Source organism: Equus przewalskii, chromosome 7, assembly GCF_037783145.1.
Source record: "Equus przewalskii isolate Varuska chromosome 7, EquPr2, whole genome shotgun sequence".
Classification (NCBI taxonomy): domain Eukaryota; kingdom Metazoa; phylum Chordata; class Mammalia; order Perissodactyla; family Equidae; genus Equus; species Equus przewalskii.
Window position 1 is genome coordinate 14,501,542 of NC_091837.1, and position 52,055 is coordinate 14,553,596.

At 45.3% G+C, this 52,055-nt stretch overlaps 1 protein-coding gene and 1 long non-coding RNA gene across 4 annotated transcripts; one reads left to right on the forward strand and one right to left on the reverse strand.

The window, feature by feature from the left end:
• Positions 1-27,572: 27,572 nt before the first annotated feature.
• On the reverse strand, positions 27,573-29,503 carry LOC139084446 (uncharacterized). Of its 2 annotated transcripts, none has more exons than XR_011541822.1 (2): positions 29,388-29,503; positions 27,573-28,471 (listed from the first exon to the last, which is right to left on the reverse strand). It is a non-coding gene; the product is annotated as an uncharacterized lncRNA (long non-coding RNA). The 2 variants fall into 2 exon arrangements; XR_011541821.1 differs by lacking the exon at positions 29,388-29,503 and adding an exon at positions 28,932-29,227.
• A 36-nt stretch (positions 29,504-29,539) lies between these two features.
• On the forward strand, positions 29,540-42,236 carry LOC103566071 (2'-5'-oligoadenylate synthase-like protein 2). 2 transcript variants are annotated; one of them, XM_008542313.2, is made up of 6 exons: positions 29,540-29,985; positions 34,277-34,565; positions 35,380-35,555; positions 37,861-38,102; positions 38,585-38,726; positions 40,468-42,236. In XM_008542313.2, exons 1-6 carry the CDS (start codon positions 29,788-29,790, stop codon positions 40,981-40,983), a joined length of 1,563 nt encoding a protein of 520 aa, XP_008540535.2. In that variant the 5' UTR covers positions 29,540-29,787; the 3' UTR covers positions 40,984-42,236. The 2 variants fall into 2 exon arrangements, with proteins under 2 accessions (XP_008540535.2, XP_008540536.2); XM_008542314.2 differs by having other exon boundaries at positions 29,555-29,985; positions 34,115-34,565.
• Positions 42,237-52,055: the final 9,819 nt, after the last annotated feature.

Here is a 52,055-nt window from a genome sequence, read left to right on the forward strand (position 1 = left end):
TTCCTGGGGATTTGCGTTCAGTTGTCAAAATGGCTCTGGTTTGAAACTTTGCGTATAAAATCCAAGACCTGAAGCCGGTGATGCTGAAGGTGTGTCTCCGGGTTCCTCCTGTTCGTGGAACTTCCCCTCTCCATCTTTTTATACAGATTTCAAAAGGCCCCGTGGCTCAGAATCAGACAGACATGGATTCAACTCTGGCTCTCCACATACTGTCTGGGTGACCTCTGACAAGCCAGTGCCTCTCTCTGAGCCTCAGGTGCCCCATCTGAGAAGCAGAGTTATAGTAACTCTGTGGCCGAGACCACAAGTGCCCCCCCTCCACCAGTAGCCATCCTCCCGTTTCCTTCCCTGATTTGCAGTTGGACTCACGGTCACCTGGAGTAAACACTTCATTTCCCACCAGTCCCTGCTGCCGGGGGTGGTCATGTGACTAATTCTGGCTGAGAAGATGTGAGCATAAACGTCACCTACAACTGCCTAGAAGGACCCTACACGAGAGAGGTGAGCCTTTCTTTGTCCCTTCCTCCTACTTGCTAGCTGGAATGTGGTTGTGATGCAGAAGCTCAAGCAGCTATGTTGGCCCATGAGAAGAAAGCCACATGCTGAGGATGACAGGGCCTCAAGAAAGAAGGAGCTCTAGTCACTGACATGTGTCCTGGACCAACAGTTTTTGAACTCGTTTAACACAAGAGAGAAATGAACTTCTTTCTTCCTTAAGCCACTGTTGTTTTGTTTCTCGTCCTTGCAATCCATCTGAATCCTAATTGATACCAGCTGTTGGGAGGATTAAATGAGCTAATTCCAGGAAAGATGCTAGCATAGGGCCTGGCTCATAGGAATCACTCAGTATGTCATAGATATTTGTACGATTTTAAAGGCAAGAACAAAAGAGATGTTAAATTGTATTTGGGCAATCTGGTGTGTCATTTCTAATTTGATTTAGGTGAAGGAGAGAAATTCTAAATAGAGCTCCCTGAAGTGGTATGTGTATGTGTGTTTGTGCATGTGAGAGTGTGCGCGCGTGTGTGTGTGCATGGGGGGGTGTGTGTGTAAGGAGAGGGAGAGAGAACGGGGGATGGAGAATCACTCAGCCAGATCACCTCCATCTCAGCCCTTCCAGCAGCCTCACGTGTCACCGCGGGACCCAACTCTCCTCCTTGGCAGAGACACGGGGAGACGTGAGGATCACCGGCTCCTGGCAGCTCCTTAGATGAGCACACGATTTGGGGGAAGTTTCCTGGCTGCTCCATGAGACCATTCAGAGAGGAGCCTGGAGAGGGACAGACCTTGTGCAGAAAAGGAGCTGGAGGGGCAGCTGGACAGGGGCTCCTGGCATCCTCGTCCCCAGCTCTGAGGATGCGAGGGGGATCCCTCACTCCAGGCCCCTGGAAGTTCTGCTGAGCCCAGCACACAGCTCATGGGTTTGGCCAGATTATTTTTCCTCCAAATGAGCAGCAGCCTCCAAAGAAGCCATCTGGTCTCGGAGGATCATTCTGGGGTCACCCGTGTGGTCACAGTCCCTAGATGGCACCATGCTTCCTCGCTGGGTTCCAGCCTGGGGCTGGGTCATCTCCCTGAACTGGATGCTTAGTGAGGCAGGTGTGGTGGGGCTTCTGGCATAACCCAAAGGTGGGACATAGTCCCCTGGCTCTGTGACACCTGCTTGGGCCAGGTGTCCCTCTGGGGACAGCGTTGCTGTGGCTCTTGGACAGCACTTGGAGCATGAGGGGAGAGTCTGAGGACCCCCTGCCCTTGCTCGAGATTCTGACCTGGGCCCAGGAGGGGAGTTGCTTCCCTCTGCTGCCGAGACCTGGGGATTCCTCCAGAGTTTCAGAGGCCGGGGCTTGGGGTCCTGGGGAAACCCCGTCTCTGGGGCAGGAGGGTGCACCTTCAAGTCTGCCCTCAATTTGCTGTGAGATGAGACTTTCAGTAAATTACGACCCGACAATTGAACATCCTTATGTCCTCAGCCTGGCCCCACAGCCACGTGCACACCAGGCCCCACCCCAGCACACCCCTCCCCGGCCCTGGCCTTGCCCCTCACCACTCCCCTGTGGTTCCTGCGGACCCTAATGCAGCAATATCTGGAGACCCAGAGCTGAGGTGCCAGGTGAGTCGCAGTGGGTAGTGGGGCTCAGGTGAGGGTTGCCAGGGGGCGGCTGACACAAGGGGTGGCATAGGTTCCAAAGGTGTGGACGCCTCCACTGGGGACCCCAGCTCCCCGCTCAGGTCCCCACCACTCTCAGCTTGGCTGGGGCCAGTGCACCATAGACCGTCATCTTGCATGGGGTCCTCACATTTAGACCCCAGATTTCTAGGCAAGTGGCTTTAGGGACAGGGGCTGGATTCTGCCTAGAGCAGTTCTCGGGGCCTGGGATGGGGAATGATCTGGGGCTGGCTCTGTGCACATGGGGTGCTAGGGTCCTAGAGGATCCTGCACACCCTGCATTAATCCACAAGCCTCTGGAGTTCTCCAGAACTAACTAGAACCCCCGGGGCCTCTCTAGGGATGCAAATGCCACAGGCAGGGGCTGGGTAAGGTGAGGCCTCAGGATGGGAGACAGCCCCCTCCAGTGCTGCAGGCCCCCTTAGTGAGTGGAGCACCCTATCATGTGCACTTGGAAAGCCTCTGGCCTTCTGGGCCTCCAGTCACCCCACCCACACCCTGCCAACCAGACAGGGTGACCCCTGGACCCTGCTTCTCTCTGCACTGCTCCCATTAAATTCCCTGGAGAGGAAAAAAAAAAGCAAACAAATTCTCCGGGGAGGAAAAACCTGGAGTCTAATTAGCGTTTAGGCTTCTCATTGAGAAATCATTTATCCTATTCTTCCGGGCCAGCGTGGATGGAGGGAGAGAAGGCACCGAGGGTTTGGGCAGGTGGGATTCAGGGAGAGCACTGAGCAGTGGGGAGGACATCCACCTTTGGTTGAGGCCCCCCCTGCACAGGTTGTTGGCTTCCCCTCTCAGACCAGCAAGGTGGGGGGGGGGGCGGATTTAACCATCTGACTCAGACGCCCTGGAGGGGAGACAGGCTGTGCCTCTCCTGATGCCCCTGGGCCCCCGCACTGTTACTGGGTCCTTTGAAGCTGGGACCCTGACTGTTGGTCTGTGTTTCCCCCAGGCCCACCCGGGCCCCGCAAGCCCACTGCTGCCCCCCACCATGACTGTGCGGAGGAGGCTGCCCATTTGGGCCTGGCTGGCTGACTGCCCTGTGCAGTGGTGAAGATGGACTTCATTGTCTGGCTCTCAGTAGGGTATTCCCCAGGTGCCGTTCTATGCTGACATGGCTGACTCATCATTAGCCACCAGGGAAATACCAATCAAAACCATGGTGAAATCTCATTGCACACCCACAGCATGGCTAGAATCAAAAAGACAGGTAAGTGTTGGTGAGGATGTGGAGAAACTGGAACCCTCACATACTGCTGGCGGGAATGTAAAATCATGCAGTCACTTTGGAAAAAGTCTTGCAGGTATTCAAATAGTGAAACACAGAGCTAGCAAATGACCCAGCAATTCCGCTCGTAGGTATACACCAAAAGAAATGAAAGCAGATGCCCACACAAAATCCTGCACAGGAATATTCACAGCAGCCATACTAATGATAGCCAAAAAGTGGAAACCACCCAAACGTCCGTCAACTGAGGAATGGAGAAATACACTGTGCTACAGCCACACAATGGGATATTACTCAGCAATCAAAGCCATAAGGGCTGACACATGCCACAACATGGATGGACCTTGAAATCATCATGCTGAGTGAAAGAAGCCAGACACAAAAGGTCACACACTCTATGATTCCATTTATATGGAATGTTCAAAATGGGCCAATCCATAGAAATAGAAAGTGAATTTGTGTTTGTCTAGGCCTTAAGCATTTGGGGAAATGGGACTGTCTCCTAATGAGGAAGCTGTTTCTTTTGGTGGGATAGTGGGAAGCTCTAAAATCGGTTGTGGTTGATGCTACACAATTCTGTGAGTATATTGAAAAACACAGAATTGCACACCTTCAAGTGTGATTTGTATTGTGTGTGAACTATACCTCACTAAAGCTTAAAGATTAAAAGACTGAATTGTGCATCATCATCATAGAAAGTAACCCCCAGAAGGGAGAATAGAATCTTGTTCGCACAATTTAAAGAACCTGAACTAGGGCAACGAAACCCAGAGGCATTCCATTAGTTAACGTTCCAGATACCAGGACATCCTGAAATATTCATGAGGATTTCCATGTTTTAATTAAAAAAAAAAGAACAAGCCACCTAAAGTTTAAAAAACATATTCACAAGAGTCAGAAGAGGATTCTCATCACTCAGCGGGAGGGGAACACAGAGAAGTCATCAAATGGAAAGAAGTGTGAGAGTTTGGGTCACACGGATCTGCACCCTGAGTATGAAAGAGACCCACACTTATTATTGCTCCACCCTCAAAGACAACCTCAAAAGTCAGACAGCCCAATAACAATATCTCCTTCAAGTCACCAGTTTGTGAAAAGCCAAAATGTTAAGAAATAAATATTTTGCAATCACGAAGAATTGAATCTCCCAGACTCCCAGTTTTAACTCTAAACTGGGAGTTCTAAACTCCCAGCTTTAATCTTATAAAGATTCCATTTCATAGGCATTAGAGTGACTCTCCTCCTCGTAGTTGGAGTAGACTCCAGAAGTGACGGGGCTGACGTCAGCACCATGGAGGAGTAGGTTATTCCCTTTGTGTCTCCCCTCTGAGTCACAACCAATCGGACATCCATTGACCAATAGAGGATTTCCTACAGAGCACGAAAGGACACCTAAGAGATCCGTGCATCTATAGATCTGAAGGTGGCAGGACTGGACCCCCAGGAGGCAGTGCAACTACAGGAGCAGCTCCCTCCTCCTCCCCCGGCAGCAGCTATCCAGGGAGCTGATCCTCACACGGGTGCACACCTGCGAGCGACCACTGTGGGAGCAGAAAGAGCAGATGCCAGGCTCAGGCGCCTGTGAGTGGATGCTGCACGGGCAGAGAAGGTGGGTGCAGATCACTCCCTGCCCGTCTTCCAGTGAGTCCAGTGTGTGTGCTCCCTCCCCCTCTCCCGGCAGTGGCCAGGCCCGTCCAAAAGTGGGCACAGTATACGAAACTCAGATTGTCCTGGCTAGGATGGGGCATCCTCACCTGAGTTTTCAAAACACACCAGCTGGCGCCAGAGACCTGAGGCTGCACAAGCAAGCAACAATAACCTCTCCTGGCTTAGCCCCTGGTATCTCACAGCAGTGGCAGGTGGAACCTGCAACCAGAGGCTTCAAGAACCACAGCAGAACTGGTGACCCAGCCCAAAGTGGTGGCACTCCCGACACAGGTTCCAGCAGCCCCAGGGGCTGCATACAAGTCCACAGGTCCCTAGGATGCTGGCAGTGACAGTGACACCTGTGAACCCAGCACCCCTGGTAGCAATGCAGTCAGCACCCCCAGACAACCCAGGAGCAGGAGCACAGGTGGGGCACAGGGCAGCTGCATTCAAGCCCATGGAGAGCCAGGGGACGAACACGAGACCCAGGTAACCCCAGAAGCAGCAGAAGTGCTCACAGCCTGGTGACCCTGGTGGCACCAATGAGACTGTAGTGACATCATAAGCAGCAAGACACCTGCAACCTCAGAGGCACAAGTGGCACAAAGAGGGCGCTGATGACACCTCTGGCAGAGACAGTGGAGGGCAAAAAGTGCAGGCTCTCAAATACAACCAGAAGCAACTCAGAACCAAAGTAACCAAAGCTGTACTCAAATAAGAGAAGATGGTTACTATCACAAATGTGCCGTGTGTGAAAGATCAGTTCATGAGACAGCATGAAGAAGTACAGTAACAGGGCAGAATAGAAAGAGACTGACAGGGGCCAGCCTGGTGGCACAGCAGTTAAGTGCACACGTTCTTCTTCGGTGGCCCAGGGTTCGCTGGTTCAGATCCCGGGTGTGGACATGTTACTGCTTGGCAAGCCATGGTGTGGTAGGCGTCCCACAAAGAAAGTAGAGGAAGATGGGCACAGATGTTAGCTCAGGGCCAGTCTGCCTCAGCAAGAAGAGGAGGATTGGCAGCAATTAGCTCAAGGCTAATCTTCCCCCAACTCCCAAAAAAAAGAAAGAGACTGACAACTCTCCAGAAACCAAACTTGAAGTCACAGAAGATTACAATCTAACTGACAGAGAATTAAAAATAGCAATCATGAAGAAACTCAATGAGTTACACGAAAACTCAGTAAGTCAGTTCAATGAGCTCAGGAATAAAATTAATGAACAGAAAGAGTGTTTCACTAAAGAGATTGAAACTCAAAAAAAAAAAAAAAACAGAAATTCTGAAGATGAAGAATACAATAAATGAGATGAAAAATAAAGTAGAAAGCATCAAAAATAGAGCAGACCATATGTAGGAGAGAATTAGTGAGCTCAAAGATAGAAATCTAGAAATGATTCTGGTGGAGGAGGAGAGAGAACTAAGATTTTTTAAAAATTAACAAATTCTTCAAGAAATATCCAACTCAATTAGGCAAAGTAACATAAGGACAATAGGTATCCCAGAGGGAGAAAGGAACAGAGTTTATTCAAAGAAATAATGGTGGAGAACTTCCCAAACCTGGGGAAAGAACTGGGTATAAAAGTATATGAAGCTAATAGAACTACTAATTACTACAATGCAAAAAGACCTTCTCCAAGGCACATAATAATAAAACTGTCAAAAGTCAATGTAAAAGAAAAAAACATTAAGGGCAGCAAGAGAAAAGAAAATAACCTACAAAGGAACCTCCATCAGGCTTTCAGTGGATTTCTCAGCAGAAACCCTACAGGCTAGGAGAGAGTGGAATGATATATTCAAAATACTGAAAGACAAATACTATCAGCCAAGAATACTCTATCCAGTGAAATTACTCTTCAGATACAATGGAGAAATAAAGGCTTTCCCAAACAAACCAAAGCTGAGGGAGTTCATAGCCACTAGATCTGCCTTACAAGAAATGCTGGAAGAGGCACTCCTACCTGAAACAAAATGGCAAAGCTTTACAAAGCTTTGAGTAAGGAGATAAACAGACAGAATGGGAAAATTGTAGCTTTATATAAGAATAGGTTAGTAAACACTTAAAACATAAAGGATAAAGTGAAGGAAAGCATCAAAAATAACTATATCCACTTCAACTTGGGCACAAACTCACAACCCAAGAAAGAATAATTTGTGACAACAAAAGCATAAGGGGAAGAGGAAAAGCCTGGAACCCGCATAGGCCAATGGGGATAAGAGGCTGTCAGAAAAGGGACCATCTCATCTATGCGATCTGTTATAAAAACCTCATGGTAACAACTAGACAAAAAATCAAAGAAGAGTTGCAAATCATAAATAAAGAGAAAACTGAGAAAAACATCACAGAAAACCACCAAACTGAAATGGCAGCCAGAAACACAAAGGAAAAGAAACAACAGAAATATAGAACAACCAGAAAACAAAAGAAAAAATGCAGTTCATATATCAATAATAAGCCTTCATATATCAATAATCACTGTAAATGTGAATGGATTGAATTCTCCAATCAAAAGACACAGAGTGGCAGGATGGATTAAAAATCAGGACCCAACAATATGCTGCCTCAAGGAAATACATCTCAGCTCTCAAGACAAACATAAGTCTGGAATGAAGGGACTGAAGATTATACTTCAAGCAAATGGCAAGCAGAAGAAAGTGGGTGTAGTAATATTTATATCAGACAAAACAGACTTCAAGACAAAAAAGATAACAAGAGACAAAGATGAGCATTATATAATGATAAAAGGGACAATCCACCAATAAGACATAACACTTATTAGTATATACGCACCTAACACAGAAACCCCAAATTGTATAAAGTGACTATTAACAGACTTAAAGGGAGAGATTAACAGCAACACAATAATAGGGGACCTCAACACCCTACTTACATCAATGGATAGATCATCCAGACAGAAAGTCAATCAGGAAACAGTGGGCTTAAATGAAACACAACCAGATGGACTTAATAGATATATATATAGAGAAGATTCCATTCAAAAACAGCAGAATACACATTATTCTCAAGTGAACATGGAACATGCTCAAAGACAGACCATATGCTGGGGAACAAAGCAAGCCTCAACAAATTTAAGAAGATTGAAGTCATATCAAGCATCTTTTCTGACCACGATAGTATGAAACAAGAAATCAACTACAAGAAAAAAGCTGGAAAAGTCACAAATATGTGAAGACTAAACAACATTCTACTGAACAACTATTGGATCAATGAAGAAATCAAAGAAGAAACCAAAAAATACCTGGAGACAAATGCAAATGAAAACACAACATACCAAAACTTATGAGATGCAGCAAAAACAGTCCTAAGAGGGAAGTTTACAGCAATACAGCCCTGCCTCAAGAAACAAGAAAAACTCAAGCAATCTTATGCTATACCTAAAAGGACTAGAAAAAGAAAAACCAAAAAAGCCCAAAGTCAGTAGGAGGAAGAAAATAAAAATCAGAGCAGAAACAAATGAAATAGAGACCAAAAAAAAAAAAAAAAAAGAGAGAGAGAGAGAGAAGATCAATGAAGCTAAGAGCTGGTTTTTTGAGAATATAGATAAAATTGACAAACTCTTAGCCAGACTCACTAAGAAAAAAAGGAGTGAAGACTCAAATACATAAAATCAGAAATTAAAGAGGACAAATTACAACGGACAACACAGAAATACAAAGGCTTATAAGAGAATATTATGACAAGCTATATGCCAACAAATTGGATAACCTAGAAGAAATGAACAAATTCTTAGAATCGTACAACCCCCAAAAACAGAATCAAGAAGAAATGGAGAATCTGAATATACCGATGGCAAGTAAAGAAATTGAAACAAGTCAAAAAGTTCCCAAAAAACAAAAGCCATGGACCAGACAGCTTCTCTGGTGAATTCTACCAAACATTCGAAAAGATTTAATACCTATCCTTCTCAAACTCTTTCAAAAAATTGAAGAGGATGGGACACTTCTTAACTCATTTTATGAGACTAACATTACCCTAATACCAAAACCAGACAATTACAACACAAAAATGGAAAATTATAGGCCAACATCACCTATGAACATAAATGCAAAAATCCTGAACAAAATATTAGCAAATCAAACACAGCAATACATTAAAAGGATCATACACCATGATCAAGTGGGATTTATTCCAGGTATGCAGCGATGGTTCAACATCTACAAATCAATCAATGTGATACACCACCTCGGCAAAATGAAGAATAAAAAGCACATGATGATCTCAATAGATTCAGAGAAAGCATTTGACAAGATCCAACATCCATTTATGGTAAAAACTCTCAATAAAAGGGGTATAGAAGGAAAGTACCTCAACATAATAAAGGCTATATATGACAAACCCACTGCCAACACCAACTCAATGGGGAAAAACTGAAAGCCATCCCTCTGAGAACAGGAACAAGACAAGGGTGCTCACTCTCCCCACTCTTATTCAACACAGTACTGGAAATTTTAGCCAGAGTAATTAGGCAAGAAAAAGAAATAAAAGGGATCCAAATTGGAAAGGAAGAAGTAAAACTCTATTTTCAGATGACATGATTCTATATATAGAAAACCCTAAAGAATCCACCAAAACAATTATTAGAAATAATCAACAAATACAGTAAAGTTGCAGGGTACAAAATCAACATATGAAAATCAGTTGCCTGTCTATTCACTAACAGAATACAATCCCATTTACAGTTGCAACAAAAAGAATAAAATACCTAGGAATAAATTTAACCAAGGAAGTAAAAGACCTATACACTGAAAACTATAAGACATTGTTGAAAGAAATCGAAGATGACGTGAAGAAATGGAAAGATATTCCATGCTCATGGATTGGAAGAATAAACATAGGTAAAGTGTCCATATTACCTAAAGCAATCTACAGATTCAATGCAATCCCAGGCAGAATCCCAATGACATTCTTCACAGAAATAGAACAAAGAATCTTAAAGTTTATATGGAGCAACAAAAGACCCTGAATAGCCAAAGCAATCCTGAGAAAACAGAACAAAGGTGGAGGCATCACAATCCCTGACTTCAAAATATACACAAAGCTACAGTAATCAAAACAGCATGCATGGTACTGGCACAAAAACAGACACACAGATCATGGAAAAGAACTGAGAGCCCAGAACTAAAACCACACATCCACGGACAGTTAATCTTCAACAAAGGAGCCAAGAACATACAACGGAGAAAGGAAAGTCTCTTCAATAAAGGGTGTTGGGAAAAATGGACAGCCACATGCAAAAGAATGAAAGTAGACCATTATCTTACACCATCACAAAAATTAACTCAAAATGGATTAAAGACATGAATGTAAGACCTGAAGCCATAAAACTTCTAGAAGAAAATATAGAGCAGTACACTCTTTGACATCGGTCTTAGCATCATCTTTTCAAATACCATGTCTACTTAGGCAGGGGAAACAAAAGAAAAAATAAACAAACGGGACTGCATCAGACTAAAAAGCTTCTGCCAGGCAAGGGAAACCATCAGCAAAATGAAAAGGCAACTCACCAAATGGGAGAAATATTTGCAAATTATATATCCGACAAGGGGTTAATTTCCAAAATATATAAAAAACTCATACAACTCAACAACGAAAAAACAAACAACCTGATCAAAAAATGGATAGAAGATATGAACAGACATTTTTCCAAAGAAGGTATATAGATGGCCAACAGGTACATGAAAAGATGCTCAACATCACTAATCATTAAGGAAATGGAAATCAAAACTACAATGAGGTATCACCTTATACCTGTCAGATGGCTATAATTAACAAGACAAAAAATAACAAATGTTGGAGAGGATGCGGAGAAAGGGGAACCTTTATACACTTCGATGGTGGGAATGAAAATTGGTGCAGCTACTATGGAAAACAGTATGGAGATTTCTCAAAAAATTAAAAATGGAAACACCATACGATCCAGCTATCCCACTAATGGATATTTATCCAAAGATCATGAAATCAAAAACACAAAGAGATTTATGCACCCCTATGTTCACTGCAGCATTATTTTCAATACACACACACACAGACACACACACACACACAATGGAATACTACTCAGCCATAAAAAAGACAAAATCATCCCATTTGCAACAACGTGGATGGACCTTGAGGGTATTATGCTAAGCGAAATAAGCCAGACAGAGAAAGACAAACACCGTATGACTTCACTCATATGTGGAAGATAAAGAAACATATGGATAAAGAGAACTGATTAGGTGGTTACCAGAGGGGAAGGGAGTTGGGGGGCAGGAGAAAGGGGTAAAGGGGCACATATGTATGGTGACAGACAAAAACTAGACTATTGGTGGTGAGCACAATGCAGTCCAGACAGAAAATGATATGTAATAACGGACACCTGAAATTACATAACGTTATCGACCAATATGACCCAATAAACAAAAACACTAGACTATCGGTGGTGCATCTGATGCAGTCTACACAGAAAGTGAAATATAATAATGTACACCTGAAATTTATACAATGTTATAAGGCAATATGACCTCACTAAAATAATTTTTTTAAAAAGAAGTGACATATACCTTAAGGATAAAACTAAAAGAATCCAGCGGTGCTTTTAAAGGGCTCTTTGTTGACCCTGAATCGAATCCTAAACTCTACATAAGATACCAGCCAACCGCAGGTGATCTTTGGGGTCTGATTCCGTGACTCTGCTTGTGAGGCTCGTCCACACCGCTGCGCGCAGCTGTAGCGGCTCATTCTCGATGCTGTCAGTGTCCCACTGTGTGAATACACCGCACCCCATCCATCCGGACTTTAATGGGGATTTGGATAGTCTCACATCTGGGGCTCTTAGGAATCGTGATGCTAAGAACATTCCAGTTTGTGTGTATTTTGTGTGCATGTAAGTACACATCTGCGTTGAGTCTATACAGAAGGGCGACTGCAGGGGCCAAGGGTATGACTGTGTTAAGTCTTAGGAGATAGTAACACAGTTTTCCCCAGTGTTTTATCAATTTATCTGACCATCAGCACTACAGAGAGTTCTGGTTCCTCCACATCCTCACAACATTCAATGGGGACAATTCCCACTGTAGACGTTCTTCTGACTGTGTTCCAGGAGCACGCACGGTTCTCAAGTTGCGTTTCACTGAAGACTAATGAGGCTAAGCACATTTCCGTCTGAGTCTTAGCAATGGATCTCCTCTTCTGGGGAGTGTCCATTCATGTCTTTCGCCCATTTTCTCTTGTTTTCTTTGTGGATATGAGTCCTCCATTGGACATGTGGGTTGCAGATCCTTCTCCACTTTGTGGCTTATCTCCCATGCTCTTTCTGGTGTCTATGATGAACAGACGTTCTTCATTTCAAAGGCGTCAATTTTTCCTCCACGGTCGCCTCCCTTGTACCCTAGTCACGTCATCTCTGCCCACCCCAAAGTCGGGAAACCCTCTCCTTTGTTTTCTTCTCAATGTTTATTGTTCTACCTCATACAATTAGATCCACAATAAATCTGGAATTGATATTTGGATACGAGTTTGAGGTCGGGTCAAAGATTTCCATATACAAAACTGACCCAGCATACTTTCTTGAAAAGGGTGGTCAAACTGTCACCAGACATGGACCCTGACCCGCTTTACTTGTCCTGCCTAAGCTCTAACCTTTGTTTGACCTAATTCTCCTGTCTCCTTGCAAGGTGCAGGCGTTCTTTCATCTACCACGTTGGGGCCTTGAGCTTACGAGGTTTTCAGCTCTGTTCCAGGAAGAAGCTCTAAGTGACAAGCGCCCTGGACCCAGCTGCTCTGAACTGGCCCAGACTGGCCCAGACCGCAACCACAAGACTGACACTGGCACAGATAGGCAGAGAGTTGTACCAAAGTAACCTGCCCTCACCAGCATCGTAAATCCCCCTCCTCTGGGACAGGTGAAGCAGCCGTTTTTAGATCATGCAATGTATGTAGAAACATGATTTCAAACCATGCACACAAGCTTATGCCCGCCTCTACAGGCGATGATGACACTTCCCCTTTGAATATTTAGTCCCTACCTCAAATAAAGACCCCCATCTCCCTGTGCTCAGGGGACCACAGCTTTGTGAAATGATTCCCTCTGCTCCCCACCTTTTTCTTTGCTGCATGCCGCAAATAAAAACTGGACTTCGTGAAACGACTACTTCTGGTTCGACTCCCGAGAAGGGACCATGTTTGGTCTGGTAACAAAACCTGTTTTGGTTTCAATTTCCCAGAGACAGGAGTTTTAACTGCAATCACCATAAATGCTTGTTGTACAACCTGCAGTAGCTCATTCATTTCTTCAGCATTAACTGGGGCCCTACTGTGTGCCATGCTCTGTGCAAGCTGCTGGGACCTGTGGGTGCTGCTCTCAAGGTTCCCAGGGGAGAGGACAGATGAGAAACCACCCACAGAATGGGTTTGTCTTATCATCTCTGCATCTCCCAGCCTCGCCCAGAGCCCAGCACACAGTAGGAGCATAATAAACAGCAACTGCCATGGGCAGCAGGACAACACGATGTCTCTGGCATCTGGACTTCGACAAAAATGTGGTCAAATAACAGCCTGTCCACTTCTGTGCTGTGTGACTCTGGGCAGGTCACATCACCTCTCTGAGACTCGATTTCCTCATGTGGAGGATGGGAACTGACATCACAGGGGCCTGTAGGGTTTCAGGAGCTAATAGGTGTAACGAGCTTGGCACACGCTGAATGCTGGACAAGTTACAGGTGTTGGAGTTAATATCGTCACCATGACATCAACGAGCCTGGCAAACACTCCGGTCTCCACTCGCCTTCTGGGAAGTGAGAAGGGCTGACCGGGTGGCCTCCCTGTCTCATCCACACCAGGACTCTCAGAATCAGACTTGGGGGCTGTGTTGGTGGTTGCAGAGCAGCCCCCAGCAGAGGAGAAGGAAACTGACAAAGTGTCACAACGACATTTGGAAGAGAGAGTTTTAAAGGTGGGACAAAGGTTGACGGAGAAGCCAGGAAGGTGAGCTGCATGTGTGGTGTTGCCAGCAGGGGAGGTCAGTGAGGTCGCCTCACCAGCACCCAGGATCCCCGAGTGCCCGAGCCGCGGGTGCTCATGGAGGAGGAGGTCCCTCCATCCCCCCAGGTCTCCCTGGGTGCCGAGTCTCCGGGTCCTGTGGGCTCAGAGGCACATCTCCCATGTTCTGCTCCATCTCCTCTGTGTGAGCTAAGAGCCTTCACTGTCCCCAAGTCCCCAGTGCTCAGGACGCCAGGGCAAGAGAGGGCTCTGTGCCAGGGTACAGCCAAGGCTCCTCCACAGCTCTGGGCCACACGTCAGGTCAGCAGTGGGGCCCACGTCCCTCTGACACCAGGTCCTTGGGTTTCTGGCTCCGCTGGATTACTAGTCTCATGTACCCACACAGAGGTTCAGAGAGGTGCAGTGACTGTCCAGGGTCACACAGCCAGTAACAGTCTTCTGGAGCCAGCAGTAACTGTGGCAAGGACATCTCCTGCTGTCCGTAATCACTGCCACCATCTGACGCTCACACTCTTTCTTTATCTACTATTCTGTTTCCTTGAGTTAAAGAATCCAATTCCTAAGGCTAAGGAGGAATTGGTGGCTGATCAAAAGCTAAAATTGCTTCATGACTTTTTAAATTACCTAAGACATGCCTTTACTCAGAAAAACATAGAAAAATGTAGAAAATTACAAAGCAAGCAACCTTAGTATTCACAGACAAGCACTAACACATTGTAATACACTATGACCATATAAAATAGAAACGACTATAAAACATTTTCTCATATGCCTTTATCAGTACTGTACATCTTTTTCAGAGCACAAATTTAGTGAGATATCAATTCTTTCATTGTCAAATAATTCTAGTTCTTATTTCTTGGAAATTACCTATTACTAGAGTTTGATATTTGCTGTACGACTCCTTCAGTTATATATGCTAAGCATTTTGTGATCACCAGAAATTGTGTCATTTTTTTACTGTGGTGAGAGCACTTAAAACGTGGTCGCCCCTCTCAGCAAACATTTGAGTGTGTGGCGCAGTCGTGTGAACTACAGGCACAGTGCCGTGGGCAGCTCTCTGGAACTATCCATCACACACAACTGCCACCTTGGCCTGTGGAACAGCAACTCGCATCCCCTCCCCCAGCCCCCGGCAACCTCCATTCTACTCTCTGCTTCTATGAGTTTGACATTTTTTCTTCTTCTTCCTTTTTTGGGGGAGTCCTTTTTTTCCGCTTTCTTGGAGTATAATTGACAATAAAATTGTTAGCAATTTACAACCTGATGATCTGATACATCGTGTGAGGATTCCCTCATCAAGTATTAACACATCCATCACCTCACATTATTATTTTTTTGGTGAGAACACTGAAGTTCTACTCTTTTAGCAAACTCCAATTACACAATGCAGTGTCATCAACCACAGAGAGTTTAACTGTTTTAGAGCCCTCATCTGAGTGGAATCCTGCAATATTTGTCCCTCGGTGACTGGCCTGTTTCACTCAGCACGCTCCAGCAATCCCGCCTGTGGATACACATCCAAGAGAATCGAAGGAGAATCTCAGAGATCTCCGCACCCCGTGTGACCGCAGCATCACTCACGACAGCCGAGACATGGGCATCCATCCACAGGTGAATGGATAAAGAGAATGCGGGATATACATGCCATGGAATATTATTCTGCCTGAAAAGAGAAGGATATCTTGACATGTGCAACACATGAGTACATTTATTTTAAAGTGACTGCAGACTTCTGGTTGGGCCAAGATGGAGTAAGTCCCACACAACCTCTCTCTCTCAGATGACAAATGACACTCTTCACAGAGGACAGAAAGCACGTCCTTGAGAACTCTAAGACGCGAACACCACTAGGCAGAGGGGACTGGAATCCCCTGTGATGGGGGATGATGGGAGCTGTTCCCTCCTCTGCCTCCCGCTCACCAGCAGCCCAGTGAACACCCTGGGACCAACTCCTTGTTTCTAACCCGACTAGTGGGAAAGGGGCCTTGTGTGTCAGGAGGGAGGGGTCTCCCTCATTTGTTCTGTTTTTCTCTCCTCCATTACAGAGTCTCCCCATTACAGAGTCTCGGTGACGGCAGAGGCACCAAAAGCCCTGAGAACGTCCCTGAGTCCCTGGACAAGGGAGCAGGCACAGAGACTCCCGGGGCCTGAAGAGTGTGGGGGCATCCCTGTCCTGTTCTCTCTCTTCTCTGCCTGTTTCACCCGGAAGGCAGACCGAGTCACGTGGATCTGCATGACATCAGGGAGCGAAAACACTCTGAGGCACGTGTCAGCGCGGCTGTGAAGCCTGAGAACATGGGAGAGGCCTGAGGAGGAGGGAGCTGGAGGAGGGACTATTTACTTCTGTGGATGAGGCAACAGGAGTCCTGGGCTCACCCGAGCCACATGCACAGAACAGACCGAAGAGGCAGAGCGAAGGCCTGGAAAACAGAGCCACCACATGCACCCCACTCACCACCCAGATCCACCCCTGAGTGGGACACCGTGTGGACACAAACGGCACAGCCATGCCATGACAACTGCCCTGAGACGCGAACAGCTGCCGACAGAAGGCAAGAGCCACGTGCAGCTCGGCCTTCCCTGCATGGATGCTCATCAACCCACAGAAAAAGAACAATGAGCCATCTCCAGAGGATGTTAATAGGAGCCGAGTCTCACAACCTAAGACGCAAACCGTGCAGGATACCATCCCAAACCACATCACAAAACAGAGAAAGAGCTAGGAAAATCCGACCACTTCTCAAGGGAGAAGACAGTCCACAGATCCCGCCCTGAAATAACCCGCATGCGGGAACCATCAGACAGAGCTGCCACTGTACCCACACTCAGAGAAGGAAAGGGAAGATGCCGGAAACCAATGGAAAGAAACGCTTTCTCAGCAGAGAGATAAAAGCTATGAAAAAGAAGCAAATGGAAATTTTATAACTTAACATACAATAACCAAAATCAAAAATCTATGGGATGGGCTCAATAACAAAATGCAGAAAACACAGGAAAGAGTCAGAAAACTTACAGAGCAATAGAAATGGCAAATCTGAAGAACAAAGGGAAAAAAAGATTGAACAAAAACAACCAAGGCCCTCAGAGATGTGTAGAACTGTATCAAAAGTTCTAACTTGTGAGCCATGTGAGCGTCTGAAGGAAAAGAGGTCGGTGTGGAAGAGAATATATGAGGGAAAGAATGGTTGAAAACTTCACAAATTTATGACACACAGATCTAAGCTCAGAAAGCCTCACCCTGACACAGAATCAATCTCATAAAAAGCCGAGACGAAGGAAAATCTTGAAAGCAGGCAGGGAAATGACACGTCATCTATAAGAGGACATCAGTTTGAAGGGCTGTGATATCTCCTCAGAAAGCACAGAGGAGGTGGAATCACCTCTTTAAAGAGCTGAAAGGAAACATCGACCCAGGACGTGACAGAGAGCGAAGAGGCCTTCAGGATTGAAAGCCAAACAAACCAAAACCAAACCAAAGGCTGACGGAGCTGAGAGAAAACCGGGAGAATTCCTCACCGGGCAACCGGCCATAAAAGACTCTGAGAGGAATTCCTTCAGGCTGAGGTGAAACGACCCAAGAGAGGAGCTGGGAACTTCAGGAACAAAGGAGGGGCAACAGAAATGGTCGTCTCTGGATAAATGTGGTGGCCTGTTTTTCTTCTCTTAAATTTTTTAATATATATATGACTTGAAAGAAAAGGACACCACAGTCTCAGAGGGTGGCACTCAAGTCATATAAAGGTGACCCATGTGACAACTGCGACAGAGTGAAAGGTGAAGAATACACAGGACTGAAGGCTTCTACATTTTATTTCACTGGTAAAATGTTATGTCCAATTAGACTGTGAAACAATTCGTACACATAGTGTTATTCCCAGGACAACTAAAAATCGTTACAAACTCACTCAAGAAAAATTGGAAAGACCTCAAGAGTCCTCTGAGGAAATCTGAATAAGGCAGCGAAAACCTTCACCACACAGGTTTCTGTGAGACGTAAGTTGTGATTTCTCTTGGTTAGCTGCCCAGGAGGGGGTTCGTTGGGTCACATGTTAAGTACGTCCTGCCCCAGGTCCTCGCGGATCCTCTGTGCATGCACCCTTCCCTCCAGAACCTTTGTGCACGTCCATTCTTCCCTCAAACGTTCCAAAGCTGCATGCTAGCAACAGGCCAAACAGGGCCCACTCGCCCCTGGTTTGGTGGCACCTGAAGGAGAAACCTCAGAGACCGGCTCTCTATCGAGGGACAGACCTCACTCACAGGTGCTATGGGCGGTTCCCTGGGGAGGCTGTGCCCCTCACACCCGCCCTGGGCACTGTGGGCCCCGCACCTGTCAAGAGGGCTCGGCCACCTCCAGCCCCCTCACCACGCCCACCGACCTCCCTTGGCCGGCTGGGGTCACCCAGCTGTCCAAGCCCCGCCACCTGCTCACAGGCCATCCTACAGGAATCCAATGACTTTACACCCACGATTCCTCACTCCCAGGTGATGTGCCTTGATCCAGAAGACCCTGCACTCCTTTCTCGGGGTCCACACCTCCATCTGCATGCCTGGCCATCAGAGGAAGGTGGTGTTGTCCACTCTCACCTCCGAGAAGTCCTGCGGCTCACCATCTGCTGAGGGCAAGTTCACTCCCTGTGTGGTCCGGGAGCAGAGAGTGACCCTGATGCCAACCACAACACCCAGGTGTGCCCAAGACTCCTTCCCAGAGAAGATGGTGTCAAGGATCCCGGGAGAGAGCAGGAAAGAGATGGCCAAGCAGGAGGAAGACCACCCAGTCATAGAGAGGCAGAACTAGCAGGAAAGGGGCCCTGACAACCCTTGGAGGGTATCGTCTCCATTTAGGCCCCTGGGGATGCAGGGAGGCCTCTGTTCCGTCAGGGCCAGGCCTGGGTCTCTGCAGAGAAACCTCCACACTATGAGGTCAGAGAACAGATCCATCCAGAAATCCCAGACCTCGTGTATTAGCTCCTGCCCCAGACGCAACGCCATCACAAGCTCGTATAGCTCCACCCGAGGGTTCCCATCAGTGCAGAGGAGGAGGGGTCCGGCCACATCTCACACCCGGCTGCCCCGGATGTTCTCCAAGAAGGTGAGCGAGGAGGGCCCTGGGTCTCCCTCTGCAGCCTCGGGGCTTTCCCTGAGGAAGACCCAGCGTGGGAAGGACGCAGAGGCAACAACAGGGCAGACACAAACCCAGAGGAATGGCTGGACACTTCCAGGCCCTGAAAACGCAAGACTCCTCTGCTGCCACATAGGCGAGGGGTCCCTCGAAGGCTGCCGCCACCCCCTGAGCTGGGATTTCGAGTCACTGTGGAAGACCTGGGCTCGGAGAAGTAAGCAGCACTGTGGGCCATCGACAGTGCCCTGCAGGGTGACACTCAGGCCATCAGGGCCTGTGGCCCCACACGGCCTTCCTGTTCTGTCCCCGCGCCTGCTGCAGGGACTGCTCCTCCACCAGCTGGCCCTCCCATCACTGATCCTAGTGCCCCTCCCTCCACCGGCCTGCCAGTCACTTCTGCTGGCAGTTCCAGCCCCTCAACCAGCACATCTGCAGGCCTGGCTCCCCAGCCAGCTTCTGACACTGTCACCTCCATGGACACCGCTCCAGCTCCCCAGCCTCTCCTCTTGGGGTCTGCCTCTGGCTCCAGTGGGAGCATCTTCCCATCTGCCCAGCCCCTCCAGATGTCCCCCAGTGACAGTGTGGACTCAGTCACCGCCAGCCTGTCTGCACTGAGGTTCTGCAGCCTGAGCCCAACTCCCAAACTTCCTGTGAACTCTGGAGCCACTGCCCAGCCCAGCTCTGGGGCCCCTGATGCGCAGCAGCACAGAGCCACCACCGTACACAGCCCTCTCCAGGATGGATCACTGGCAGTTCCAGCCCCAGGCTGGGCCCCAACCTCTGCTCCAGGCCAGCCAGCCTCGGGCAGCACCACACGGGCAGCTTTTGGGGATGTATTAGCCTAGCCTTCTGTCTTGGGCACCCATACCAGCACCTCAGCAGCCTTCACTGCCACCCCAGCTGTACTGCCCTCTGACACAGTCCACGCCTCTGGCTTCGCAGCTGCCACCTACACATAAGGCACTGTGACCAAATGTTGGGCCCAGCACCAGGCAGCAACAATCACCATGTGGCAGCACAAGCCGAGCGTCCTTCAGGCTGCGGATCTCAGCAGCACTAAGGGCTTTGGGAGCAGCAAGGCTGTCAGACCTGACCCGATCCTTTGGAGCACGCGGCATTACAGCACAGACGAGTGGGGCTCCAAGCACCACATACTGTTATGGGGGCATCTTGGGCCTGAACACCTGGGGCCACGCTCCTCAGAGCGCCCCTACAGTGACCAGAAGACCCAGCAACAGGAAGAACCCTGGGTTTGGAGGCACTACTGCCCCTTCCTCAAGTCACATCCCCAGGGACCCGCCCAGGAAGAGACACCTTACTTCCAGCTGAGGGCCGAGCAGTGCTGCCAGCAAGGTGCCTTTAGGAGTGCGTCCATCCCCACCTCCACTACAGGCAGCCCGGCCTCTGCGGGGAGCACAATGAGAAGCAGCCTTGCCGTTTGGGTCCCTTCATCCCCTGTGCCCGTGGTCAGAGACCTCAGGACAGTAGACGGGGGCGCTTGGTCACTTTCCTTCCATTCCTGGAGCGGGCAGGACACCCCCTGCCACCTACAATTGAAAATTCCCCTCTCTCGTCTTCCTCCCAGAACCCTCATGTCTTCCCCATAACTTATAACAAAGCCTTGTTCCTGTTCATTTGCATCAGTCTCCTGCATCTGTCTCTGGAGACGAAGTGTGCAAAAGCACTGACTGTGTGTGTGGTGACACAGGAGGCCACACCTAACTGTGTACAGGTTCCTCTGACCCAGCTAACGGGGTATGGAGAGGACACGACTTGATGGCTACAAGGACTGACACCCAAATATTAAAGGGGTATATTGAGTTGAAACGATGCAGCCTGGGATAACAGGGGCCCAGGGGAGGCACAGACAGGGAGGCTCATCCTTGCTGGTGGAATTGCCGCTTGCCCCCTTCTCTGACCTGAAGTTGGCTGGTCACTCCTAGTGGACACCAGGAGTCCACACCGACATGTTTAGCCTTTTCCAATGGAGCAATTTCTTTTGGACCATTTGCTTTTCAAGTCCCAGGCTAATCACCCACCACATGTCTCCGCTGGAGGGCATGGGCCTGGCGTCCATGCTTCTGGGCCTGAACACACAGGGAGGCTGAATTCTAGGATGCGACACAACCCTGAGCAATTTGTGACATCTTCTTTCTAAAAGCAGAAGGACTCCCTGAAGCCACCTCTTCCCTTTTCCAAAAACAGAGATGAAAGGGAACTATCTGCAGAGGAAACAACTAAAATTAGTCACTTTAATTACAAAAGAGTAAAAGGCTTCCAGGTTGTGGTCTGATACGCACGCAGCTTAGAGACCATCATTCCTGCGGTCACGACGAGAAAAGCTGAACAAGCTGAAACGCAGCAATTCTTCTTAAAACTGTCGGATAACTGAGGCCACAGGGCAGACATCACCACAGAAACTGAAGAGACAGGTGAACCCAGAGGATCACAGCGGGACGGAGCAGAGGCCTCTGCTGGAGGCAGGATCTGGGCAGCAAAACTGTGACTGTAGCTGATGGGTTTCTCGAGGCTCCGTGTGGACCAGCCTGAGAGTTAAACACCTCAGGGGGCCGTGTTTTGGGGCCTCCACACTTTCCTGAGTTTTCCCTCCAGTAGCCCCACCACATTCTCAGGGTGAAGAACTAAGAAAAGCCTCTCATGCTTCCTGCAGAGACAAAGAAAAGAACCATTTTGGGACACACCCAGCACGGCCTGTTGTCCTCAAGAACGCCTTCCCTCGAGGGAACTGTGTCACCAGAGCCACCACCTCGGCTTCCACCAGAGCATCGCTGGCCTGGGGGAAAGGAAATACGTAGTCTAGGCCCTCGAGCTTTCCATGAGGATGAGGGGAAATACCCAACTCCAGCTCCCTCCAGCATTCTCTCACCTGACGGGGAAAAACCTGAGAAGCACTTGAAAAGGCCAAATCCAGGGACACAGGCTCACGAAAAGACTGAGATCTAATCATAGACCTTTAGAACACTTCTCTTTCCTCTATACCTTCCCACGGCATTAACAGGGCTCCTGCATCAAAATGAGATTTCAACAGAAAGAACGTCATCTCAGATCTGACTGAAGAAAAAGTCTCAAGGGAAACCCAAAGAGAACAGGGCAGACAAAATACACAACAAAACTCAACAAAAAACAAAGGACCCCAGAGGAAATCAGAGCTTCTGACACCTGTGGTAGCAGCAAACAGTCAACATCTTAACTCCTAGAACATCAAAAAACTCACATTACAGGCCTATTCACCTCAGTTGTTCTTACCCAATACATCATGTCCAGCTTTCAACCAAAAACTACGCAGGGGCCGGCCCCGTGGCTGAGTGGTTAAGTTTGCAGGCTCCGCTTCAGTGGCCCAGGGTTTCGCCGGTTCGGATCCTGGGCGCGGACCTAGCACAGCTCATCAGGCCACACTGAGGTGGTGTCCCATGTAGCACAATCAGAGGCACTCACAACTAGAATATACGATTATGTACTGGGGGGCTTTTGGGAGAATAAGAAGGAAAAAACAAAAAAGAAGACTGGCAACAGATGGTAGCTCAGGCGCCAATCTTAAAAAAACCCACAAAACTACCGAGCGTACTAACAGGCAAAAAACCACAGTTTCAAGAGACAAGGAAAGCATCAGAACCAGACTAGGATATGACAGAGATTTTGGAATTATTAGACTGGGAATCTAAAATAGGTATAGTGAATATGCTAACGGCTCCAATGGAAAAAGTGGACAACACAGTTATTTAACCATTCGCCCACTGAAGGCCATCTCAGTTGTTTCCAGGTTTTAGCTGTTATAAATAAAGCTGCTGTAAATACTCATGTACAAGGTTTCTGTGGGAACATAAGTCTTCATGTCTCTGGGAAAAATGAGCAGCTGTGCAATTGCTGGCACATAGTGTAGTGGCACGTTTAGTTTACCAGTAAGAAACTGCCAAAACGTTTTCCAGAATGGCTGTACCGTTTTACACTCTCCCAGCAATCTGTGAATGATCCAGATCCTCCCAACCTCACCAAAGTTTGGTGTTGTCACTGTTTTTTATTTTAGCCATTATGATAGACGTATAGTAGTATCTCATTGTGGTTTTAATGTGCATTTCCCTGATGGTTAATGGTGTTGAACATTGTTACATGTGCTTATTTTCCCTCTGTATATTCTCTTTGGTGAAATGAGTCTTCACGTCTTTCGCCAATTTTCTAATTGGGTTTTTATTTTTTATGGTTGATTTTTAAGAGTTCTTTTTTTTATGATCAGATAATGTGTTTGTATGCTATTGAGTCTTTGAAATCTGATGAGGCTTTCTTTATGGCCTAAAATATTGTCAAATTTTTTAATTATAAACATATATGCTTGAAAAGAATCTGTGTTCTTCAATTCTTTGATGCAATGTTTGTGTCTAGAAAGTTCTTTATATATTCTAGATAGTACTACTTTGTTGGGTGTGTGGTCTGCAAATATTTTCTCCCAATCTGCAATTCGTCTTTTCCTTCTCTTCGCAAGGTCATTCACAGAGCAAAAAATTTTAATTTTGATGAAATCCAATTTATCAATTTTTCCTTGTAAGAATCACGCTTTCAGTGTATCAGTTGTAAGCCTCGGCCTAGCCTTAGGTCCTGAAGATTTCCTTCTATGAATTTTTCCCAAAAGTTCTATAGTTTGATATTTGAGTCTGTGATCCATTTTTGGTTACTATTTGCATAAGATGTGACGTTCCTTTTTTTGTCTATGAGTGTCCAATAGCTCAGGCATCAGGATGAAAGGCTATTTTTCATCCATTAATTGCTTTTGCCCCTTTGTCAAAAATCAGTTGGGAATATTTGTATGGGTCTATTTCCAGTTCTCTATTATTTTCTCTTAACCTATGCATCTATCTTTCTGTCAATACCACACAGTCTTGGTTACCATACCTTTAAAATAGCTTGTGAAAACAGGTGACTGATTCCTTCCATTTTCTTCTTTTTAAAAAAATTGTTTTAGCTATTCCAGTTTGCTTTTCCATATAAATTTTAGAATAATCCTGTCTATAACTATAAAAAATTTTGCTGGGATTTTGATAGGAATTACATTAAACCTGTATACCAAGCTAGGACAATTGATATCTTTACTAGGTTGACTGCTCTAACTCAGGAACACAATACGTCTCTTCATTTATTTACATCTTCTTTGATTTCTTTCATAGTATTTTGTAGTTTTTAATTCACAAGTCCTGTAGATGTTTTATTAGATTTACACCTAAGAATTCCTCTCTTTTGCAGCTATTGTAAACGTTATAGTATTTTTAATTTTGATGTCCATGTGTTCATTGCTAGTGTTAACATTAAATGCAAAATAGAGAGCAGACTTGACAATTCTCTGAGCAGACAGAACTAATGAAGCCCTGTAAGTAAAATCTAATTTAGCTTATCCTGCAATGCAAGCAGAACTTAACTTGGGCTGCTTCTTGTAAATGCCTTTGAAAATTATAAATGAAATTTAAACTGTCTTCCAAAATTGGAGGAAGATAACTGCTTTTAACCATGTCATTAACACCAGTGCTATAGCCAATCGTTGTAAAGAATGAACAGCTTCTGCATTTTGACTATATAAGCAGTCCTATAACAATATGCCTCTGAGCTTCATTCCACCGTTGGTCTGAATGCTTCCAGTTCACAGACCGTTCTTGTATGTGTGCAATAAACTCACTAATCACTATTTTATTGATCCAGTGGTTCCACTTTTGGTATTTCTGGATTTTTGACAGTAGTATATTGAAATAGAATTGATTTTTGTATGTTTATCTTGTATCCTGCAACCTGCTGAAGCCACATTTCTTCTAAAAGTTTTGTTGTTTTTGTTTTTTTGCTAGATTCCTTGGGATTTTCTATATAGACAGTTGTGTCATCTGCAAAGAAAAGCACTTTTATTCTTCCTTTCCTTCATCTGAGAATATCTTGATTCCTAAAGGATATTTTCACTGGATATAGGATTCTGGGCTGACAGTTCTTTTCTTTTAGTACTTAAGAAGTGGTGTGCCAGGCTCTCCACGGAGAGAACTGTCTCAGTACATTTTAACCTTTGTCACCTGGTCCACTGATAAAAATCCTCCTTTGGCTGCTTTCAGTTAGGGAACTTGAGTTTCTTATTTCCTTTCTTTTTATTCCTGGTTCTGTTATCTTGGTCATCACATAGCCACTGTGTTTCACTAAACAGACTTCCAGAAAGATTTGGGAATCTCTGCTGGTTTCCTGTCTCCTGAAAATATTCTTTCACTTCCTGGTTTTCCCTCAAACAGGATATTGTTTCTTTCCTTTTCTATTCTATTGTGGAATCTTCCCCAGGACATAAGGTCTACGGCCAAAATTCCAAACATGAAGGGGAAATGGGGAGTAGATAAATGCCTTATTTTCTGCCCAGACAAACATTTTATTCTGGGTCACAATCAGCCTCTAAACTACAGCCTGAAAAAGTCAGTAATTCCCTTGATTAACTAATTCGTAGGTCCCTAAAGAATGGGTTGCTACTGTAAAAACCGTCAATAAAAATGTGATATGTTAAAAGGCAAAACTGTGGAGACATTAAAAAGATCACCAGTTGCCAGGGGTTCAGGAAGAGGGGAGAAGGGATAAATAGATGGAATACAAGGCATTTTTAGGGGAGCGAAACTATTCTGTGATAGTGTAATGGCAAATACATGACATTATGATCTTTCAAAACTCACAGAACTGTACAAAAATGTGAACTCTAATGTAAACTAAGGACTTCAGTTAATAATCATGTATTATTATTGGTTGTATCAATATCGGTTGATCAATTCTAACAAATATATCACACTAATGCAAGATGTTAACAGGGAGAATTGGGTGGAGGAAGGAGTATATGGAAACTCTCTGTACTTTCTGTAAACCTAAAACTGCTTTAAAAAATAAAATCTATTTTAAAATGAAAAAGAAAAAAAAAGAAAGAAATGGTGTGCCACTTTCTTCTGGCTTCCATGATTTTTGATGAGAAATTTACTGTCATTCTAATTGTTTTTCCCTGATAGTGTGTCATTTCTCTTTCACTGCTTTCGAGATTGTTTTCTCTGTCATTAGTTTTCAGAAATTTGCCTACGATGTGTCTTGGTGTATATTTCTTTGAGTTTGTTTGGCTTGAAGTTCTCTCTGCTTCTTTAAGCTATAGGTTTGTGTCTTTTGTCAAGTTCGGGAACTCTTCGGCCATTATTTGAGTTCTTTTTCACCCCTGCCCCCTGCTCGTCTCTTCCAGGACTCTGATGATGTGAATGTTAGGTCTTTTGTTACAATCTCACAGGTCCTTGAGGCTCTGTTCGTTTTGGTTCAGTCTGCTGTCTTTCTGTTGTTCAGAATGGGTAGTTTCTATTGCTCTGTCTTTACGTTCACTGATATTTCCCTCTGTATCCTTTATCCTACTCTTGAGCTCATTCTTTAATTTAAAATTTTTTTTGCATGATTGCATTTTTCAGTTCTAAAATTTACATTTTGTTTGGCATTATATCTTCTCTTTTTTTGCTAAGACTTTCTATTTTTTCATTTGTTTAAAGCATATGCTTAATTGCTTGTTTGAGCGTTTTTATGAGGGCTGCTTTCAAATCTTTGCCAGATAATTCCAATACCTCTGTTATCTCAGTGTTGGCTTTTATTGATTGTCCTTGTTCAGCCCATTTGAGATCTCCCTCTTGTTGGTGTGATGAGTATTTATTTATTGAAATCTGGACATTTGAGTATTATGTGACGAGACTCTGGGTCTTATTTAAATGTTCTGTTTTAGCTGGATTTTCTGATACTGGTCAAGGAATGAGGGTCCTGCCTCATTAGTTCCAGGTGAGTGTGGAGGTCCAGGATCCTCACTGGGCTTCCATTAACCCCTGAGTGCGATCACATTATCTCTCTGAGATTTAATTTCCTTGTATGTAGGATGGGAACTTATATTATAGGGTCCTGTGGGAATTTAAGGAGCTAACCCAAGAAAAGAGCCCAGGCACACACTGAGAGCTGGACAAGCTATAGCTATTGGAGTTAATATTGTCACCATGATGTCAAAGAGCCTGATAAACACTCCGGTATCCATTCACCTGGAAAATGAAAAGCACTGACCACATCAACTTTGTCTCCACCAAACTAGGATTCTAGGAGTTAGAAATAATGGCTGCTTTAGGTAGGTGGACAGCACCACCTAGCAGAGGAGAAAGGAAAATTGTCAAAGTGTTGCCATGACATATTAAGGGTAGGTGTAGGATGGCCCAGTTTTAAAACTATGAATATACGTACACACACGCACCAAAAATGCCCCAATACCAGGTGACCCCAAATCTAAGTCAATTTTTCCAATGGGCTAATAACAAATATTTCCCAGGGAGAAAATGAAAATTCGTTGGGGTTGTCCTGCTTATATAAACTTTAGGGAAATGAAACATGCACTTAAAATATTTAATTTACTTGTTTAGATATAACTATATATTTACATATGAGTAATAGATAAGTAATGCTCTTTTCCACTTTCAAGTTTCAAAAAGCTTTTTTTACAACACTTCACAGGCATCGCCAACAACAGTGTTTTTCTCATCTTCAAGCCAGTTTTTGAATCTTCTAAGCCGGCTTTCCAGGATCCAGCATCTCTCTTCCAACAAGCAGAAGGAGAGACAGGCCTTTTTGAATCTTGATATTCTTGACAAATGATAGTAATGCATTCATGTGGCATTAGGACATTTTTAAAATGCATCCTCTAGGTGTATATTTGTGACCTTCACAGTATCAATGTGAGATTCCTATTCAAAACGATTGTTAAAACACTTGTGCACACCACCACTCGTATATGCAAATGTAAGGCCCTCTTTCCAGGAATAACTGCTAAATCTGAGTCCAATTTCTTTGCCACTTGTTTGACTGATTTCATAGGGCCACCCCTTTAGGCCTCCAAAACTCTCATTAATTGAGATCTTTTAAAGCCATTGTGTCTTTCCCAAACTGTTCTTTGCTCTTCACAATCAACCCCCAGGCCAGCCCCAGCGGCCTGGTGGTTAAGTTCTGCACCCTCCACGTCAGTGGCCAGGACCTGGTTTCCAGCGCGGAACTACACCTCTCGTTGGTAGCCATGCTGTGGCAGCAGCTCACATACCCCCCCACAAAAAAGAGGAAGATTGGCAACAGATGTTGTCTCAGGGTGAATCTTCCCCAGCAAAAAGAGGAAAACTGACAAGAGATATTAACTCGGGGCTAATCTTCCTCAGTGGAAAAAAAATCAACCCCCACCAAAGAAAACTTTTTACAACTTCCTCTTTCGTATGGGTTCTTGAGGATGACGAAGCAACTCACCTAAACAGGAGGAACAAAACAACAAATAAAGGGTGTGCTTGCCTTTGCTCTTAAAAAAGAAAGAGCTCGGTCAATCCCAGGCCCCAGCAACCCTCAGGCTCAGCCCAAGCCCCCTACCCGCTGTGTTGAGAAGCCGGTCTATTAAGAATATGCAGACTATGATCTGCTGAATGAGGAGGCACAAGCCACCCACACTGGGTGAGCGGGTAGCTCCCTCAGCACCCAAGCTCCCACTTTAGGGAAGTGAAAACCCCAGCGTCATTCTGATCGAAGGTGCAGTTTCAATACACCCACGCACAGGAAATAAAGTCTCAAGATTCGTGACTTACAGATCCCAGAAGGTGGAAGGTGGTGGGCCGTGCAAAGAGCTGGGGAAAACGCAGTCCCAGAGAGTAGGAGATAGAAAGCAGGGTAGCAAGCACCTACTACATAGAAGGTGGTTGGGGCAAAGGTCACTAACTTTTCGTGGTCTCAACTCCAAGTGGTTATTTTAAAAGGTGCCCTGGGCCAGCCTGGCGCATAGTAGTTAAGTCCGGCATGCTCCACTTCACTGCCCCAGGTTCGTGGGTTCGGATGCCAGGCACCAACGTATACCATTCATCAGCCATGCTGTCGTGGCAACTCACATACAAAATAGAGGAAGATGGGCACAGATGCTAGCTCAGGGCTAATCTTCCTCAAGCAAGAAGAGGAAGATTGGCAACAGGTGTTAACTCAGGGCGAATCTTCCTCACCGAAAAAAAAAAAAAAAGTGCCCTGGGAAAAGCAAAGAGGGAAATTACGTTAGGAATCCTAAACTCATTATCTAAATGTCCAGACTCTGGGTGCGAGCAGGGTTGTCATACTGTAAAATGCCTTGGCAGCAACTCAAAATAGTTATTTTTCTCATTGAACCCCCTCACCCAGGCACCAGTACCTCCTGATCCCAGGAGCAGACATGGTCCTGTTCCAGTAGAGGGTTGAGGTCTCCTCTCCACGACGCAGGAAATGGGGCGTCGGGGGAGGCCAGGTCCAGGACATTCTGGGAAATGCCTAGACTGAAAGACTGAGCAACCTCAAGGGGGCGCTTGGCTCCATTTCCCCACCATTTTAGCTGGCAGCCTGAAACAGAAACACAAAATTAGAGCTCAGCGAACTCAGTTTCGGTTTCCCAACAGCAAGAGAGGGGGGTGGGATGTGGCAGCAGAGCTGGCTTCTGAGCTTAGAGCAGCCCGGGGAGAGATAAGATGTACTATCCGGTCCTTTAGCCTGCTGGAGAAACAGGGGTGGCAGAAGCAGAGAGGATTTATTCCAACGGGCAGCCTGGTCTGGCAGAGATGGAGCCCTCCCAGGACCTGTATGAGACCCCTGCAGACAGGCTGGATGCCTTTGTGGAGCACTGCCTTCAGCCCCACGGAGAGTGGAAGGAAGAAGTTCAGGACGCCTGGCAGAGAAGCGAGAAGTTCTTGAGGAATCATTGCTTCCGGGATGAGCTGCTTGGAGACCAAGAAGTCAGGGTGCTGAAGGTGGTGAAGGTGGGCACATGGGGACCCTGGGGTTTCCGATCCCAGCTCTAATGCTTTGGGACTGTGTGAGCTTGGGGGAGGGGTCATTTCATCTAAGTTTCAATCTCCTCTTTAACCCAAATTTGTTATAAGGAATACATGAGATAAAGTGTGGAAAACGCTTTTAAACAGTATATTATCCTACAAATCTTAAGGATGATTATGATTATCCTCATCATGTTTTATTATTGTTGTTATTATTTGAGATTCAGCTGTCTGAGTGCTAAGGAGGCAGGTGGAATGTAGATAAGAGCTCTCTATAAAATGCATGCTTTTGTTTCTTGTTTGAAAAAACTGTTGACTTGAAAATAAAACAGCCAGTTATTGTACCAGCAACGTGAGCTTCTTGGGAATAGCAAAGGAATTGCAATTCTGGGCAAACCACTTACAACAAAAGCCACAGGCAGATCCAGTAAGCAAAGGAGAAAAAAGAGGGAGGTGGAAGTGGCTGTTATTTTGAACAAAAGTCCATTGGTGGAAATGGAGAGTTGGGAGGGGGCGGGGCAATCCATTTCTAGTTCGGGATGCAATGTACATCTCTTCCTGTTGGGGTCTGTAATTGAACATTTCTTCCTCTTTCGGTCTGTAATTGACAGTCCTCCCTGTAATTGACACACAGAGTCATTGTATCTGAGGGCTTCCCCTTCTGGCCTCCAGACTCCATTTTAAATGAGATTCCCCTTTATTAATTTTCACAAAGCCTACTTTATGCCCAAAGTCACAAAGATGATCTCCTATATTTTTCTTCTAAAATGGCACTGTATTATATTATATAGTTAGATTAGAAACTGTCTAGCCGTTATGCAATACCAGAGAGGGCTTCGTGGGTTAAATGGATTTTTAGGGGCTGACCATATAATTCAACACCCATTTATAGCATGATTTCTCCTGGGAAAGTACTGAATTGTAATTCAACTTTTAACACATCACCCTAAACCGAAAGTATCTTGACCATAAGTCTAGCTTTTGCTAGGAGGAAAGACATCTAGCATTAACTTAAGTAAATCAGGCTGTTTGCCTGGGGGCGGGGGGTAATGGTGCAAAAGGTAAGACTGAAAGGACATGCAACTTTAAAGAATCTTTAAATAAAGACTCAAAACCAAAGATTCAGGGGTGTTATCAGCAAACCATGAGCTTCCAAACCGAAATTCAGGAAACTTAAGCTCCTGTAGTTGCTTCAAAAGATCCCACTTTGCACTTCTGGGCTCTGACTCTTCTGCGTATCTGAATTTCCTGGAGGAACTGAAACCTCTGCTTTCTGCTCTAGAGTTCCATCAGCATTTTTGCTTTCAGGACCTGAAACTAAAAAAAGGAAATCTCCGTAAGAACCAGAAAAGGGGTGCATATTCTCTGAAGGATGGGTCTAAAAGCGCTCAAGTATTTTAGTATAAGTTCTACATAAAGATCTTCTCTGGATTTGAATGTGCTGTGTTTCCACTGGAAACACTACTGCAATACCCATATCCTGAAGTTCCCATTCCCACCTTTACAAGTGGAGACTATTTGCCTGCGGAAGACGTTATTTTCCCTTTCTTCTTGTTCTCTCAGTGATCTCTTTATCTAGAAGTTTAAACACCCCTACGCTAACCATCTCCAACTATTGTGAGCAGCCTAGAACAAAGGATTTCTGGAGTTAAACACCCTATTTGGATAAACATTGGTAAACAAATAATAGCCAAAAGGACACACGTTCATTACATTTCCGTTTCTATATTAGGAGGAAGGAAGAGGGTACATTGCACATGGCACGTAATTCAACTGCCTTTCTTGATCTAAGCACTAGATTTTCTGAGTTGAATGTAGTTTTCCTGGTTTCATCCATCTATATCATGGTGAGAGTGCTGTATTTTTCTAGAATTAAATGTACTGATTTCCTACCACGAGTGGCCTAGAGCGCCTTCTGAGACCAGTAGTAACTTTTGCAAAGACATCCCTTGCTGTGCCTAATCGCGGCCACCCTCTGACACCCATATTCTTCCTTTTTCTTCTATTCTGTTTCCTCGAGTCAAGAAATGCTAGTGCCAAACCAATGCCAACGTTAAGGTTACATAGGAATCTGAGGTCAAAATTGCTTCACGATTTTTTAAATTACATGAGTAATACATTTAATCACAAAAATATAGGAAAATACAAAAAAATTACAAAATGAATGACCTTACTAGGCATAGATAAGCACTACTAACATTTTAGTATACTATGATTACATTTTACATGTTTATAAATAACTAGAAAACGTTTTCTTTCGTACATACTTATAAATACATTTATTTGTAAAGAGATTGTAAATTTCTGGTACTGGCCAAGATGGAGTAAGGCTCTTATAAAATCTGTCTATCACAAATTACAACTAAGACTCTGGACAGACATCAAAAAGCCAGTGCTTGAGCACTCTGAAAAGTTAACAATAGCAGGCAGATTGGGGACTGAAGTCAACCCTTAGTGACAACCTATCACAAGAGTGATTATGGCGGAGCAAACTATTAACACACACGACAACATGGGTGGATATCAAAAGCATGGTGCTGAGTGGGAAAAAACCCCAATTTCAAAAGGTCACATACTGTATGATTCCATTAACATAATTCTCGAAATGACAAGATTATCTCGATAGAAAGCAGATTAGTGTTTTTTCCAGGGTTTAGGGATGGCAGAAGGGAGAGAGGTGGGTATGACTATAAAGGAGCTGAATGAGGAAGCAGAATGGAATAATTCTGTATCTTGATTTCAGTGGTGGTTACGGGAATCCACACATGTGCTAGAATGTCCTAGAAGTAAACACACACGTTGTATCAATATCAATTTCCTGATTTTTGGTGTTCTACTCGATTTATGTAAGAAGTGACCGTGAGGAGGTAACTGGGTAAAGGGCACAGCAGACTTCTCTGAACTATCGTTACAACTACCTGTGAATCTATAATTACTTCAAAATAAAAATTAGCTTATTGTATATGGGGAAAAGGAGAAGGGCCAGCCCCCCTCCCTGGCTACTGAAGGAGACCCCCCGCCCCAAGTTCCCCTCCGTCAGAGGACATGTTCCCTTTAGTGTCGTTCACCAGGGCCAGGAGTGGAGACAGCCCCTCAGAACTCCTGGGTTTTAGAGGTTGAAGGTACTTTCACAGGTACAGCAACAACCACTGAAATGTGGTTGTCTTTAAAAATGACACTTGCCAGGACCGTTTCCTGTCCCAGGAAAGTGGCTGCCTCTCTACGCTTTGGAGGAAGAAAACCATGCTTTGAAGCAAGCTTCTCTTATTGAGCATTCTTTTGGCCAAATATTGTAACTTGTAGTTTTCTAGTTCAATTTCTGGAATTACATCAACACTAAGTGGGGGAAAAAATGTAAAAAGATCAAAATGTACAGGTGGAGAGGACAAGGCCAGAGGAAGACCATTTGCAAATGGACTAAGGGCAGGCAGGACTTTCCATTCTCAGGCCCCCTCTAGGCACTCCATGATCACGCTACCTAGATTTTAATCCTCCTGGGATCTTTATCCACGACGTCCGAATTCCCTTTCCTGCTTGTTTCCTATCCAGGGGCAAGATTTGTGATTCACATGTCAAGGCTGCAGCTGGGCCTCCTTCCATGAACATTTATGCTACCTATAAACTAGAATTTCCAGCATCCCTGCACACACACACAAGTCTAAAAAATATATTTGTGCATACACACACACATGCCTACACACACACACAAAATGTGTGTACAAAATATATACACAAAAGTATGTTTGTCTAGGCCAGAACTTTCCAATAGAACTTTCTACAGTGGTGGAAATGTTCTCTATATGTGCTGTCCAATGTCTCATCGCTATCCGTGGGTGGCTGTTGAGCATTTGAAATTAGGCTAGTGCGACTGAAGAGCTGAACTTTTTATTTCATTTTATTTTAATTAATTTAAATTTAAATAGCCACATGTGGCCACCACGTTGGATAGCCTAGGTCTAGGCATTGAACATTTACGGAATAATATATAAGAAGCCGGTATCTGTGGTTGCCTCTGGAGAAAGGGCTTAAGGCCTGGGGTGCAATGGAGTTTTACATTTCATTTATATTCTTTGAATTATTTATCCTGTACTTAATTTTTCTAATGAATGAAAAGATGTGGTAACAGCCACAGCAGACGCCACCACGTGTGATGGAGACCAAGAACTCCTTTTGGGATCCGTGTGAACAGCCTAACGTGGGTGCCTCTGACTTCACTCCTCACTTTAAAGCATCATGCCTCAGGGGAAGTGAAGCTCAACATCGATGTCCTCCCCAGGGTGGCTCCTCTGGGAAGGGGACGACGCTGAACCACAGCTCCGACGTGGACATGGTCCCCTTCCTGAGCTGCTTCTCCAGCTTCCAAGACCAGGCATTGCTCCGGGGATCCATCATCAGCCTCATCGAGGAGAAACTGACTCACTGTAGCAGGAGCCTGGCCTACAACATCACTCTGGCCCCGCGCAGAGAGACGACCAGGGTCCCCCGCTCCCTGTCCTTCCAGGTCCAGGCCAGGAGGAGCAGTGAAATCATCAGAGTGGATGTGCTCCCGGCTTTCAATGCTCTAAGTAAAGACAGTGATGGGTCAGGTGGAGGGAAGGGAAGCGAGTCAGGAGCCTTTCACCAACCTGGCCTTGGGGGAGGTTTGGGAAAGTGGAAAACAATGGGGGAGAATGGTATTGCCTCTTTTTTCGGGGGGATGGGACTGGAACTATACCTTGAAGATTAAGTCCTTCCATAAATGCTTGTGTTGCCATGTCCCACTGCTGAGAGGAATCTCAGGTAATGGATTCCCACCTAACCCAAGGAGAAGATTCTTCTCTGACCCTCTGTGAAGCACCAGGGCGAGCAAGCCCTTCAAGGTCTTTGGAGTTAGAACTGGACTGAAATCATTTTAAAAGCAGGGCTCCTAATGTCTTCAAATTTTGGCTCCAAGACTTACTAACTGTGTGACCTTGGGCACGCTACCTAACACCTCCAAGACTCAATGTTCCAACCTGTTAATTGGGATAATAATATCAGGTTGAATCATAGGAAACTGACAGTATTTGACCCTGTTTGACCCACAAAAAATGGCAATTTCCTATGGTTCCACTTAATTTTGCCTTCTTCATGGAGCTGTTCTAAGGATTCCATGAGCTTAGCCCAGTGCTGACACATGGTAAGTCTTTGGTCAATGCGACTTATTTAAAATCTACATGATTTTGGGGAGGGCTGCCAAACCCTTGAGGCCTCCACTTCCTTAGTTGTAAAATGGGAAAAATAATGCTATAGTGAGGATTGCGTGAGATAATTTATGCCCACTTTACACACAGTAGTCCTTTTCCCATCTTCCTCACCTCAAAGGGAGGATTTTCCTGACCAGGTGCTTTTTTCTCCCAGGAAATTTTTGCCCGGACTCTAAACCACCACCGGAAATCTATGAAAACTTGATCACCACCCATGGCGCCCCTGGGGAGTTCTCGCCAAGCTTCACAGAGTTGCAGAGGCACTTCGTGAAAAGTCGTCCTACTAAGCTAAAGAGCCTCCTGCGGCTGGTGAAACACTGGTACCTGCAGGTGCGGGGCTGGGAGACGTAGCGACTGGAGGGAGGGCGGGCGCCTCCTAGCATTTTTTTTTTAAGAGAAAGAAATGGAAACAACCTAACTATCTCAGAAGAGGGAACAGGTTCAATAATGTAGGTGGACTAGTATAATTGGAAATTATTTGTAAACGAGAGAGCACTGGACAGTGTTTTGCATTATTGTTGTGGCTGTTGTCTGTTCTTGCTATATTCTCTTCACTTCTGAAGTGTCACATCCCGGTCATAGCCTCCTGGTTCCAATGACATGTTCCTCAAGGGCAATTCAATGGTTCTTGATGTACATAAACGTGATTTTCCACAGGCTTCAGACCTCAGGCATTTCACATAATAATAACAGCAACAATAGTCATAAAGCTACTATTTACTCTGAGTTAATTATGCTCCCTGATCTAGGCTAAACGCTCCGCATATTTTTTCTCATTTAATCTTTCCAATCGCTCTGTCATGTATGTGATATTCATTAGCCCCATTTTGAAGATGGAAAAACAAGGCTCAAAAGCGAAAGTGGGGCTAAGATTTGAGTACGAAAGTGTCTGACTCTTGAATATGTGCCCTTAGTCAACAACCTTAATTTCGTGATCATAGTTATTTTTGCTGATTATTTGAATATTACATTGAGCTCATCAACAAAAATTCAAACAATGCAAAAAAAAACTCAAGAAGGTAAAATACACACGAAATCTCTGAGATAATACCAATAACATTTTTGGTGACTATTCCTTCACGCTTTTCTTTGTGTCTTTATATTTTATAACACGGCTCATGCAGAGGTTACATCAGTGGAATCATATCGTGCATACTCTTTTTGTAGTCTACCCTTTAAAAAAATACATTTGCACATTGACCTTTGGACTTAAACTTGTGGGAGTTTCTTATTAATGTATTTTGCATATTTTTCCATTGGGTTTTTTTTAAAGATTGGCCCTGAGCTAACATCTGTTGCCAATCTTCTTATTTTTTTTTCCTTCTTCTCCTCCCCAAACCCCCCGAGTACATAGTTGTATATTCTAGTTGTAGGTCCTTCTATTTCTACTATATGGGACATCACCTCAGCATGGCTTGATGAGTGGTGCCACGTCCTCACCTTGGATCTGAACTGGCAAAACCTGGGGCCTCTGAAGCAGAGCCCACGAACTTAACCACTCAGCCACGGGGCTGGCCCTCCATTGGGTTTTTAAAATCTTTTTCTTATCAGTTGTAAAACCTCTTTGCAAATTGTAGATACTTACCATGATCTCTCATGTGTTGCAAATATTTTTGCCAATATATCACTCATCTGTTGACCTTAATTATAGTGTCTTTGACAACATAATTAATTCAAATTTTAAAATAAACATATCTGACTTTTCTTTTATAGGTTCTAGGTTTCCTATCTTACCCACATAGATATGTAGTCTCTTAATTTTTCTTCTAATATATTTAATATATACTTTAACTCCATTTATAATTTATTTTGGTATTTGGTGTGACAGTGGGATCATCTTTAATTTCTTCTAGATGGCTAAGTTGTGCCAGCATCATTTAATGGATTATGCATCTTTTTCCCACTGAACTGAAATACCACACTTGTCAATTCTTAAATTCTTGTATCTACTGGGAACCAACTCTGGGCTATCTGTTCTGTTACACTTGGCTATTGTTTATTCTGACGCCAAAAGCACACTGTTTCTGTTACAAGTCCTTTACATGACGCATCTGAGAAGACAAATACCAATCTCTCTATTTTTCTTTTTCATAGTTTTCTTGGATTTCCTAGGCAATTATTCCTCTATATGAATCTTAAGATCATTTTATCCCTTTAAAAACACCACTGGGATTCTAATTGAAATTGCCATAAGTTTCTAAGTTAATTTTTGAAGAGCTGAAAATTTCACATGATTACTCTCTCTTCTTCATCTTTCTGATGAAGTTTGTTCTGGTTTTGGTTTATGTTTTCAGTGTGCTTGTGTGTTCAGTTTTCTTTGATTGTATCTTCTATTCACTATATTATATTGCCTCCCCCATTCCAACTGAATAACACAATTGTTGAGGACCAGAAGGTCCACAAGAGGCCCCAACTTTCTCTTTTATTGAAATTTTGATGGCCCCAGGACATAGCTCATCTAGATCCCAAGCTGCTAGGCCCACGTCAGATTTCACAGATGAGCTGCATAACCCACATGTGAAATGAAGTATTCCTGGGCTCTGGAAACACAGAGACCTGGAAATTCCCAGTTTCCAGACTAACAATCTCATATTCTCCCTCCCTCCCTCTCTCTCTCTCTCTTCCTCCTCTCCAGTACGTGAAACGTAAATATCGAAAAGCAGCAGTGCCCCCAAAATATGCACTGGAGCTTCTGACTATCTATGCCTGGGAAATGGGTACAAACAAAAATGAGAGCTTCAACCTGGATGAAGGATTTATAGCTGTGATGAAACTCCTCAGAGATTATGAAGACATCTGCATATATTGGACCAAGTACTATGATTTTGAAAATGAAGTTGTCAGAATCTTTATCAAAAAACAGTTGAAGGAATGCAGGTGTGTTGGTTGCATTACCTTCAGCTGCAAGCTAATAGAAAACCCAACTCATACAGTCTTTAAAATAAAGGGAGTTTATTGGCTTTTGTAGCTGAGAAATCCAAAGATAAATGAAGCTTCAGGTATGGTGTGATCTAGATGTTCACTATGTCATCAGGGTCCCATCCATGAATTGCTCAGCTCTGCCTCTCCCAGATTTTACCTTTGAATTCAGGCTAACTTCCTCATGGCTGCATCAGTTCCAGGTTTCTCATCTGGACTCATACCTTCCAGTACAAGAGGGAGAGCCCCTTTGCCCTAGCATTCCAAGCAGAATCCCTGAGATTCATTCTGATTGGGCCAGCTTAGGTTACACCTCCAATCCCGAGCCAAGAGCTTCAGCTTGCAGGGAGGCCTCCCCACACAGAGGTATGCACAATCTCATAGACCTGAGTGACAGAGTTCTGAGTGTGATGGAGATCCTCCCCACTCCTCTCTCCCAGGCCCATTATCCTGGACCCAGCTGATCCCACCAACAACCTGGGAAGGGCAAAGAGATGGGACCTGGTGGCCAAAGAGGCCGTTTACTGCCTGAAGCAGGATTGCTGCAGGACGGAAGACTCCAGCCAAGCCTGGCACGTACAGGTACAACCCCTCCTCACCTCACAGTCATGACTCAGTGATGACCTCACTTCAACCCCCCATAAATCTTCCCCACTCCTGCCACAGCACCTGTAAGTCCCCAGGACAGGCAGCACCTCCCATGGAGACATCCCAGCCAACCAGGTGTGCATTTCTTCCCCCTCTGCTGCGTCTGCACCTCAGTTCTTTCATCTGTATGATGAGCAAGCAATTTCTGCCCTGCTCTGTAGCCGTTTGAGGGATACAGTCAAAGGATATATTCATATACATACATCCTGTGGGGTAACGTTTCCTCTATTGCGGGTTGTCGAAAGCTCAACTTCTTGCTATGAAAACAAGAGATTTAGCACGTGTCTAAAAACAATCAGTGAGGAGCATAGGATTCCACTGCAATGAGCAAGCCCAGGGGCACAGCCCCCTGCACATGGTGTTTCCCGCACAGATCACAACACTACATAGGAATCCAGGGTTCAGAGACCAGGACTCTGCTATGAGCTCACTGAGAGATCTGATTTCCCCAGCCCGCTACTCCTGGAGAAATCTTGTCACAGTCCCGCTTTTCATTTCCTGCACACAAATTCTCAGTCTGGCCCCCAAGGCAACCCTGAAGCAAATAAGGGACAGAACCACCCTATCAGCGGGACCCACCACTTAGCCACGTCCCATTGGCTGGAATGTCCAGAAGACTGGGATTCCTGGGAGACAAGATTCATGGAACAGTCTTCCAACTCTTGCCAGGACCCCTCCCAGTGATTACTATTATCATTTTATGTTTTGTGAAAAGGCAACACACTTTCATAGCCCAAAAAAGCAAACTGTTGAAAAAAAGCACACAATTAAAATCAGTCTCCCTGCCCTCCCAATGCCCAGTCTGTCAGTTCTGCCCCGTTCTTGGCGTCCACTTATCAATTTCTTGCATCTCCTTCCATGGATGTGCCACACAAGCACATGCCTGTGTCTGTACAACCTATTTTTTGCATCTTTACTTTTATTTTCTTAAATTATTAGGTCATTCAGTTACTCAATTAAATTATCTGCAAGACAATCCCATATCCACACATATAGGCCTAAAAGGCATAACCATATAACAAAGTTCAAACCAGGATATTTCTGAACATGAAATGGGGTGATGTTAATTATGCCAGGACAAAGGGCGTACACCAGGACTGCCCTAGACTAACGAGAACATCAAGTCATTCTGGATCAATAGCTAGATCATAATCCAATGAATAAAAGTAACTTAACATATAATCAGTGCCCTACTGATAGATTTTTTAAGATGCTTTCAGACTTTGGCTATTACAGTGAATATCCTTGAACATCCATCTCAGTGCCTGACATACATTGAATCATTTAGCCTACAACAGCCCTATCTATGATGGACTTCTGGAGTAGGTGCTAATGTTATCCCCGTGTGACATGTGGGGAGTCTGAGTAGGTCCATATAGACGGAGTGGTTATTTGGAGAGCAGTTGCCAGTTGTCACTCTGGTTGGGGTGAGTCAGAGGACAGAGGATGACCCAGTGGTCCTGTAAGCCTAGGATGACCAAATGTTCTGCTTTGCCTGGAACAATCTTGGTTCATACTTGTTGGCTGAGAGAATTATTGACTGCATCTCCTTTTACTTTTAAATGTGCCTCAGTAGGCAACAAATTATATCATCAGTAGCCAGAAGAGGGGGGATTTTGAGACAACAGACAGCCATGCCATCAGATACCTTAATCTGCTCCCTGCTCCCTTCCAGCCAGCAAGGGACGTCCAGGTGATAGTGAAACACACAGGGTGGGAGCCCTGGACACTCTCAGTGGACCCCTACAGCCCCATCTGGAAGATGAAAGTGGAGATCAAGAGTACGTGTCGCCTCCAGGGACAGCAGCGTCTCTCCTTCCAGGAGCCAGGAGGAGATCGGCAACTGCTCAGTAGCCGGCGGACCCTGGCAGATTACGGGATCTTCTCTAAAGTGAACGTCCGGGTGCTGGAGACCTTCCCTCCTGAGATCCAGGTGTTCGTGAAGGACTCCAGCGGCCACACCAAGCCTTACGCCATTGACCCTGATAACTCCATCCGTGACTTGAAAGAGAAGATTGAGGAGGCTGGAGGACCTTGCGTGGAGGATCAGATACTAAGGTTCCAGGGTCGGAAACTGTGGAATCATCACAGCCTCTCAGACCTGCAGATAGAGGACTGTGACACCATCACGCTCATCAGGAAAGACTACAATTCTCCAGTAGTGCCAGTGGTCTGGCCGTTCACGATGTAGACTTCTCTGTCCTGTCCCCCCAGCCCACCTCTTTCTACCCAAACCGCTGTGTTCCTTCTGAACATAAATACCCCTCCCCTGCTTAAAATCCTCCAATGGCTCCTATCACCTACAGAATAAAGTTCGAGTTCCTTTGCTTGGCATTCAGGGACCTTGACAATTTAGGCCTTGCCTACTCCTCAATCTCTCCTTACCTCGCTCAAAACACACTAGATGTGGCCCAAGCACTTGCAATCCCAGCACACTGAAGGCCAGGTCATAACTTCATGACTTTGAGTCAACTATCCTTTCCCTGCACGTTTTCATCTTTCAATACTCAAATCTCTAGGTCATCGATTCTCAAAGTATGGATCCTAGACCAGCAGAATTAGCATGACCTGGGAACTTTTTTCTTTTTTTCCAAGTAATTTTCTTGAGATCGTAATGGCTCATAACATTGTGTAATTTCAGATGTACATTATTATTTGTCAATTTCTGAATACACTTCATCGTGCTCACCCCTAGTAGTCTGATTTTTGTCCATCACCATACATATATGTCCCTTTATCCCTTTCACCCACCCCCCAATCCCCTTCCCCTCTGGTAAACACTAATCTCTTCTCTTTATCCATGTATTTGTTATCTTCCACACGTGAGTGAAATCAAGCAGTATTTGTCTTTCTCTGGCTTATTTCGCTTAACATCATACCCTCAAGGTCCATCCATGTTGTTGCAAATGGAACGATTTTGTCTTTTTTATGGCTGAGTAGTCTTCCATTGTAGATATATATACCATATCTTCTTTACCCATTCATCAGTCAACGGGCACTTGGGTTGCCTCCACATCTTGGCTATTGTGAATAATGCTGCAATGAACATAGGAGTGCATAAATCTCTTTGGACTGGGAACTTCTTAGAAATGAAAATTCTCAGCAACTATCCCAGATTTATCTGAGTCAGATTGTCTAGTGGTGGGACTCGGTAATGTGTGTCTTAACAAGCCTTCCAAGTAATTCTGATGCACACTCAAGTTTGAGAACCACTGCCATAAGCCCCATACAGCTGACCAAGTCATCTTCTGCCCCTCCCTTCTCCCCGCCCCCAAGTCAGATTTCTGTGAAAGCACTTGGGCCACTCATGGTGTCCCTTTGTTAGATCATCTATCTCCCTAGTCTAATAAGACTTGACAAGGATAGTGACAAGAAATGGTTTAGAATGGTGCCTGCCTGACACAAATGCTTGGCACGTTCTTGTTGAATAAATGAGTGAACCAATGAATGGCTTTGAATCCTTCACTACTATCTTCATGAAAGTCTCAGTCCAATGCCATTTTGGAGACCACATTGTTTGGGATGCCCCCCAGGCCATGTTTCATTCTTTGAAAATGCCCACACTCACCCATACAAGCCCCATGCTGGAGTGCTAGCCCTATGCCATGCTCATACCCAATAGCTTCACCTCTCTGTCCAAACCTAATTGGACCAAAGTGATCAGCTGACCCATAGGTAGAATCCATTCATGGTTGTACTTAGCCTATCAGATTTTGAGTTCTGGGGGCTGGGACCAGGCACGGAGAGCTCTTGGTACTGTTAACTGTGGGTGAACCTCTAAGTAGAAATGCAATCAGAACTGAACAGCCCAAGCGAGAACCCCACCCGATTCCACACATTAGTAAAGAGAGAGCCCTCTGCATAGATAGTGGAGCCACACCTCTCAAGAGATGGAATCAAAAACCCTCAAGCAGCCCCAGGGAGAGAAGCTGCAGGATGCTATTAGGCCTGCCCTTTTTTCTATCAAATTCCCCCTGAATCCTTTCATCAACCTAAATTGAATGAGCAGCCACTCACTGAGTGAATCAGAGTGACTTGGGTGTCTTTCCTGCCCCAAGAGCTTTGACGTGGATCTGCTTCGGCAGCTCAAGAAAATTCTTTGTTTCTTTTGCTCGGTAAATTAATAATCCTATGCATCTACATAGCATTTACACCAAGAGTCTTCCTAGACATGATGTCATTTGATTCTTATCCTCACCACTGCCCCACAAGTTAGAAGGATGAATAGAATTAACACCCCTTCCTCCTTTTTACAGATGAGAATACCAAGACTTGGAGGATAGGGACTGATGTTCAGAGGGCAGCTTCTGTGGAAGAGGAACCGGGACAAGCTCAGCAGGGACTTCCTGGGGCTCTCATACGTCACCTAGAAGGCACACCTTTCTCTCTCACTTTCTCTGGGCCTCACCCATAGGCACACTCCCTGAGCTCCAGTTTCATCATCCTACTAACCTTCTCCAATCCCTTCAATAATATTGTCCACAGCAAATAACTTCACCTCTGGCCACAGCTGATTGGACCAGGGATGAATCACCTGACCCAAGATAGAATCGATCCATTGGCTGGGCTAAGCCAATCCAATCTGAGTTCTGGGACATTGGGAGCTACTATTTCTTGAGCATTTTCTGTTGTGTCAGGCGTAGCACACAACGCTTGGCATCTATTTATCCTCACAATGAGCTTAGGTTGATAACCATTGCCCCCATTTTGTAGTTGAGGAAACAGAAGCTCAGGCAGGTTAAGGGTCTGGATCAAGGTCACATAGCCATTAAGTAGCAGAGCTGACATTCAAGGTCGTGTATGTCTGACCAGAGACTATGGTCTTTACTACACAATACCGCCTCACTTAGCAGACCTCAGCTCTGCCACTTCCTAGCAGTGGATCCTTGGGCAGGTTTCTCAGTCTCATTGACCTCAGCTTCCTTGTGTACAGAATGGGACATTGACTGTACCACTTATTTCACAAGGTCATTGTGAGGGACACGTGATGAGTGTGAAAGCACTTTATAAACTGTAAAACTCTGCCAACAGGAGCTAACGTGGCACAGAAACAATGGATGGCTGGGGGCTAAGATAAGAAGAGGAACTTACAAGATAGAAACAGCTGCTGTGTGGAACTGGTAGATCCAGCTTTGTTCTACATTCTAGCGTGAGAGATACACTTTATCTAAAAAAAAAAAACAAACCCAAAAGATAGGCTTTGGCTCAAAAAGAGCATAATTTTGATAAGGGCTATAAAAGAAGCAGCTTGAGAAGGGTAGACCTGGAGGGAGTTGGCTCCTGACAACCCAGGAGAGAGGAAAGAGCTTGACATGGTCAAAAACTGATGGAATGGGTTTCAGGGCAGGAGGGCAGGGGGAGAGACTGGCTTTAGAAGCCGGTTGCCAGCATCCAGGGAGAGGAGATGCTGGTTTGGGCTGGGGATGGGAGTGGAGATGGAAAGAAGCAGATAGATTCAAGGTCCATCTTGCTGATGGGTAGAACGTGGGCTCCCAGTTACCTTTACAGGGTTATTGATGGGGAGGGGGCTTAAGGGACCCTGCTGGACTGCTAGAAATGTTCTATTACCTCCATCTGGGTGGTGGTTGCAGGGGCATACGCAAACGCAAAAACTTTATCCAGCCGTACATTTAGGTGTCTCAGATCAGCTTCCCAGGGAAGCAGATTCTGAGATGGAGATGTATGTACAGGAGGTCGATTAGGGAGTAGTTCTCAGGACCAACATCTGTAAAGAAGTGAAGGCACTGGGACTGAACAGAGAGAAAAGCTGGACTGTGATGCAGTCACTATAAAGACTTCGGCAAACCCCACGGGGAGCTCTGGAGCTGTGATGGCCCCTCAGAGTTGTCCCCAAGTGAAGCAGGGGATCAGGCCTCTGTACAGCGCCCCTCCCCCTCCCCCCACATCAGTCAGTCACTGAATACAAGCAGCCCCACGGAAGAGGGTGGAATCTTGGGCGAAGCCTCCCTCTGTCTGAAGCCAATGCTCAAGCAAGGACTCAGCTGAGAGTTTTCAGCAGCAACACTCCCAGTAGCTGGGGAAATGGGTTCAATGGTCGTGAAGGGGCATCTTGGTGGCACACGACAGTATCCACTACACTTCGGGTCTGAGCACTTTATTGTGTGTAAGTTACATCTCGACGGAATAATCAAGGAAAAAGAATGACACTCAGATTTCTAGCCACCTCTGGTGGACGGTGTACCCTGCACTTCTTGCTATTCACATTCATCTCATTAGCAATTATGATTTGAGATTCATCTCCCCCATTATAATAATAGGTAACATTTATTGAGCACCAACTATGTACCAGGCACTGAGCTGAATATTTTTCATCCATCATTTCATTGGAGCATCGTAGTAGCCCTAGGATGTAGGTACTGTCATTATCCCCATTTTACAGGTGGGAAAACTGAGGCGCAGTTAGTTTGAGTGACTTGCACATTTTCTTTTTTTGAGGAAGATTAGCCCTGAGCTAACATCTGCTGTCAATCCTCCCCCCCCTTGCTTTTTTTTTTTTTTTTGCTGAGGAAGACTGGCCCTGAGCTAACATCCATGCCCATCTTCCTCTACTTTATACGTGGGATGCCTACCACAGCATGGCTTACCAAGCGGTGCCATGTCCGCACCCAGGATCCAAACGTGCTCACTTAAACACTGCACCACTTGGGCCGGCCCCAAGTGACTTGCACATTCACATGACTAATAAGTTAGGATTTGAACACAGGTATACTGGCTCCAAAGCTTGTGCTGTGACCCCTTTGTTATGTTGTAAACTCAGCAAGACTGGAGGATTCTGTCTTATTCACCATCCTCCCCAGTGCCTAACATAGGGGCTGACACATAATGGGCACTCAGTAAATGTGTGTTGACTGAATGGATGAATCTTGTAGGGATTAAGTGCAGTCTTGTACGAGGACTAGAAGGACAGAATGGATGTGAAATGCTTCACCCAGCACCTGAGACACAGTGAGTGCTCAAAAAATGTAGCAGATACCGGCTGTTATTAGTTCCTTCTCCTGCCCCTCCAAGCTCTCCTTCACATCCCAGGGCAGAGGTAGAGGGATTTCTAAAGAGCTGAATCCTCTCTGGCCCTGACAGTTCCCTCACTCCTAGTCCTATATTGGGCCCAAACTGCAAAAACGGAGAATGCATGTTGTAGAAGCAATTGCTGTCTCCTCCAATATCCTTTCTCCTCTTCCTCAACAGCAACAGAATTTTTAGCTAGGCATATGGCCAAAGGCTAAAGACTACATTTCTCAATCTCCTTTGCAGCTGGGTGTGGCCACGTGATTAAATTACAACCGATGGAGTTCATTTGTATTTCATGCACAAATTTGCATGTTCATCCCAGACAACCTTGATTCGTCTATTGAGTTCAGATTTCCCGGGAGTTGTCTCCCCTCTGCTTTATATCCAGGAAAGAAGATGGAGAAAATGTCATAATATTAGGCATTTGGGGACATTTTTGTGAAAATTTCTGTCCTTTGGATAGGCTTAAGACTGGTTGTAGCTTTTTCTTCCATGGTGCCCCAGATATCACAAGGAGAAAGCTCCTAAGATCCGCAAGCCCAATTGAGCTCTGTCTTGCTGGAATACAAGACGGATTATGATGACCATCAGGGAAGGGGCTCCCTAGTTTGCCTGCCTTTAAGTCGGGGGCATTCACAGCTCTGTGGACTTCTGGGGGCCTGTGGGAAACAGGCTGATATGAGGTAATGAAATCAGCCTTACTGAGGGAGACCAGGAGGAAACGATGAATTTGACCCTGTTACAAGAAGAGATTCAGAGAAGGAAACCCTATGGTTTCATGCAGGAAGGACCTTGAACTACTGACCCTTCCACTTCCTCTCCACCCTGGATTTACTTCCTTTTCTATCCAGCCTACCCCCCAAAGTCAAGTCTATCAGTCACTCACTAGTCAATGTCTTCATCTTTCCTGCCCATTTGTCCATACAGTCCATTCAGTCTTGGATCATCAAGGACACTTTTTGCTGCAAGTGACAGAGACACAATTCAAATTAGTTTAAGCAAAAATAAGTGGAATGTAATGGCCCATAAGAGTCCAAGGGTAGCTTATATCAGGCACAGCTGGATCAAGGAATCCAAATGACGCCAGAAGTTATGTCAACTGGTTTACGTCATGTAACAAACCATCCCCAAACACCCATTTATTTGCTCGTGGTTCTGTGAATTGGCTGAGCAGTTCTTCTGCTCTGAGCTGGCTCCCTGAAGCTGGAGGTCCACAGCATCCTCACTCACATGTCTGGCAGTTGGCTCAATATCAGCTGGAAAAATAAGAATCCCTTAACCACGTGTTTCTCATTATCCAACAGGCTGGTCTGAGGTTATTCACAGGGTTACTGGGTTCTAAACTTAGCAAGAGGAAGGGCAAGCCCTGATACGCGCTCACTTTTTTAGCCTCTGTTTGCATCATGTTTGCTAAAATCTTATTGGTCAAAACAAGTCACATGGCCCAAGCTGTGTTTCAAGGGAGAAATAGGTTCCACCTCTTGATGGAAGGAACTGCAAAGTCAGCATTGCAGAGGGGCGTGCATATGGGGGATGGGAAAAATTTGAGAGCATTGTTTTAGATTTTCTTGGATAATCTCTCCATGTGGCAGGGAAAATGGCCCTGTCTCTACCAGGGCATTCTCTGCTGCCCCATACAGAACCTTTGTGGTCACCTGCTCAGCCATTATAAAGCATGAGCAAACATGGAAGTTCAAGGGAGTTAACACCCCAGGGGACAACCTTTGACCAATGGAAAGACAGAAACCAGTGGATGGGAACTCTCCTCTTCCACCTTTTGGATGGATAATTTTGAGGGACATTCTACCCAGCTCCTCAGAGGGTCCTCAGTGAAATAAGACCCAAGCTGCCCACAGCTGAGTGTCAATTTAATAATCAATTAATAATATTGATCAATTTAATAATATTCATTGAATTGGTTTTCCCTCCTTCTCAATCCACTACACCCGTCCCTTGAGATCATTTCCCAGATCAAGTCATCTTCACACAAGCCCTTGTCCCATGCTCTGCTTTTGGGGGAACCCAAGCTAAAGGCAACACCCAACTTAGTGTGTCTTCCTTCTGCCTAAAACCTCACCCACCCCCTTCCTATCCACGGGCTCTTCTCTCTCCCCACAGAAACATGCTCAACAGGGCAGCATTTTGTCTTCTGCTATTTTGTATGTGGGTCACCACCACAGCATGGCCCCTGATGAGTGGTGTAGGTCTGCACGCAGGAACCAAACCCAGGCCACAAAGCAGAGCACACCAAACTTAACCACTAGGCCACTGAGCCAGCCCCCCTTTTCCCTTTTTAAATCTTCAAATGTCATCCACTGTATTAGTGATCAAATAATTAAAAGCTGCTCAACTGTCAGAGATTTCATGAAGCTGAGTAAGAACTAACATGTAAGGTCTGTTTATTGTTTGAATAACTTTCACATTGTCTTGAAGTTCATTATCTGTCATCATGAACATATGGCAAATGTTTAGAGTCTTACTTTATTGTTGACTTAGGTTTGCAAAACTGCCCCTGCTGTTTAAACTGTTATAATATGGGACTATTTAAGAACCAGGCACTAACAAACATTGGAAATATGGGGACTTTTCAAATTTATGTAATTAAAAATGTGATGCTTTCCATTTGGTGTTAGCCAGTTTGAAAGTTTAAACTGAAATGTGTCATGACTGAGGGGTTTTTTCCCCCTAGAATTGTACGTAAAATAATAAACACTTTCCACCCTACCACCTCCTCGAGCTCACACCCTGTCTTTCTCCTCCCTTTGACAACAAACTTCTTGAAAGGGTCAGCTACACTGCTGTCTCCATTCTCCTCACACTTAGTCCTTGACCCATCCTAATCCAGCTTCTGCTCCCAGCTCTCCCTTACACTGCACCCACCATGGTCACCAGTGGCTTCTTGGGTACTTCTCAGACCTATATTTCCCACTTAGAGGCATTAGGCAATGTGAACAGCTTTTTTTGCTCTCTGCCTTTGTCCCACCTCTTTCACCACCCCATCTAGCACTGTGAGTTTCACTTCCTACGCGCATCATTTAAATTTTGGCATTGGTCATCCTTCTCCAAGGCACCAACAACCATCTCCGTGCTGAGGAAATCAAAATTTGTCTTCACATGGAGCTGCTCACTCCCCTTATTATCTATGGGTAGCTCCAAGTCATCTTTCTGGATCTCCACCATTCTCATTCCTCCTTCTGTCTTCCTTTCTTGTTAATAGTGACCCCTCACCAGTTACTCAAGGCCCCATGCCAGAGAGCTGATAACCATCCCTGCCGTCTCCCTCTTCCTCACCTTCTACCTGTAGTCACCAAGTCCTGCCTACCCATCTGCCAAAAAAGACCTAGAATCCAGCCCTTTCTCTCTACCTCCACTGCTTGCAGCCTAGTCCAAGCCACCGTTATTTCTCACCACTATGGACACTTCACACTGTCCTGATACATCCTGACACGTCTCCCTGAATCTACTCTTGCCTCCTACAATCCAGCCTCACTACAGAAGTAGCCAGACCAATCTTTCCAGAATGCTAACTTCATCACTGGTCACTCCTCTGATTTGCCCTCAGGGCAAAGTCAGAGCAGATTGACCAGGCATTTGACCCAGTGGATCACTTCTTAAAACGATGTCTTCACTTGGCTTCCAAAACACCACTCCCGATATTTCTTCCACCTCCCTGGCTACTTCTGACTTTTCTTTGCTGGACTCTTGCAACTCCTCAACCTCTTAATACTATTAAGAGCTTCAGGGCTCAGTCCTTGGTCCTTTTCAAAGTTTCTTGCTTTGTACTCACTCCCTTGGTGATCTCATCCAGTCTCGTGGCTTTAAATATCTCTACACTAGTGATTCCCAAATTTGTATCTCAATCCCACCCAGAATATTCCCTGAAATCCAGACTCACACATCCATCTCCTTACTGATACTGACCCTGATATTGGTTCCCCCACATTAAACCCAGCATATGTGGAGTTAAAACCAAAATACTCGTTCACTGTTTACTCCCTGGCTTCCTGGCTCCAGAATCCGCTATCCTCCATGGAGACAGACACAGCCAAGGACAAGCACCTGGATTCGCTATCTCCTCCTTGCAAGGAGGTACAGGCTGGTGGGAAAGCTGCTGACCAGCAAGGCCATATGTTCCCCCTCCCCTCCCTAAAATCCCAAATAAAAACCCTTCCTTTTAGCTTTTCAGGAGTTTGGGATTTCAGCGTTAGCTGCCCTTTCTCCTTGCTCAGTGCTGTGCAATAATAAAATTCCTACTTTCTTCCACTACACCCGGTGTCAGAGATTGGCTTGCTGCACAATGGGTAAGCGAACTCACTTCAGGTTCGATATCACTACTCTACTTGGATCTCTATTAGACCCTCAAATTTCAGTTCCCAAACTGAGCTCCTCATCTTCATCCTACCCTGCACCCTTCCTCAGTCTCTCCTGTCTCAGTTAAGGACAAGTCCATCCTTCCAGTTGCCAAGGTCAAAAGCCTTGGAATAGTCCTTGGCTCCAATCTTTCTCTCACATCATACATTTATATTCAAAATATATCCAGTGAAATGATATGATGTCTGGTATTCAATTCCAAATAATACAGGAGAGGAGATGTGGATGGGGGTATAACTGAAACAAGACTGTCTTCAGGTTGATAATTGTTGAAGCTAGGTGATGGTACATGGAGGTTCATTATATTATTCCACTTTGGTTTATGTTTGAAATTTTCCGTAATAAAAAAAAAATTTATACTACTTCTCCCTACTTTCGCTGCTACCATCCTGATCCAAGCCACCATATCTCTTGTCTGGACTGTTTCGGTAGCTTCTTACCTGGACTTCTGCTTACCCTCTGTGATAAGAAAAACAATTTTTACTTTTCTGAATTGCTGCCTAGGCATTTTACGCTATGACAACCCTACTCACACCCAGAATCTGGACATTTAGACAAGGACTTGAGTTTTAGATGCCCACCATAGATTCCCACTTTGGTTTTTCCCAGGTCACCTTTTAAAATAACGACTTAGAGCTGAGCCCACAGGAAATTATTGACCTCTGCCCCAACCGCCTTCTAGGTAGTGGGTGCTTGCTACCGTGCTCTCTATCTCCTGCTCACTCGTGACCTGGGAGGGAGGACTCCCCCAGCTCAATTGTGCCCCCTCACTTCTGGGATCTGTAAGTAGTAAACCTTGTGACTCTACTTCCTTTGTGTGGGGGTATCGAAACTACACTATGACTGACCACGGGGATTTCACTTCCCCAAAGTGGGAGCTCCAATGCTAAGGGGGCTGTCTGCTGCCGCCATGTGGGTGGCTCGTGCCTCCTCATTCAGCAGATTATAATCTACATATTCTTAATTTAATATACCAGCTCCAACTTCTCAGGACACCCTCACACCTCCACCCCCCACCCCCGCTCTGCCACTCTCTCTGCTTTTAATCTAATCTTCCCCCAGCAGCCAGTGTGATCCTGTTAAAAGAAAAATCAGAGCATGTCTCTCCTCTGCTTAAAAGTCTCCAATGGCTCCCCATTTCCTTCCAGTCAAAGTCTTAGTAGTCTTCAAGATCCCACACCATTTGCCCCTCACGCTTTACCACTCAAACCTCATCCTCTCCCACTCTCCCTCCTTGATCATTCCATTCCAGTCACACTGCTGCTCCTCAGACACACCAGGTACACTGCCACCTCAGGACCTTTGCACTTGCTATTCCTTCTGTCATGAATGATCCTTCTCCCTCAGACATACATATGGCTCACTCTTCACCTCCTTCGTGTCTTTGCTCAAATGTCTCCTTTTCAGGCCTTTCCAATGGTTATCTGAGACTGAACCCTTAAACATACACACCATGTGGGCACACACAGTACCTCTTAACCTTTTTCCCTGCTTTATTTTTCTGCTTAGCACTTAACCATAACTTTACTTATTTATCCTGTTTATTGTCTGTCTCCACTATCAGAATGTAAGTCCTCTGCAGGCAGAGATTTTTGCCTCTTCACTGCTGTATCTCCAGCACCTGCCCGGCACATAGTGGGCAGCTGACATATTTCTGTTGAATGAATAAGTGAACAGCACTCCAAGATTCAACCCCAGCTCACCTGTCCAGGTACATCTCTGCCCTCTCCCCTCCTTATCCTCCATGCCAGGGCATATTTGACAACTGAGTCCCTGGCACAGACCAGGATGGTCCACACTCCTCAACTTCTACCCATGTTGTGCCCTCTTCCTCCTGGCTGCATCCCCAGTCTTTTAAGACTC

What these genes read in the sequence shown, in the direction of transcription:
- LOC103566071 (XM_008542313.2), top strand. Translation starts at nt 29,788, where the DNA reads ATGGAGCCCTCCCAGGACCTGTATGAGACCCCTGCAGACAGGCTGGAT. An exon ending in CCCGGCTTTCAATGCTCTAA is followed by an intron (nt 34,566 to 35,379) that starts GTAAAGACAGTG and finishes TTTTTCTCCCAG; the next exon opens with GAAATTTTTGCCCGGACTCT. An exon ending in AAACAGTTGAAGGAATGCAG is followed by an intron (nt 38,103 to 38,584) that starts GTGTGTTGGTTG and finishes CCTCTCTCCCAG; the next exon opens with GCCCATTATCCTGGACCCAG.